The 59,035-nt window shown below is 41.7% G+C and overlaps 1 protein-coding gene across 1 annotated transcript; it reads left to right on the top strand.

Moving 5' to 3' along the window:
- The first annotated feature begins 12,122 nt into the window (after nucleotides 1–12,122).
- Nucleotides 12,123–19,264, top strand: ZNF648 (zinc finger protein 648). Its single transcript, XM_011942125.1, has 2 exons — nucleotides 12,123–12,269; nucleotides 15,766–19,264. The coding sequence occupies exon 2, from the start codon at nucleotides 15,829–15,831 to the stop codon at nucleotides 17,524–17,526; it is 1,698 nt and encodes a 565-aa protein (XP_011797515.1). The 5' UTR covers nucleotides 12,123–12,269; nucleotides 15,766–15,828; the 3' UTR covers nucleotides 17,527–19,264.
- The last annotated feature ends 39,771 nt before the right edge of the window (nucleotides 19,265–59,035 follow it).

Consider the following 59,035-nt stretch of genomic DNA (forward strand, 5'->3'; position numbering starts at 1 on the left):
ACTTAAAGTATAATAAAAAACAAAACAAAACAAAACAAAAATATTAAAGAAGAGAAGAGAGAAGAAGAAAAGAGAGAGAACAGAAGAGACAGAAGAGGAGTTGAGAGGAATGGAGCACTTAGGGCCAAATTCTGGAGAAAGCCGACATTTAAAGACAGGAAGAGGCGGAAAAGAGACATAGAGAGAGTGTAGTGTCATATGAGGAAGCCAGGAAAGGAAAGTGGGGAAGGAGGGAGAGGCCAACCATGTTTACTGAGGCTGAGTGTTTCAGTAAGACACAAAAAATGTGTATTTTGGCTTTTCCTAAATGGAGGTCAATGCCCTTGACTAGAGCAATTTCAATTAGAGGGAGGGTAGAAGCTAGAGTATAACAGGCTTGAAGAGTAAATGGAATGAGAAAAAGTGGAGAGAGCATGTGTAGATAAGGGTTTCTAAAAGCTGGTCTGTGTGGGGAAGAAGCAGTAAGAAAGAAAAGTCCTCTCTTACATAGGACAGCATTGGCCTCTGCAGCTGGGCTGAAGTGGAAATTGTAGGTGCTACACCCGGGTACAGAGGTACACACATGGAGATGTGCTGCCCAGATCTTCCTCCAGAGATGCACTTGCTGTGCAGCTGTGGGGAATGCAGTCAGCCGACGCCTTCTAGCTGTCAGCTCCTTCAGAGTTTGCCTCAACTGCAGAGAGCTGCCTTGTCCGAGATCATAGCCTTTCTAGTGCCTCCTATATCTGGTGACCTGGATATTGAAAGAGCTGGCCTCTCTAGCCCAATGCTGGGCACTCTACCCAAGGAAACTTGTTTCAAAGCTTTCTGCCAGGTTGGCTGAGGCTTTGTTGGGCCTCATCTTCCTCTACCCAATTCTGTTGATCCCCCTTCTCTTCAGATATGTTGGTCCCTAATATAACATCTTGTACCCCCAAATCAAAATTCAACTCACAAGAGAAGTCCAGCTACCCAAAAATAGCATAGAAGAGATGTGACATCACCATTGCTTATGTACAAAATGCTTCGGGATGTTTCTTAACACTGAGGGGATTAGATGGTTGGGCCCATCAGCAAGGCCAAAGCTTTGGGGATACCAAGAGAGAACGAGAAATGAGGAAGAGCCAAGTCTTCTTTGCTCCATAATGGTCAGACCAGCTGCACCCAAAACATCGCGTTCAGTTTGGAAGCCATGTTTGAAGAGGTCCATAAACATCATCAAGTACTGAGTCCTGAATAGAGAAACTCAGACAACAATAGGACTGCAGTTCTTTTCTCACTTTTTTTCCTCAGCTACCAGTCTCTCCATGTTTTCTACTGTTTGAAAACAACACAGCTGTTACGCATTGAGCTCTTGCACTGTGCAAGGTGATGATGCAATGTGTCTCTGCATAACACATATAGAAGTTCCACAAGAGAGACGCTGTTAACCCCACTGCCCCTCCTACACAGACAGGCCTGAGAGAAGCCAGAGAACTTCATCAAGGTCATACAACTAGCAAGTGGCAGAGCAGGGATATGAACCCAAGCCTTTCTGACTCCAAAGTTGTACTCCATGCTCCTGCCTTTCTCATTATATAAGTTGAGTATGCCTTATCCAAAATACTTGGAACCAGCTATGTTACAGATTTCATATTTTGGAATATGTGCATATACATAATGAGATATCTTGGGGATGGGACCCAAGTCTAAACACAAAATTCATTTATGTTTCATATGCACCTTATATACATAGTCCAAGGTTAATTTTATACAATATTTTTAATAATTTTGTGTATGAAATAAAGTTTGCATACATTGAGCCACTAGAAAGCACAGGTGTCACTTTCTCAGCCACCCATGTGGACAATACATGGTTGTTTGGCATCATCATTCCTGACTCTAAATGTAGATGCTACCAATAAGCAATCATTTTCTATACTTATTCACACATAAGTAAACAGTGAAAAAAGAAGATACTTTATTAATACAATAAAAAAATAATGTGTTCTGGGTAAGTAAGCAGCACAGTAGCATCACCAGAATACCTGTATCAGCTGTCAGACAACAGCAGCAACAAACAACAGGCTTTCAACTACAATGCTGTGTTTTGATTAAAAGGTCACTGTGTGCTGTAATTTGTTTTTTTTTCTTTTTTCAGATGAGGAGAAACATTCAAAGCAGTTGGGGGGCAGGAGGTTGGTCCCTTAGGATGAGGAGGCATTCTGAATAAACTGTGTGTTGTGCACCTGCATTTTGGCTATGACCTGTCACATGAGGTCAGGTGTAGAATTTTTCACTTGTGGCATTATGTCGGTGTTCTGAAAGTTTTGGATTTTGGAGCATTTCAGACTTTGGATTTTGAGGTTAGTGGTGCTCAACCTGTACTAAGCAGACAGATGGCTACAGTAAGGCTGTTCTGAAGCTTGGCAATGTCTTCACCTTTTAAGAGGAAGAATCCTAATGGGTGAGGAGTCGGTATGTGGCCCGGAAACACAGAGCTGAACAGGCTCAAGAAGCCCCCATGTCCACTGAAGGTGCTGAGACAGTGTCACTGGGACTGGGATGGAACTATAGCGGGGTGCTACCTAGGGAGCAACCTTTACAGTGGAAGATGTGTCAACAGGAGAATGGCCTGCCAGGGAACAGGAAAAGGGACTCGGCAAAGCGAGAACTCAGGTCTGTCCCCAGTACTGCCCATATAGGTTGTGTGAGAGCAAACCTGCAGCCGGGGCCACAGGTAACTGGGCCCTGTGCAGATATAACCGGGAACCTCTGTTTTAAAAATCACCCATTTCCTTTTCTTCCTTCCTTCCCCTCTTACCCCTTCATTCCTTCCCTCCCTAGACACTCCCCTCATCAGTGCATGCTTATCTAATTATGCTCTTACCTAAGCACTCCCAGAGGCTAATATTAAAACAATCCAGGTGCCCCACTCCTCCCACTTAGGGGGAATTGTGAACAACTGGGCCAAAATCAGGATATACCAACCAGATCTCCTGAGGAGCAATTAACCAAGATAGCCATCGGAACAAGACACACAAGCCCAGTACCCTGCACCACTCACACATGTCCCCTATACCACGTATCCCCTTAGAAACTCTATGGTAAGTTATAAAATGTAAGATGGTACTTAGAATGCTAACTTGCCATCTTCTGGGTTTGCTGGCTTTGCTTTTCCTCCCAGCAATGCTTGCCTCTGGATTTGCAGCAGCAAGCAGCTGAACTTGGGTCCGGTTACACAGCTGTGTCCTTAGGGTGCAGAAGAGGCACCAGGCTCCTGATACCAGCCCCAGCTCTGATTCAGTGCTCTTAGTGCTGTAGTTCAGCTGGTCTGCACTGTCCTATGCACAGAGCCAGGCTGGTGAGCCTTCAGGAGTGTCCTGGGATCCTCGGCAGTCCCGTTTTTCCTGGTAAAGAAGGACTGTACATCACTGTGCAAAGGGCCTCTGCCATCTCTCATCCTCCCTCCCTTCCTAAGTGAGAAAACCTGGCTGAAGGGCAGAAGCTTGTTCTCCAGAGTAGCCATGCCTGGAGCCCTCACACCTCTGGCCTTCCCTAACTAACCTGGGCACCTGGGGTGGAGGTGGTGGTGGGTGGGTGGGGGAACGGTGGCAAAATAGAGATTTTGTCTCTGCAAGGCCAAGGACTGGGGCTGGCCCAGGCACTTTCATCTGATGAGGCCCAGCTATTAGCAGATCGTTGATACTTTTTATTCCAAATGTAAGATTTCAATTCTACATATGTACAAGAATATAATTTGCTTCACTGATGTTTTCAAACATGATGACATAAAATTGCTCAAAGTATGCCTTTATATTTTTATACTTTACTTATATTTTATTTATTTTTAACTCACCCAGCCCCCACTCCCCATTAGATTTGCCAGAGGTTTTCATGGTTTTTTCGAAGAATAGACATGCTCACTGTTCAATACAGGCAACACCAGGCCACAGCTCATCCTGCCAGGAGAATCCACACCTACAGAGGGATGCCGCACTCCAGCAGCCCTAAAGGAAATTTCTTTCAAGAAACTTGCTTCACACCCGTGGCCAGAGGGCTATGAAGAGAGGTCTTCTCTGGTTACGCTCAGTGCAGCAGTTGAAAAAGGAAAAGGGAGGTATGTTTTTATGGAAACCTCAAACGCCCCTCCACATCTCCTGTGAATTACTTCTGTGTTCAGGCAGCCGAGCTAGACAGCTGCGAGGAGAGGCGTGTGGTTTTGATGGGGGCCTTGGAAAGAAAAGGCCCCTTGTGCCCTGGCCAGCGCATGTAGGTGGTGTGACCTGGGAGGACAGCGGAGCCAGGAGCTCCGCAGCTGTGTTGGAAGCCAGGCTCCCAGAGGCAATGTTCCAGTGAGCCAGAGGAGGAGCCAGAGAGCTGGGAGGCTCCAGCCGGGTCCGGAGAGAAACAGGTAGCACCTGCCCAAGGCGGTAAGCAAGGATCAGGGAATATGGCGGAGAATTCCGGATGGTGGCGAGGCCCCAGCCCTCCCCTTCCTCTCTCTTCTCCTCTCCTCCCCTCCCCTTCACTCCCCTCCCCCTCTTCCCTCTCCCCTCCCCCTTCTCCTCCGCCTCCTCTGCCCCTCCCCTGTGTTCCTTCCTTCCTTCCTTCCTTCATTCCTTCCTTCCTTCCTTCTTTCCTTCTTTCCTTCTCTCTCTTTCCTTTCTCTTTTTCCTTCCTTCCTTTTTTTCTGTATTGTCTTGCCTCTTTCCTTCTTCCTTCCTTCCTCCTTCTTTCCTTCCTTCCTTTCTTCCTTCCTTCCTTCCTCCTTCCCTCCCTTCCTCCCTTCTTTTCTTTTCTATATTGTCTTGCCTCTTTCCTTCTTTTCTTTTCTTTCTTTTCTTTCTTTCTTTCTTCTTCTTTCTTTCTTTCTTTCTTCTCTTTCTTTTTCTTTCTTTCTTCTAAGAACAGAGAGGAAAATTTTCTTTTCTTTTTCCTTTTTTTGAGACTTGGTCTCACTCTGTTGCCCAGCCTGGAGTGCAGTGGTTTGATCATGACTTACTGTACCCTCAACCTCCTGAGCTTAATTGATCCTCCTGCCTCAGCCTCCTGAGTAGCTGGGACTACAGGTGCGTACCACCACATCCAGCTAATTTTTAAAAATTCTTTGTGAAGGAGAGGTCTCCGTATGTTGCCCAGGCTGGTCTCAAACTCCTGGGCTCAAGGGATCCTCCCGCCTCAGCCTCCCAAAATGCCGGGACTACAGGTTACAGTTGTGAGCCACTGCACCTGGCCCCAGATTATTCTTATGTACAGCAGGGTTGATGCAGTGTACAATGTTTTTCAACTGTGTCTGACCAAGAATCAGAGCAAACTAGACTATGAGATACCGTTTTCATTATATACCGCCAGACTATGTATATAAACCTAAAACAAAAATTACATGAAACTGTACTTTTATGTGTGAGACACTTTGATATATTCTACTGTCTTCTGATCTATTCTAAAAAAGAATGTTGGTTGCAGCTCACTAAAATGATTCACTGTCATATTCACAGATTGTGTCCTGCAGTTTGAAAAACACTGACATAGTAAAGCTCAACAAATGTTTGGTGAGTAAATGAATGATGGAACAAATAAATGAATATTTCAATCTTAACACCAGTAAAATAGAGAGGCTGCACTAGATAATTTCTTAGATCTCTTCATTAAAAATACTGAGGTCAATACCTTTGTTTTTAAATTTCCAACAGCTTCATCATGCCCCTGGGCTCTGGTAAGCCTCAGTTGTAGGGATTCCCACTGATATAAGAGATCAGAGGGTTCTTTTTCAGTGTGTTGATTAATTAAAGATAAGCAGTATCTCCCTTCTAACCTCCCCAGACCTTCCATCCCTGAGCCCAGAAGGACCAGCAAAGTCAGAAGGTAAACCTAAGGTATAGAAGATTCCCAGAAGTCTCATTTGTGTGTTGTTCCTCAGTTTTCTACAAGGTTCCAAGGCTGAGGTGGAATGTGGAGGAGTGGAGGCCTGAAGTCTCTGTGGCCTTGAAAGGTGTGGTAGCCAGTGTGGGCCAAGACAATATGCTGCTATGCCAGTAGACAACTAGAATCTTCAGCCTCTTGTACCCTGAGGGTTCCATGAACCCATCCCACTGCTTGCAGTGAAGCCCATCCCACTGCTTGCAGTGAAGCCCATCCCACTGCTTGCAGCTTATCCTCCCTTGGCCTGGGCCAGAGGCTTCTGGGGTCATCTGGCAGGGCCACTACAGTACAATGTGGGTCTTGAGAAGCTTGTAAAGGACTGGTCTTCTGGTGAGCTACAGAAGTGGCTCCAGAAACCACTGCCCCAGTAGGACCTGGTTATAGCTCATTCACAGGGTAAGGGCTTCAGAAAGTTTGAGGAAAAGGCTCCAGTGGAGACCAGAGGTGGGTTCTCTGCTGTTTAGACAGGAGGTAGAGGCCACTTCCTACCCCTATTATATTGTTAGCTAATACTGATTGGGCACTTGTCCATCCCTTGTACTCTGCAAAGCACACCATCTCATTTAAACCCCACAACAACTCTATAAGCTAGATATTAAATATTATTATTAGTCATAATTTATAGATAAAGAAATTGGGGCACAGAAAGGTTAAGCAACTTGCTCACAGTCATGCAGGGTGTAGAAATAGGATTTACCCAAGTAGCCTGATGTCAGAGCCTGTATGCTCCATCACTACACTGTGCAGCCTTCACTGGGGCAGGTGGTGTTGAGTTAGTGAAGAGAAGGCATTCTACCTGGCACTGTTCCGCAGGGGGTGCCAGGAAGTACTGACATGTGACGTTATTGCCATATAACGTCATCCCATCCAGAGCACAAACCTTCCACTCTGTCATTGATTGCCACATGTGCCAAGTGTAGCACACGGTGACAGGCCCAGGTTTATGACATCACTGCTCTAGGAACGTTATTGGCCTCAAAAAAGGCTGCTTGGTCAGTCTCTCAGTGGGAATGTTTAGGGCTAAGAGACCAGAATCAGAGAATGACACCCTTCTGGAAGCAGAGTAATTAAGGGCTAGCATTCTAGAAGAACAGGGATGGAATAAAGATATCAGCAAGCTCCCAATAGCTCTAGGATAAAAATAATAAGGGTTATAATTTATTGAAAAACCACTATACAGCTAACACTAGACCAAATGCTCTTAAAATGTGGTTTCAGGTTATTTCACAACCCTGTCATGAAATTATTCTTATTCCCATTTTATGGGTGAGGAGCATGAGGCTCAAAGAAGTAAATGGATTAAGATCATCCAATAAACAGAAGTGGTATTTAAAGCCAGGCCTTTCTGACTCAAGATTGTGTACTGAGTGCCTGTCCAATTCTGCTTTCTGCATGTGTATTCATACTCAACAAAGTTTGATATCTGCATGAAAAACAATATTTAAAGTCTCCACCATGTCTTGGCCACTTAAGTGCCTCTATCACTCTTCCTCAAGGATGATGAAGGGATGGGGCAAGTAGAAGATTAGATAGTACCTCATCAACCATTCACACTGTTGGGAAGCAGCTCAGGCAGAGTGCTGTGATGACAGCTGGCAGCAGAGCATGGGTAAGAACATAGGCTCATCTTCCACATGTCACTCCACTCCACCCATCCAGTCGTTGACAGACACAAATGAGCTCCTGCACCATGCCCACCAAATGCCCTTCTCTCTCCCAGATGTCTTGTGTTCCTCCCTCAGTCTCTCTCTTTTCCTCTTCCCAGACAGGCAGGCAGACCCTTGTTTTCACTACTGCCAGTCAGCAGCTCAGGGGAATTGCTAGATTTTAGAGGCAGACTTGCAAATAATAACAAATACATAAAAGAACACCTCTTTTGTTTCCATGCCTAAGGAACTGGGCAGAATGATACAGATTTCAAAAGTTCTTAAAAGCAGGAAAAGGATGTGGCCTTAGGGAAAGGGCCTTCCACTCTCCATGTCTGGTGGTCCTTACAGTGAGTGTTGGGAAGATTAAATGAGACAGTAAATGTGCTAGTGCTGTCAAAAGGGAAACATACCCAGGAAACAAAAGGGATTCCTGTCCCTTGGGGTTTGAGCAATAGGTTGACTAGCGGGATAGGCAAGACCTGGGATTCAGATCTGAGGCCTGATCTGCACTTGCTGTGTGCCCACTCATTAGGATGGTGAAGTCTCACATAGATAAAAGGCCCATGGCACTTCAAAACAGCATTCTTAAGATGGCTTGGGGGATGTATCAGGGTAAGTGACTCAGGGAGATAAGGGGATTGTGTACACCTTGTCTCTTGATTTAGCCTCCAGGCCACTGCTGGTCCCATTCACCACTAGGTGGCCTATCCCATACAGTGAGATAGTAACACCAGTGTGTCTTGAAAACCAAGGAGGAGTCACGTGATCAATTTAACGTGGAAGTCCCAAGGTGTCTGGTAGTTACTCAATTGTTACGGTTTCTAGAAATAAAGCATGATGGAAAACAGGCTGTCCAGGCTGGATGAGGAATAGGTGAGGAGACTCTGCAGGCACTTAGTGGGAACCATCTCTCTGGGCAGCAAGGCTGAGGGAGAAGAATGCCTTCTGGGGGAATGACTGTAGTGACCACAGATACCCAGGTCATATAGCCTTGAGGAGGAGGGACTAAGAGTTTCCAGGAGGAAATAAGGGTAGAGTCAAGCAAAGGCCAAGTGCACAGGCTCTGAGGGACAGTGTTTGGGAATCTAATGTGGTAGTGGTTAAGAGTGCAGACTCTGATACCTTGGCTCAAATTGCAGCTCCACTATGTAGGAACTGTGTGGCTGTGGCCCTTAAGCTGCCTATGGCTCTGTATCCTCCATCTGTAAATGGGGGTAACACTGGTAGTAGCTACTTCATTAGGATGTGATGAAGATTAATTGAGGCATTGTGTGTGGCATGCTAGCATAGTGTTGGCACTAGTAACTGCTCAATAAATGTACCATTGCTGTGAGGCTGGGAATGGGAGGGACACACACACACACACACACACACACACTCTCATCCCAGCTCCAGCTTTCATCTCCACAGGCTCCTTCACAATCAGTGAAGAATTAGGTACTTTCTTGCCAAAGATATCTGAAGCTCAAAGCCTGTACCATATGGACACTTCGGATATTTTGAGCAACCATGTTGGAATGCGGTTTAGTGGCAGCACCAACTGATAACGTGGCTATGGGAGGTATTTTAAGTGTTCACCTACTCTCCCTATCCCATGCCCTCCCCAAATGCCAGTGGTTCTCAACATTTTTTGGATCATGGCCCCTTCAAGAAATGGATGACTACTAAGAATCCTCTTGTCAGAATAGCACATTCCACATATTTGCCACATTTTGCACTTTATTTCAGTGGCTCTATGGACTTCAGAATTTGAACCCTATTCCAGGTATTCAGACTCAGAGACCTAGAGGTATGTCTCTGCTGCCTGCCTCTTTCCTCTGAAACCATGCCTTAAAAACATCAAGGGGACAGTGAAACCTGTTTTTCTGGATCACATTCTGAAAACTGTTCAGAAGAGTTGCAGCTTCAACAGGGTCACGGGGATATAAAAGAAGCCCTGGAATGATGTCTTCCCTAAAAACAACAAAATCATCAATAATGAATAGGAAGAACCAATATTGTGAAAATGGCCATACTGCCCAAAGCAATTTATAGATTCAATGCTATTCCCATTAAACTACCACTGACTTTCTTCACAGAGTTAGAAAAAACTATTTTAAAATTCATATAGAACCAAACAAGAGCTTGTAGAGCCAAGGCAATCCTAAGTAAAAGTAACAAAGCTAAAGGCATCATGCTACCCAACTACACTACAAGGCTACAGTAACCAAAACATCATGGTCTGGTACAAAAACAGGCACATAGACCGATGGAACAGAAAGAGAACTTAGAAATAAAACCACACATCTACAACCATCTGATATTCCGAAAACCTGACAAAAACAAGCAATGGGGAAAGGATTCCCTATTTAATAAATGGTGCTAGGAGAACTGGCTAGCCATATGCAGAAAATTGAAACTGGACCACTTCCTTACACCTTACACAAAAATTAACGCTAGATGAATTAAAGACTTAAATGTAAAACCCAAAACTATAAAAACCCTAGAAGAAAATCTAGGCAATAACTTTCAGGACATAGGCATAGGGAAAGATTTTATGAAATTGCCAAAAGCAATTGCAACAAAAGCAAAAATTGACAAATGGGATCGAATTAAACCAAAGAGCTTCTGCACAGCAAAATAAACTATCAGAGTGAACAGACAACCTATAGAATGGGAGAAAATTTTTTCAATCTACCCGTCTGACAAAGGTCTAATATCCAGAATCTACAAGGAACTTAAGCAAATTTACAAAAACCCCCACAAACAGCCACATTAAAAAGTGGGCAAAGAACATGAACAGACGCTTCTCAAAAGAAGACATATATGCAGCCAGCAAACATATGAAAAAACGCTCACACTACTGATGATTAGAGAAATGCAAATCAAAACCACAATGAGATACCATCTTATGCCAGTCAGAATGGCGATTATCAAAAAGTCAAGAAACAACAGATGCTGGTGAGGTTGCGAAGAAATAAGAACATTTTTACACTGTTGGTGGGAATGTAAATTAGTTCAAGCATTGTGGAAGACTGTAGCACTTCCTCAAAGATTTAGAACCAGAAATACCATTTGATCCACAATCCCATTACTGGGAATATATCCAAAGGAATATAAATCATTCTGTTATAAAGATACATGCATGCATATGTTCAATGCAGCACTATTCACAATAGCAGACTTGGAATCAACCCAAATGCCCATCAGTGACAGACTGAATAAAGAAAATGTGGTATATATACACCATGGAACACCATGCAGCCATAAAAAGGAACAAGATAACAAGATCATATGCTTTGCAGGGATAGGGATGGAGCTGGAGGCCATTATCCTCAGCAAACTGACAAAGGAACAGAAAACCAAACACCACACGTTCTCACTTATAAATGGGAGTTGAACAATGAGAACATATGGACACAGGAAGGGGAACAACACATACTGGGGCCAGTCGGGGGAGTGCGGGGTGGAGAGAGCATCAGGAAAAATAGCTGATGCATGCCGGGCTTAATACCTAGGTGAAGGAAGGGTTGATAGGCTCAGCAAACCACCATGGCACATGTTTACCTATGTAACAAACCTGCACATCCTGCACATGTATCCCGGAACTTAAAATAAAATTTTTAAAAATCATCAATAATAACAATGAAAGCAGCTAACGTTTTTGGGTACTTGCTATGTTCCAAACACTGAGCTAAGCTCCTTACATGCGTTATCTCATTTAATCCTCTCCAAACTTCCATGATGGCAACAGTATCCTAGTCCTTGTTTTGCAGTAAGACACTAAGGCACACAGAAGTTAAATAACTTGCCCAAGATCACACAGCTAGTGAGTAGTAAGATTCAAACCCAGATCTAGTCCTTACTGTCAATCAGTATACTTTGTGACCACCTAGTGATGTCACAGGAACCACACTTCCATCACCTATTTTAATGCCGTGAATGTTCATCCTAATAAATGCACATTAGACTTGAGTGGATAAAAATTCTCAATGTACTGAATCTTCTACCTTGGGCCAGTCCTTCTCTTCAAAATGAGCCTGCATGGGAACCAATGCTGAAAGTGTAAAGAGACCCCAGACAGGCCTGGCATCTGTATGCATAAGACAGAAAACCATCTCCCTGCACCCCTACTCCCAGTTAAAAGGCTGGGGGCATCTTTGAGCCAATGAATGGGCTGCTGCAAAGAATTCTGGGAATCCCAACCCCTGAATTCTGCGACTCACAGTCCTGCAAAAGGTGGGTACTAGAATAGGGAGGTGAGCATATAGGCCAAATACTCTGTTCTGCCTTCCAGGAGGGAAAAAGCATGCTACCTAGGAAGCCCACAAGTGACATGTGGCCTGTGGGCATACCAGGACTAAAGTAAAGGATGGACTGCTCTGTGGAAGGAAGGAGTGAAAGTGAACAGGAGGCATAAAGCCACATGCAGGACAACTGAGAGGAGGGAAGGAAGGCTGGCTTTGGCAGGGAGGGGAGGCAGGAGCAGAGGGAGTCAGAGGATCCGTTCAGGCAGTGAGAGAGGGCAGCCCCACTCTATTTCCCAGGCTGCTCTCTGGATGCAGGCAGGAAGGTTGAGTGTATTACACTGGCCCCACCTCCAGAGGCTCTCTCTGCAGCTGCTGGACTGGACACAAAGCATAAGAGGCAGAGACACCATCTCTGCTGATTTGTACCCAACTCTGGTTCCTGTTGCTGAGAGCCCACGTGTCACAGAAGCCAGGGCAGGGGGCCCACACTGCTGTCTGCATTTCCCAGGTAAGCAACTGTCTGTGTGTGAGCCAGGAGTGGAGAGCAAGGCCTGAAGGCGGTGAGCAGATGAGAAAGTAGGAGGTGGCTGCCTGGGATGGACTTTAGTACAATCTGGAAAGAATGAAGGAAAGAAGAGGGGTATGGCCTGGGGTTGCAACAAGCCCTTAGGGTAGGCTTCTGCAGAGTGTTGATGGATGTATGAGGTTGGGGAGCCAGACGCTGCATTTGGTCCACTCCTAGGTGGCAAGTGCAGAGGAAGTTCCAGCAAAGGACTGTGCTCTGACAGCCTCTGAGGACTAGCACATCAGGGGAGCAGAGAGGCCCGCCATACCATGGCATCAGTTTTCCTCTTTCAGACCAGGTATATTTGTGTAGACTGCCAGAAAATCTCTCCCTGTGCCCCTGCCTGCCTCCAGATCTTCCTGGTGGTCGAGAGCACGCCTGTGGCAGCGACAGGAGGAAGAAAGCAGGACATATTCACTGGTGATATGGCTTCAGATGGAGGAGGGATTCCTCATCTGAAAAGAGAGTCCCCTGACAGGCTCTGGAGAAGAGATTGGTTAGCTAGTGGAGGGCTGTGTGCTACCCTAAGGAGGCTCCCCTGTGGCCCAGAGGAAAAGAATGAGACACAGGCTGTGGAAAATGGGGTATTTGTGTTGGAGGTGGAGTGGAGAGCGGGTAAAGTCAGTGATCTGTGAACAGTGCCACAGAAACAGGCAGTATGCTGTCATAAGGAGAGAAAGAGACCCAAGACATGCGTTTCATACAAATCCAGCATTCCTTTGCTGTCCCTGCTGGGGGACCCACAGCCCCAGATCAAGCCTGCTGGTCTGACTAAGTTCTATGAGGTTGGCTAGTGGTATGTCCCCTCTATGAACTACACATTCACTCCCTAAGATCCACTATGCTGAAAATATGTCAGACCTGGGCTCCTGTCAAAAGACATGCCAGCTACCCTCTGCCATGTGATGGGTGAGGGAAGCAGTGAGGGAAGAGGAGTGGTACCTGGGCTTGAGGGCACAAAGAGACATTAGATGCTGAACTCCAGTCACAACTGCAATGTGTCCTCCCTCCATCCATGGCTTCTGTATCCAGAGTAGAAAGTTAGGATTCCTCCATACTGCTCCCTCTTCATACACACAGGGTAACTGGGCTCATGATCAGGCAGACACCAGGAAAGAACAGTTTAATGAGATGGGGATAGGGTAACTGGACCAGCCAAATACAAAGATCACTCCTTTTATCCCTTCTGAGATGGCAGTGAAAGGTGGGCAGAGGTAGAGAGAAGGAGCTTTCAGAAGGTAAATACTCAGTGACTAATACTCTTGAGCACCCCAGGCAGTGGTCTCTGCAACATGGGTCCTGGCTCTGATGGGCAGCCACTGGCCTCTCTCTTTGGCGGAGGGCAATCTGGGTCAATGAGAGCAGGGAGGAGCCCAGCAGTGAGGCCCTGTAGCCAAGGTTCCTTGGCCCAGAAAACACAAGGGGCTTTGATGCCTACAGAAAGCCACGGCTCTTCACCCCAGGATGCTGCAGCTGCTCTTGGGCAGAGCCCAGCCCCAGAGCAGGCTTCAGTCTGAAGGCCACAGCTGGGAGGCAGGACCATTTGGGGCTTAAAATTAGAGAGAAACCCCACTGCTGCTGTCTATGAGCTGTGTGACCTTGGGCAGGTAAGTAACCTCAATAAAGCTCAGTTTCCTGGTCTGTAAAATTGAAAGAATAATATAGTAATAATAGCATCTAACTCTTTTTTTTTTTTTTATACGGAGTTTCACTCTGTCACCCAGGCTGGAGTGCAGTGGTGCGATCTCAGTGCGATCTCGGATCACTGCAAGCTCCGCCACCACCACCAGCTAATTCTTTTGTATTTTTAGTAGAGACAGGGTTTCACTGTGTTAGCCAGGATGGTCTCGATCTTCTGACCTCATCATCCGCCCACCTCGGCCTCCCAATAGCATCTATCTTAAAGTTTGCTGAGAAGAATAAATGAAATTATGTTTGTGAAGCACTCAACATAGTGCCTGGCTCATAACGTGTGCCCAGAAAAATGAGAGTTTTAATACTCCCTCTGGGATTCTCAGAAGTTTCTCTCCAGACTAAAGCAGATTTAGCCCTCTGGCCAACAATTTTCCCCCCAGAGAGGCCCTCAGTACCCTGCCTCTCTAGTAACTCCTTTAAAATCTGTCACTCACCCAATCCTTTTTAACCAATCCTCCAGCAGGCTTTCTCTATGTCTTCAAGCTAAGATAAAATTAGTTTGAAAATAAAACCCAAACGGCTCTCATGTGTCATGCCTTATGTTTGAAATCCTACATCTGGCTTCTTGAGTCAGGAGATGTGTACCCCAGCGGGCATCTGCGGTATGCCAGGGGATCAGTATGGCACACTTGGGGGAAGACTAAACATTTAAACCCAAGGTAACTTTAATACTATTTTCTATAAAACAAACGCGACTGGCTGGGCACAGTGGCTCACGCCTGTAATCCCAGCACTTCGGGAGGCTGAGGCAGGTGGATCACAAGGTCAGGAGTTCAAGACCAGCCTAGCCAAGATGGTGAAACCCTGTCTCTACTAAAAACACAAAAATTAGCCAGGCATGGTGGTGGGTGCCTGTAATCCCACCTACTCAAGAGGCTGAGGCAGAGAATCACCTGAAGCCGGGAGGCAGAGGTTGCAGTAAGCCAAGATCGTGCCACTACACTCCAGCCTGAGTGACAGAGCAAGACTTCTTCTCAATTAAAAACAAAAACAAAAATGCGACATAAAATGTAAAACTCTCCTGAATGTTTATGATGAAGCAAAATTTCAAAGACAGGTCAAGCTCTCAGTGGGCATCTTCTGCCCCCTGGGTGCTTATGGGTAGCCTTCCTGGCAGGAGTTCCTCAGAAGTTACAAGGTCCTGAGAAACCCCGCTTAATCAGTGAGGGGCAGCTGGTGCCTTCCTGACTCACCCTCATCCTCCCAAGGGCTGCTCCTTATCTTTGGAAGAGGTGGCCTACACAGCCCAGGGCCTGAGAGGTAACCCTGGCTGACACCATCATGGGATGGCAGACTTCCACTCCTGGCAGAAAAAGCAAGAGTCAGCCTGGTTTCCAGCTTCCTGAGTGGAGGACACTGTAAGAGTGCCTTAGGAGGACCAGAGCTTGCTTCCTACCATCTCATCAAGTTGTCCCCCATGCTCACAAAGGACACATTTGGTTAGCGGTTGGGGATGAGCACCCTAGATAGGGCAGGGCACAGCTGGCACTCAGCAAATGGCCCACCCTGGCTATTCCTGACAGGATGGTCTCCTGGGGCTTCTAGCAAGTGGGATCTCCAGAGGGAATAAGGATGACTGGAATTCTCAGCAAAGCCAGGCCTCTGTCCTCAGTAAGGTTCAACAATATGCCTGGGATGGAGACCAGCTGGAAACAGAGCTGTAGTGGGAACCTCAATCCCTCTGCTCATGAAAGTGATTAAGTACATTTTCTGTGATTTTCTCTTCATACTTTTATTTTTGCAGGTATCCTAAGCCAAGCAGACTACTCCTCCACAGAGGAGCAGGCAACAGAAGCGCCTGAACATCATGGCACAAGTGGACTCCCAGGACAGGTGGGGAGAGGCGTCTCCTCTCAGCAGCTTGACTGAGGAGGCTCATGACACCCAGATGCTGAGCATGAACTTAAAGAGTGATGATGAAGATAGGGGGCAGGCCAAAAAAGAGGGGCCTGCTGACCCGGTGGCCACTCCAAGGGGCAGCTCCCCAGTAACATATGACAATCCTGACTTGCCATGGCCCCATCCACTGGACAAAGAGGAAGAGAAATTCTCTGACTCCTCCAGTGCTGGGGGCATGGGGCAGAAACCAGTGGAAATGTCTGAGAAAGCCAGCGGGAGCAGAGATGTGGCAAAGATCAACCAGACACAGGGTTCCCCAGGAGCAAGCACAGCTCTGGGTACCCTTCCCAGTGGTCTGGCACACAAGTTAGGTCAGATGCAACCTCTTGGGGACCGACTACCTGCGGGTGATGATGGAGACTCGAGGGCCAACCAGGACACAGCCTTGGCTGTCCCATCCAGCTTCCCCAGCAATGGAAAGTATCTCTGTGCGCACAAAAGTGCAGACACGTCCGCAGAGAACTCTTTGTTGTGTTTCCCCAGGCCAGGGAGCAACTCGGACCTCCCCACGCGAGAGACACACACACCAGCCCAGGCGTCGGCCACCCCAGCCAGCCTGACTGCTGCGGTCCTGGCAAAAGCGCGAATCAGCAGGAAAGTACAGAACCAGGTGGGCGGGCACGAGGACGGAGAGGCTGAGGCGCGTCTGTACAGGCGCCTGCGGGGCGGGCGAGCCTTCCAGAAGCCCAGCAAGCCGCTGAGCCCCGCTGAGACGCGCGGTGGCGCCAAGCGCTACGCGTGCGAGCTATGCGGGAAGGCCTACTCCCACCGTGGCACGCTCCAGCAGCACAGGCGTCTGCACACGGGCGAGCGGCCCTACCAATGCTCCTTCTGCGACAAGGCCTACACCTGGTCCTCCGACCACCGGAAGCACATCCGCACCCACACAGGCGAGAAACCCTACCCGTGTCCAGACTGCGGGAAGGCCTTCGTGCGCTCTTCGGACCTGCGCAAACACCAGCGCAACATGCACAGCAACAACAAGCCCTTCCCGTGCTCCGAGTGCGGCCTGACCTTCAACAAGCCGCTGTCGCTGCTGCGCCACCAGCGCACGCACCTGGGCGCCAAGCCCTTCCGCTGCCCCGCCTGCGACCGGGAGTTCGCTGTGGCCAGCCGCATGGTGGAGCACCAGCGCGTGCACTCGGGCGAGCGGCCCTTCCCCTGCCCCACCTGCGGCAAGTGCTTCACCAAGTCCTCCAACCTGTCCGAGCACCAGACGCTGCACACCGGCCAGAGACCCTTCAAGTGCGCTGACTGCGGCGTGGCTTTCGCGCAGCCCTCGCGCCTCGTGCGCCACCAGCGCATCCACACTGGCGAGAGGCCCTTTCCTTGCACGCAGTGTGGCCAGGCCTTTGCCCGCTCTTCGACCCTGAAGCGGCACCAACAGATCCACTCCGGAGAGAAGGGATTCCTCTGTGCCAAGTGCGGCAGGGCCTTCCGCATTGCCTCTGAGTTGGCCCAGCACATACGAATGCACAACGGAGAAAGGCCCTACCAGTGTAAGGACTGCGGCCAGGCCTTCACCCGGTCCAATCACCTCCAACGACACCGAGCCAAGCACCGCACCTGCAAGAAGGAACCCATCCCTTCCTCCTCTGACGAGTGAAGACAACATTGTCGTCGACCTCACTACTTGGAACCTTCCCAGGTGGACCCACTCACATGGTATTGCCAGCCTCAATGGTCAACCTCGCCTCCCAGTAGGTCGCGGGTCATGAGTGGTCCATTTGATTATATATTTGATCCGTTGAACAGAAAGTCATCACCGAGAGAGCACCCAGGTGTGTGGTTTCACATTGGTGGTTCTGAGTGTCCGAGGTCATAAACAATTGGAAAAGGGAAAGACAAAGTAGTGAGGGCTGATCAAACGGTGAGTTCCTTGGGTTGGGGAACCTGAATCAATCAGAAACTGCTTCTAGAATTACATGCTGGGCACTGGGCAGGGCTCCAGGGATAAGGTGGGGGAAAAGACTAACCTGTCCTACCCTCAAAGCCATATGCAAATACTGAAAAGAAGTAATGAAGGACTAGTACTCTTTAGAGAAAGATGCTTTTTTTTTTTTTTTTTTACGTAGATAAAGGAATCTCCAGAAGTGGTCCCTATGATGAACTCCCCCAAAGCAATGCCTTTGTGGGAGGGACTCAAACCCAGTCCAACATCCCATCATTTCACTTGCTGCAGAAATGGCTTTACCATTAGGATATTTCTTTATGAGTCCTGGCTTTCAAGTAGCGAAGGGCTTTATCTTAGAGAAGGTGGTTTATGTCCTATTCCAGTTATTCTGGAAGTTCAGGACGGCCTTAGCATCTGAAAAAGAAGCACATTCCTCTTTATAGTGGAATTTAGTACGTAGATCTAACCCGAGTCTCACCCACAAAATTCGTATGTGCCTTCTCTCTGGCTGCCTTTTTTCCTGTTTGCACTCTGAGGGCTTAAGTCATATGTGATATTTACAAAGCAATTGGCCCATTTACAGAGAGACATATATAATTTCTCCACAAAGCCTTGACCGTGGTTCATGAAACCTTTTGGGTTCATTTACATTTGCCTGAATCATTAGCCTTGACTTGAAGTGAACAAAACACCCTTTGCCCAAGTGCCATTGGCTTGTCTGCATTTCAAAATCATTAAAACCAGGTATGAAAGCCTGCATGACTCACAGTTACCTAATGAGGTTATTTCAAAGTTTGCATTACTAACAGCCATTCTTCAAAGTGTATTGATGCATATAGTGATCTGTATAAAGTCAGTAGTTCTTAGCAGAACCTCAACTGTGAGGAATCTATGACTCCACAGATGTCCTTGGTGCACGTAGGCAAATGGCACTTCTTATCTTACCGAAGTTAAATAAGATATTCTATAAGAAGGTATAGTGCCCTTCTGGGGGGAGTACCTTCAGTATATTCCTAAAATTGCCACCAAAGAATGCCAGATCTGAATTTCTCTTGGGTTCCACCTGATTTGGACATAGGGTGTGACCTCTAAATATCATTCTCATGACACATGGGGGCGCGAAAGAGAAGTAAGAGAGAGAGAGAGAGCTAGACAGCTAGATAACTAGATAGTCTTGTGTCTTGTTTGACCAAGGTAACCTTAATAAAAGGGTCGGTCCCCACCCTTTACTGTTGATGTGACCTTGGGCTTCAGCTTCTGCATCTGCATGGGCAAAATAGAAGTGATAGTAGTAGGTAAAAGTTAGAGTGATCCTACTATATGATGGAAACTTTGGCTGAATGCAAGAGCTTTAAATTGGTAGATAAGTCACAAGATGAAATTGTGACTATGAAGAGAGCAAAAGCTAACTTTTTTTTCTAGATAATCAATACAGTATTTGAAGACTGAAGGATTACTCCTTTTCATTGTATCCTTTCTTAAAGATGGTCATTAGTATAGTTTTTACAAATTAAAACATTTGGTTTTGTTTTATAATTTTTATGGAGTTGTTCCCCTAAGCCTGGTTGCATAGGAATCACCGGGCTGTTTGTTAACCATGTAACTTGCTGCACCCTAACCTTAAATACTGATAAAGGTCTGCAGTGTGGTATCTAGGTATGGCTTCCACATGGGCATAGCTTTGGAGAAGGAGTGAGTGTACTTGTTAATAGGCAGAAAAGCCGGATTTGCTTGTGCTGGGTATCTTTGGTGCTGTATACTATGTTTCTGGAATATAAGGGGTAGAACATACTGAATAGGTCCAAGAGAAGTTCATTAGTCCTTCAGGCCTATCACAAAACAACTCAGATTTTAAGGAAAATTGTCCCAACCAGTCTTTTCTCACATCAACTGCAAGGGTCATGCTGAGTAGGTATTAGAGAAGAAAGGAATCCCATTGGAACCAGTAGTCACAGATCACTGGGCCAGACAGTGGTACACAAGTAGAAGGCAACAGTACATGGAGTGGACAAAAGAGAAGCCAACCAGCTGTGAGGTGGCTTGGGACAAATTCTGCTCAGTAGAGTCTGTCCATTCAAAGTGGGGGCAGTTGAATCACATCTTTGGAGAAGAATCAATGCTTGAAGACAGGTTATTCTGTCTTGCATTTGTGCCCCAAATTATGCTGAGCTACTTTCCAGTTTTCTATTAACCCACTGTACATCACAGCAGACAATCTTATTTCTCTATTAGGTAATTAAAAATCAGGGTAAAGCCAGGTGTGGTGGCTCATTCCTGTAATCCCAGCACTTTGGGAGGCCGAGGTGGGAGGATTACTTGATCCCAGGAGCTTGAGACCAGCCTGGGCAACATAGTGACACCCCCATCTCTATAAAAAAATTTAAAAATGAGCCAGGTTGGCCAGATGTGGTCACTCATGCCTATAATCCCAGCACTTTCAGAGGCTAAGGCGGGTGAATCACCTGAGGTCAGGAATTCAAGACCAGCCTGGCCAACATGGTAAAACCCCATCTTTACTAAAATTACAAAAATTAGCTGAGCATGGTGGCAGGCACCTGTAGCCTCAGCTACTCGGGAGACTGAGGCAGGATAATCACTTGAACCCAGGAGGCGGAAGTTGCCGTGAGCCAAGATCACACCATTGCACTCCAGCCAGGGTGACAAGAGGGTAACTCCATCTCAAAAAACAACAACAGAACAAATGAACTAGGCGTGGTGGCACACACATATAGTCCCAGCTACTGGGGAAGCTGAGGCAAGAGGATTACTTGAGCCCAAGAGGTGGCAGCTGCAGTGAGCTGTGATTATGCCACTGCAATTCAGCCTGGGTGACAGAGTGAGACGCTGTCTCAAAATAAATAAAATAGGAGCAGGGCCTTCTTGGTGACAAAAAGAATTTAAAGCTTCTCTCTGGCTTAATGCTGTTTCCACAGTATAGGTTGCCAACATTAATTTGAATATACCCAGTAAAAATGTTCATTTGTAAGTTTCCATTTAATAAAAATTCCCCTGATGGGTTCACCAGTCTACAGTGCTCATGACTCGTGTTCCTTAGATCATAATGATAATAGCCAACACTTACACTGTGTTCAGTATGTGCCAGGAACTTTTCTAAGTGTTTTATATATGTTAACTATAGATTTTAAAGCAAACTTATGGTGATTCTTATCCCCATTTTTTTAAAATTAGGAAATCAAGGGAGAAAGATACCACAGCTAGAAAGTGGCTGGCATAGTAATGATTTGACATTTAGACATGCTTGCTCCAGAGACTGTTCACAGGGTCAACTGCCTCTGTTTGGAATGGAGTTGTTGATGTGCGTTTTTAAAGTGGATGACAATAAATTCAAACGATGATAAAAATTGAAACATAGCACAGCAGAAATCATGGCATGACTCAGGAACAAAGACCTGTGGATGACTTAATGAACCTGGGAGAGTCTGGGTTGGCAGCTCTTAATCATTAATGCCTTGGAAATTGTCAATAATCTAGCCAGGGGAAATAAATTGGAGTTAAAGGAGTAATACTTCCTTGAAGGCCCACTGTTGTTTCATATCACTGACTAAAGAAACATTCTGTGCCTGTGCCTTACACAGAAAAATATACCAGCAATTAATCTTGGCACTCAACATTTACACACTCCATAATCTAAATGCATGCACATTGAAAAGCTATATTAACCCGATATGAACACAATAGATCACCCAGGAATTCCAACTAGACCTTAAAAAATCTTGCTTGGAAGAAAATTTTGTGTAAAGCATTAGTGTAATTGCCAGAACACTCAAGCAGATGTCATTGCTAGACTCAGAACTAGAATACGAACTACAAACTCAATGACCCATGAACATATTGCCAAAGATGGAGTGACTCAATGTTTCATCAAACCAGAAGAGGGCAGCTGTTTTAAGTTGACAGGAAAGCTCATTTTTAACATCAATTTCCCTCTCTCCATTCTGCATTAAACCATGCCAGTACCATTTTTCCACTGTCTGGATAATGTTTTTATCTCTGTCTCCTCCTCATTTTTCTCCTTAACCACCCCCACCCTACAACTTTCAGTCAAATTGGTTCAGAGTTTCACTGTTTAGGAGTGTCAGGAACTCAGCAGATTGCTTCAGCAAATGAATAGAACTGCTATAAAATATAAGTTATCACTAAGATTTAAAGAAAAACCTCTTAAAAACAAAGAAGATATGGAAGAAGCAAAAAACAGGGATACAGGGATTCTCTTGTGGTAGTTCAGATGAAGTCAAGGACAAGTGGGGACAGAGGTAAGATGAGAAGATGCCAGAGATTTCAGGGGTGGAGTTAATAAGGCTTGGTGAAAGGATAAAAATAGCTACCATTTAGTGAACACTTTTTAGGGATCAGGCACTACATTCATTATCTCAATTAATTCCTACAACAATCTGTTATGAAAGGTCCTTGAAAAATATTCCCACATGGGGTCTGCAATAATTTTCCTTTCCAGGAATGCAATCAAGATTAATAGGTAATGGTTATTGTCTATTATTGTTAAGCAAAGGTCAGTAAGGTCTACATGTCCTTTCTAAGAATAGGCTCCCTGTCCGCAACAAGGAGAATGTGTAGCAAATGTCTTGCCTTTTGGTTTAGAAGTTATGCCTGCTTACATTTTTATTTTCCATCATCACTGTGATGGTTTTAAAAATGTGTTCACAAATTCTTTGACATACCTCCCTTCAAGAGTGGAGCCTAGTTTCCTTCCCTTTTAGTGTGGGCTGGACTTAGTGACTCGGTTCTAATGGACAGAATAAAGCAGAAGTGATGGTGTGTGACTTTGGAGGCTAGGCATAAAAAGTACTGTGACTTCCATAGGATGCTTTGTTTCTCTTTCTCTCTCTTTTTCCCTAATTCACTTGCTCTGGCAGAAGACAGCCACCATGTCATGAGCAGCCTTGTAGAGAGGCCCTGTGGTGAGGAACTGGGGTGTTCCGCCAACAGCCACATCAGTGAACTTGTAAGTGGATCCCCTAGCCCCAGTCAAGAGTTCAGTTGACTGGAGACCTGGCTGACTACTTGGTTGAAACCTCATGAAAGACTAACAGCTAGAACTGTGCAGCTAAGTGGCTCTCAAATTACTGATCCCTGGAAACTGTAAAATAATAAATGCTTGTTTTTTTTAAGATGTTGAATTTTGGTTGGTAATTTGTAATGCCACAATAGATAACAAACAATAATATAAAGAACAATTTCCTCCTAACGAGTAAGAGACTAGTCACTCAGTGTCACTGTAAGTCCTGATTTCTGCCCTAAGTAAATTGCCAGAAGGGTTGGAAACATGTCTGCTTCCTCTTGCCACATTCTCTCCAATGGCCACCCACTAAGGCTGGTTGAGGCCCAGTTGTTGCATGGATACCCTTGTGTAATCTGTCCCATTGCCAAGTGAGCCTTAATAGCTCTAGGGCCCAGGAAGAGGGAGCCTTTGAGAAGGGGGCAGAAATATCTGGACACCAGCATCACATCTGATAAGGAATTGTAAGTATGAATCCCTTTTGGTCACTCTCTTTCTTGGTATATTTCAATTCTTAATTCAGAGATAAGTAAATCAATGTATGGTCTTCCCTAGAAAGGGGAGAAATTCCTAGTTCTCCAGAGCCTAAAACACAATCCTTTGAGGGCTATATTATAATATTATCCCCATTTTGCAGAAAAGGAAACACCATGCAAAGGATTACTGCCCGTATAATTACAAATGTGAAGGAAAGCATTTATTACAAGTATACTAAAGATGGTGCTTTTGTATTGATATACCAGTCCTGAGAAAAGTAGTAAAGAACTAAGGATAAGGATGAAATTAGAGTGAGTGAGTCTGAAAATCACTCCAGAGTTTTCAAAATGCTATAACCAATTAGATCTGCAACTGTTTCCTAAATCTTCATGATGAAAGTGCTTCTGAACCTTTTCTTGAATCACAAGCTACTTCAATACAATCACAAGAATCCAATAAAAGCTGCGGACCCTATCAAAAACCCCTCATTACTGATGTTTTGTGTTACAATTTCAAGGAGTCACAGGCCTCCTGAAGCTCATCAACTGGCCTAAAATTAAGATTCTCTTTTGAATTCCACTTCCAAATATGTCTCCAGCACCAAAACCCAGGAACTTAAGTCAGTTATAATAGCAAAAGGGCTAACACAGACTTGCAAAGTAAGCCCTATCAAAGACTATGTTTTGGATAATTTTTAAAAGAAAAAACAAACAAGATAACTAAGACAACTTATACTCCAAAGGGGTAAACAAATTTCTTCAAATACCGAAATGAATGTATTACTGATACAGGAAATCAGTCATGTTCTGTCTTATAAATGTAACAATTACTCTTGGAATATATAAAATGGTATATGTAGTTTGAAAAATCATCCAAATAAGGATTGTCGCAGCTTTTAAGAAAAATAAATACTTTCTTTTGAAAAGTACAATAATTAACGACAAAGATAAACCAGACTGCAAATAGACTTGAGGAAAGAGGCTACATTTACATTCAGAACTGCATGCAAAGCATCGCAGGGATTGCAATTACGGAAAACTTCAGTAAAGACTAGTCCTTCAGAAACCAAGCAGAATACCAGATTATGAAAATGTCTTGGCTTCTTGGTAAGGCTTATTTATTTGAGAATTTAATAACTTTTACAGTTGAGTTTATCAACTGTAAAAATTGTTGATAAACTCAACTGTAATAATATATTTAATTTTCAGCCATTAATAACAGTATTATTTATATCAGTAAATACCTATCTTATTCCTACTAGAAATAACCATGGCATTTCTGAGGGGGAAAAACTGCATTCTTAGATTGATTTCAAGCCATTCATGAGAGGCAGGGTCTGGAGGAAAAGCCTGAACTAAGTTAGTGACAGAAAACTTGTTTTATTGAGTAGATCTTAATAGACATAAAAACAAAAGGTGAAGATAAACTTGACAGCTCAGCCACTAGGGTCCCTCCACTTCATGAGTCCATCATGCCTCTTCAACGTCCTTAGCTGAGTGACAGCATGAGCAGAGGAAGCACAGGAGACTGCTTTCTCTCCAGAATGAATCTGCTGAGGGTTGCAGGGATGCCAGCTGAGTGAAAGTCCCCCACATTCATCTCAGTAGAAAGACTGCAGTCCAGAGTGAATCTATAGATATCTTTTTAACCTGACCACCTGGACAAAGGCCACACCACACTCTTGGCACTTTTATGGCTTGCTCTGCTGAGGGGCCACCTTAAGTCTTAACAGCAGGTTTGATTTGTGAAACCCCTTACAGCAGAGAGGACAGATGTGTGGTTTGCAGTCCTCCTTCCCTGTGTTTTGTTCATCTGAACTGTGCTGGCTTTGGTGTACCGTGGACTAGGGATCTCTCACAGTACACTTTCCATAGTCATTTTGGAGCACTCCATCTCATGCACAGTACACAGGTGCCTCCAAACATCCACTGTGTGGATGAAACCTTTATCACTTTCAGGTTCCGTACATGGCTGGTCTCCAGAGTGAATCAATTTGTGCATGCATAGGTTGGCAGCCCAGAATAATTCCTTGCCACAGGTGGGGTGACAGTAGGAATCCTCCCCTAAATGGTTCTGCTTACGCTCTTGAAGTCCTGTGAGGTCCTAAAACGATGTCCAACAATTGTGCTGTTGATCAGAGCAATCTTCTCTAGAGATAGGATCTGTGTCTTCATCATAAAATGTCAACAAGAATCATATTTTCATCATCCTCAATAGACTGTCCCTGAAGCTCTTCTGCGTGTTCAGAACAATATGGTTCTATGCCTTCAACCTCATACTGTAGGTTAAAGTTGGCTCTAGAAGTGACCAAGATCCCTGTAGCGGTTTCACTTTGTGGGTGGTAACAGATTTCATAAGTTTCCTCCTCTTCACACTAAAGACCTACCAGAAACTCCTGCCGACCTGAGAAACCTGCTAAGACACAGCCAGCAAGGAGGGTGGCGAGTACTCCTCCTGAATATCCATATGCAGCCTTAATTCCTAACTTATCTTTCCTGAGCTCAGGCTAGAATCATCTGAAGATGCCTTCTCTGTGTCCTGGGCATCATCTGACTGCCTTGCTACCTCTGTGTCCATTCTCAGGCCACTGGGCTGGGTATTTGTTTTTGGCTTTTTGGTGAAGGTCCTTTGACCTTACACACTTCCTAAACAGTTTTGACATAACTTTAACTTTTAAACATCCTAAAGGAAAAGAAAATAACTTTTATTCATAGAATTTGCTAAAATCTACTCTAGGAACTACAAAATTATTTCCATTTTTCTCAACAGATAAATGGTTTCTATTTATTTAATTTGAGACAGAGTCTTACTCTGTCACCCAGGCTGGAGTGCAGTGATGTGATCTCAGCTTACCGCAACCTCCATCTCCTGAGTTCAAGCAGTTCTCCCAAGTAGAATCAGGCCTCAGCCTCCAAAGTAGCTGGGATTACAGGTGTGCACCACCATGCCTGGCTAATTCTTGTATTTTTAGTAGCGATGGGGTTTTGCCATGTTGGCCAGGCTGGTCTCAAATTCCTGGCCCCAAGTGATCTGCCTGCCTTGGCCTCCCAAAGTTCTGTGATTACAGGCATGAGCCACCACGCACAGCCAATAATTTCTAATTCTAAAAGGAAGTAGAACAGTAATTGCTTGACCTTCTGCCAAGATGGTGTTGGAAGTTTACACTTTAACCACCACTCCTAAAATACATTGCAATGCAATTATAGATAAGCTATAACAAGAGAAAATACTTAAAATATTGCTGTGCTTAAAATTAAGATTAAAACCCTCATGGACTATAACTAAATAGAAACACAATGCAGTAGTTGAGACTAAAGATGTAGGCTTGTTGGGTTCCATGTCTGAGAATTGGCAGAAGTGGCTGAGAGTACAGTTCCCAAAGTATAAATAAAATAAAAATGAAACTTAGGTAGAAAAAGTTGTGCTCACAGCCTGTGAGATGCTTATATAAAGCTGGAATAACAGTTAGAAGAAGATACATCCTCTGAACCAGAATGTGGTCACAATAAGAAGAAATTAGTAATCTAGAAGCAGGAGAGAAAGGGATTACAATGAAAAGTTGGTTCTTTGTAGATACAAATGGAAAAGACAAAGCATTAGCAAGACTGTTAAAGGGAAAAGGGAGAGGGCACCAAAATATTAGAAATGAAAAGGGAGGCTAAGCATGGTGGTTCATGCCTATAATCCCAGCAGTTTCAGGCTGGTCTCAAACTCTTGGCCTAAGTGATCCTCCTGCCTCTGAGGTAGCCTGAGGCTAGGAGGATCACTTGAGCCTAAGGCTAGGAGGATTTTTGAGACTGAGAGGTCAAGGCTGCAGGAGCATCACTTGATGTCAAGAATTTGAGACCAGCCTAAGCAACACACTGAGACCCATTTCTACAAAAAATAAAATATAAATTAGCTGAGTGTGGTGATGTACACCTTTAGTCCCAGCTACTCAGGAGGATGAGACAGGAGGATCACTTGAGCTCAGGAGGTCGAGGCTGAGGTGAGCCATGATTGCACTGCGGCACTCCAGTCTGGTGACAGTGAGACCCATCTCTAAAAAAAGAACTAGAACAGAATAAATAATACTTTAATAAATTAAACCACCTAGTGCCTATAAATTAAAAAACTTCAATGAAATGGAAAAATTTCCAGAATAATAAAAATCATCAAAATAGCCCTGGGAATACAGAAGTTCAAATCAGACTGGGTGTGGTGACTTATGCCTATAATCCCAATTATAGGCATAAGTCTATATGCCTATAATTTAGGCGGTAGACGTGGGAGGATCACTTGAGCCCAGGAGTTTGAGACCAGCCTGGGCATCATAGGGAGACAATGTCTCAATAGAATATTAAAAAATTAGTCAGGTGTGTTGGCACACACCTGTGGTCCCAGCTACTTGGGAGCATGAGGTAGGAGGATCATGTAAGCCTGAGAGGTCAAGGCTGCAATGAGCTATGATCACACCAGTGCACTCTAGCCTGGGTGACAGAGCAAGACCCTGTCTCAAAAAAAAGAAAAAAGAAAGAAAACATTCAGGCCAGGCACAGTGGATGACATCAGTAATCCCAGCACATTGGGAGGCCAAAGGAGGCAGATCTCTTGAGGTGAGGAGTTTGAGACCAGCCTGGCCAACATGGTGAAACCCTGTCTCTACCAAAAAATACAAAAATTAGCCAGGCATGGTGGCATCTCCTGGTCCCAGCTACTCAGGAGGCTGAGGTGGGAGGATTGCTTTAACCTGGGAGGCCGAGGTTGCAGTGAGCAGAAATCTTACCACTGCACTCCAACCAAAAACAGAAAAACAACAAAAAAAGCCAGGTGCAGTGGCTTATGCCTGTAATCCCAGCATTTTGGGAGGCCAAGGTGGGTGGATTACCTGAGGTTAGGAGTTGAAGACCAGCCTGGCCAACATGGTAAAATCCTGTCTCTACTAAAAATACAAAAATTAGGCATGGTGGTGTCCGTCTGTAATCCCAGCTTCTCAGGAGGCTGAAGCAGGGAATTGCTTGAACCTGGGAGATGGAGATTGTGGTGAGCCAAGATCGTGCTGCTGTACTCCAGCATGGGCAACACAGCGAGACTCTGTCTCAAAAAACAAAACAAAACAACAAAACAAACAAAAAATTTCAAATCAATAACCACTAAAAATTATTAATCTGTTATTTAAAATTTTATTCCCTTTCCCTCAACCTCCAAATAACTTAGGCTTACATGGTTTTACAAGTAAATTTTATCTATCTAATCTTCAAGGAATAGATAATCCTTTTCTAATACAAACTATCTTAGAAAATAAAATGAGAGCAGGCAACTTTTACATAAGACAGGATTAGGAAGATATAAGGGAAGAAAATTATGACTGCATCTCACATGTAAATACAAATATAAAACTCCTAAATAAATGTTAGCAAATAAAATCCAGTAGGGAAAAATAAATCCTCAAAACCAAATAACAATGAAACAAAAAAATATGACTATGGAAGGTTTATCCCAGGAATAAAAAGATGTTGCAATATAAAGAAATTCTGTTGAAGTAATTAACCACATTAACTGATGAAAATAAAAGAAACAGGGTAATCATAACAGACATGATAGAAAAAATATTCAATCAAACTCACTAGAAATCCATAATAAAAACTCTTGGAAACTATGAAATTAAAAGACACCTCTTTAGATTTTCTTGACAACAGAGGTTAAGACATAGACCAAAGTACTAAGTGCTCTTTTTGGGAGTTGATTCCAGGAAGTAGGAGTGAGGCCGTAAGGAGGATGAAACAAGCAAGGAAGGCAGGCCAATATAAAGGTGTGTTATCAAGATTGCTGCTCTAAGCAAGAAGGTCTCAGTACCACTGAGACTTCTAGGAGCGTACAAAGAATTGTCCATCAGAGGAAAGAAAGACTAGAGGCTGAGGCTTCTATTCATAAGCTACCATCCACCAATGATTGACAGATGCCCACAGGCAACATTAACACCCCCAGCCCAGGACTCACAGGTTGTACCCACACTAGGACTGAGTGGGCTCCTGTGGTTTCTGAGAAGGCCTGCTATTGCAGAGAAGTCACTGGGCAAAAGAGAAAGACACATGACACATGCGTGAAGTGAGATGCTGTTAGCATGAGCCACCAGTGTCCGCTCTAGCTGCAGCTGTAATTAGAGATGGAGAGAGGGCATGTGATGCTGGGTACTAAAAATGTCTACCATAGCTAACTAACAAAAACCTACAACTGACTGGGTGTAGTGGCTCATGCCTGCAATCCCAGCACTTTGGGAAGCCGAAGTGGGCAGATGACTTGAGGTCAGGAATTTGAGACCAGCCTGGCCAACATGGTGAAACATCATCTCTACTAAAAATACAAAAATCAGCTGGGTGTGGAGGCTCCCACCTGTAATCCCAGCTACTTGGAAGGCTGAGGTGGGAGAATCGCTTGAACCTGGAAGGTGGAAGTTGCAGTGAGCTGAGATCATGCCACTGCACTCCAGCCTGGGCAACAGAGTGAGACTCTGTCTAAGAACAAAACAAAATAAACAAAAAATCTACAACCAACATCATAGTGGTGAAATGCTTTAAAGTCAGAAACAAGAGAAGGAGCCTCCTGTTATGAAATTACTGTTCAACATTGTATCTGAAGACCTACCTGATGCTGTAAGTTAAAGACAAAGAAGTATAAAAATCTAAAAGGAAGAGACATAACTGTATTTGTAGATAAAATAACTGTCTACAAAAAACAGTCTAAGAAAATTTACAGATAATTCATTAGAACTAAACACAAGATTACCCTATAAAAATTAATAGATTTCTGTGCAAGCAATAAACAATTTTTAAAATGTAATTAAAGTAATATTCACATTAACAATAAAATTTGTATGATCATTGGGAATAAAATCCAATAAAAGATTAACAGAACTTTTATGGGCAAAACTGTAGAATGATATTGAGGAACACAAAATATAACCTTATAAAATACAAGATAGATCAACTTTATGCTCATGGATGGAGGGACTCAGCACCATAAAGATTAAATTATCTGAAACTTAAAGTCAACACATTCCCAACAAAAACTCCAATGCATATGTTTTAAGGACCTTGAAGAAAATGATTCTAAGATTCATGGAAGGGTTAAAGTCCCATGAATGGCCAAAATAATTCTGGGAGGGAAAAAAATAAAAATGAAACATGGAGGGGTCGCCTGACCAGTTAGTAAGATGTATTTGCACAGCAAGTCATTTTAGAGTCATTGAGTCAGTTTTATATTGACATAAGGTTAGACAAATATTTTCATAAAAACAGACTAGAAAAGCCAGAAAAACCCAAGCATACATATAGGCTCTTGGTATATGATAGAGCAGGCATTACAAATCAGTGGAGAAAGATCAAGTTATTCGATATTGGTGTTGGAACAACAAGATATACGTCCAGAAAGAAATAAAATTAGATTTCCTCCTCGTGCCATAAAAGATTAAATATCTAAGTGTAAATAACGAAATGTTAAAACTGTAAGAGGTAAACTTACATACCTTTTATAGCATAGGAGATTATTTTCTTTAATAAGACATTAAAAGGATGTATAAAGGAAAATAGGGTGGAATTAGACCACATTAAAAATTTAAAGTTCTGTAAAACAAAGGGTGACATGACTAAATATAAACGGCAAGTGGCAGGTTGGAAGAACATTTATGGCACATCTACTTGTCAAAGGAGGACTATCCATAATCTATAAATAACTCAGACAAATCAGTAAGGAAAACATATCAAAAACATGGGCAAAGACAAGGAAAAAATCCGAAGAAACGTGAATTGCCAGTAAACATGGGAAGAGATGCTCAACCTCAGGAATAAACAAGGAAACCCAAAATAAAGTGTAACTCCATTTAACTTCCATTAGATTGGCAAACATTTCACAAATTTCACAACCTCCTTATGCAATTCACTGAAGATACAACATTTCTTGTATAATATTCCTGAGAAAAATGCACAACCCAATCAAATCACGTGTAAACCATTAGGCAAACCCAAATTTAGGAACAAGAAATAAAATAACCGTCATGTACAATTGAAATACATCAATGTCATGAAAAAAACTGTTCCAGATTAAAGGAGATTAAAGAAACATGGCAGCTAAATACATTGTATGTTCTGGTTGAGAAAAAAAAATTGCTAGAAATGACTTAATTGGGAAAACTGGTGAATTTTATAGTTCTATATCAATGTAAGTTTCTTGAATTTGATAATTTTATCATGGTTACATAAGAGAATAGCTTTGTTCTTGTGAAATACATGTGTGAATATTTAGGACTGAACAGTCATGATGTCTGCAATTCTCAAATGGATTAAAAAATTATATAACTTAAAAATAAATATGTATGAAGGGAAGAATGTGATAGAGACAGGAGACAGCCAAGGGTCCCGGACGAAAGCCCGCCTACAAGCCTAAAACAGCGTGAAGGCTGAAAAACCGGACTGCTGGTCCGGGATGGATGAAACCTGCCCTTTCCTGACTGATTCTCTCTGAATTATGCTCACCTGCGCACTGGGGGAAAGGGGTAGAGCCAGGGGAAGTTCATTCCCTGGAAATGGCTGCAGGGGGAGGAGCCTGGCCTCTTCAGTTCCTGTATGGTGGCTTGGGATTCAATCTGTAAGGTAGGGGTCTGCTGGCAGGGCTGTCTCTCACTTTGCTGAGAGTTCCTCTTTCCTTTTTTCCTTTTCACCCAATAAACCCTGCTCTACTCACCCCACAATGTGTCTAGGTGCCTGAATTTTCCTGGTTATGTTACAAGAACCCGGTTTTTTCCTACAACATTTTTGGTGCCCAGAATGTGAGATCTGAGGAAGAGTCAGTAAAATGCAGACCCAAAACCTCTCACTTTCATTTGTGAGCCTTTTGGTCTTATGGCATTTTTCTTCTGTTTTTCAAGACAGTAACAGCACCTATCTTTTCTTTTAAAATATTGCAGGTGGTCCACACCCACCTCAATGGCCACACGCATGTGCAGGATGATTGGGTGAGCTGCGACTCCCCACCCCCACTTCTCTCCAAGCGAGGTGCATGGCTGTGTCTGCAGCATGTGTGTAAGGTGAGGTCACACAGAATGGGAATGAGCCACAGCAGCTGCCCAGGCCCCAAGGCAGCCCCAAAGGACTGGCTGGCCAGACTCAGTCCAAACCCAGGGGAAAGAAACCATTTGCATAAGAATAAGAGGTTCTTTCCCCAGGCATCTTTCCAATCCTGCACTTTAAACTTCTTTCCTTTTCTCTACCCTGTCAGCCGTTAACTTTTAAGGAGTTTTTTTGTTTTGTTTTGTTTTTGGTTTTGTTTTTTGCTTTTAGAAGATGTTTTACTAGGCCAGGAATGATAAGGATCACTGTTTATATTCTCTTGCAAAGTTTTTTTTTTTTTTGAGATGGAGTCTAGTTCTGACACCCAGGCTGGAGTGCAGTGGTGCCATCAGCTCACTGCAACCTCCGCCTCCCAGGTTCAAAAGATTCTCCTGTCTCAACCTCCTAAGTAGCTGGAATTACAGCCATGCACCACCACGCCTGGCTAATTTTTGTATTTTTAGTAGAGACCAGGTTTCATCATGCTGGCCTGGCTGGTCTCGAACTCCTGACCTCAGGTGATCAACCCGCTTCAGCCTCCCAAAGTGCTGGAACTACAGGTGTGAGCCATTGTGCCTGGCCACTCTGAAAAGTCTTAATTATGTAAAAGGATTTGTGAGGTTGGTCTTAAGCTGTAGCCAATCTGGTGTGCTTTGCATGATTTTCTGTGTGGTCAGCAGCAAATTTTGCTGTAGGCCTCCATCTTTTTTCATGTGCCTGGGAGCATGACCTGTAATCATGTGGCAATATTTTGTTTAGCCTCTGCCACTTTACAAGGTAGCTAATTCAATCCTGGCTTAGGAAATCAGTACTTTCGGGTTGATAGTTGCGTGGCTTTTGCCATTTACTGATTGCCATTTACATTAAAGGTAACCTTTAAATGTTCTGAATTCTGTAAGAACTGCTTACCCCCTTTGAAAATACCTTTACACTCACAGTTAAATTATAACCTTAATTAAGACTTGTTGGTGTCACCTGTGAGGTTACAGTTAGTAAAGTTTGAAAGCCAGAAATATTGGCAGCTTGGCGAGGCTAAAGTAGGATAATAAGGAAGTTAAAAGGATTTTCTTAGAGCATGTTCAGCTTAATTAAAACTGGATATCCAAGTTATAGGTATATTTAAAAGACCTTTATTTATTTATTTATTTATTTTGTAGACCTTGTTTTGCTGGAGAAATGCTTTTTTTCTCAGCCAAATTAATTCTTTTTCTCCATTTTGTCTTGCCACTCTTAATGCACACGTGAGAAGCCAATATTCCAGTTAGGAGATTGGCAAAGGAAAACTTTTATGGCTGCCGGATTTTCTTCTGCCTGTCTGTGTAGTTACATATGTGTTGTGAGCGTGATGTCTATTAAAAAAAAAAAAAAACTCTAATTAATTGACTTGAAGGATAAGTGCTTGGATCAAAAAAATTTTTTAAGGGAAGATAAAAGCTGTGGTACCCTTCAGTTCACGATTTTAATCTTTGAAAAGTAAAAACAGCCTTAAAGATTATCAGTAAAGTGCAGATGTTGCCAAAATGTAAATAGGTGAAGTAGATTGTGCAGGTCAGATACTAGGTTTGCTAAATGTTTTGGGGTTATAAACTGCTTTCTTGGTTTTTGAGAACTGCTCAACTTCCTGCCTCACAATTGGTAAGGCCTGGGGACATACAGAACCAACCACACGCTTAATTATGCTGGAAGGATTCAAACCTTGGCTTCACTTAGTACATAATTAATACAACTTACCAGGTTTTACATTAAAGTTAAAATTTGCTAGGAATTACCATTATAGCATGTAATAGAAACTACTGGAAATAGATTTACATGCAACGTATGTAAGAGCAGTAAAATGTGTTTTTAATAAAAGATTATAAGAAGGTGTGGAAATGTAAATTCTTGCTTAGGGTTAAAGGATTGTTTTGAATTAGATAAGATAAACCTCAAAGTTCAAACAAGCTGTGGAAGGACTGTAAAAATTCATCTTGCAAAAGAAATTCTGCGTGTGAACATATAACTAAATTTAAAGGTTATTATATGGTTTTTCTGTAAATTGAGCATTGAAATAAAAGCACAAGGTACTGTTAAGGAACTAATCTGCTCTTTAGCAAAATTTGTAGATGGCTGTAAAAGATTTTTGCTTTTTTAAATTTTTGAGTCATTTTGGCAAAATAAATAACTTATGGTAATCTGGAATTCTGTTTCATAACATCAAGTGTTTTAAACCTCTCACATATTTAATCAGCTTCCCCAAATCAAACTTCAGTTTCAAAATTGTCTTTCCTGGATGCTACAGAGGGTCCCTGAAATACTCAAAAGGGAGGTTAATGGGATTAGTTAACATGTTTAGGTACATGGGATTGCCAAAATGATGTTCAATCTTCTTTAGGTTACATTTTAGTGAATAATATTAATATGTATTCCAAAATTGTATGGGATTTCTAAAATTCTAGTGTCTAAAGTATATACTCTCAATCCTCATTAAGGTTGTTATATTAAGTTATTGTAAACCCCAGAGATAACCAATCTTCTTTGTCAACTGTGTTTCTGACTGTAACTACCCTGGACGTTTTGTTATTCAGAAAAGTGTTGTCTTGCTTTGAGCCTTTTCAAAAGATGGTTTATAATAAGCTACAGGACTCTGCCAGGTACACTCAAATACAGGTTTCTGAGAACTCTGGAGATTATAACATTGAAATAAAGGAAAAACTATTTATGGCCTTTAATAATTGAGAAAGGCATTAACACAATTTGGAGCATGTTTGTTTCTTTCTGCCTCGTTCCTCTAGAATTTGGAAACTGTGAGTATTCTTAACTGATGACAATATAATTATTTCCATCAGGACTCATGAAGAGCTGAAATGCTCATGAATATAAAGCAAAACAAGACTAACTGAGTGGACTGAACTAATAGAAAACTTCAGTAATCTTTCTGACTTTTGCTTGGAGCATTGTTAATCCTTGTTTTGTTTTTCAGAGTTATGGAAACTTATTTTGAACTATTTATGGCCTTTAATAATTGAGAAAAGTGTAAACAAAATTTGGAGCATGTTTGTTTCTCTCTGCCTGGTTCCTCTGGAATTTGGAAACTATCTGTGAGTATTCTTAACTTATGGCAATATAGTTGTTTGCATCTAGTGCAATAAGAATCCATTTTCTTTTGCAACAGGACACAATTAGAGAAACTGGTTGTTTTTACCAAAGCTTTGACTAGAAGGGAATGTTTCCCTTTAAAGAGTCATGCTTGATTTGCAGAGCTGATAAAACTAGGTCTTATACCCTTGTCTACACAGTCTCCATACAGGGTTCCTGACCTGCAGTGAGTAAAGAATGTCACTTTCCAACAGGCCCAGGAACCACGTGCTCTTGGGACCTCAGGAAGAGTGGAGTTTACCCCCTCACAGGTATTTGAGGATACAAACTCATGGCTGGGCTCAGCTTTAAAAGGTCTTACCAGAGATTCCTTGTGGAACAGTTCCACCAAAGCCAACCTAAAAGGTCTATGTAGAAATAATTGTTCTTGTCGCACTTTATGCAAATAATCGGTCAAGTATAAGACTAACATCTATTTCGTAAATAATGCAGTTCTATCATGATTTGTTTTTAAAATAAATGAGGACTAAAGAAAGAAAAATTATATTTCAAAACTTATACATTTATCATTAAATTCTAGACTCATTAGTTGTTTTTAAATTTTTGCCTAGATTTTAAACTAACTCTGCTTATTCCTATAAACCAACCAGTGATCTCTGGCTGCAGCTCAGAAGGAACAAGAGGGATGGGTGATATAAAAATTTGGATCAATATTCTAGTTCTGAGCAATTATCCTGCAATTCCTGCCAGGTGATGGGAATAAATAGGGTGCCCATAACCCAGAGGTTTCCTTTTTGGGAAAATAAGACCAAGGGAGCTAACCAAAGCCAAGACCCATGCATTCCAAACCTTAGCAAGCATATCTATAGCCACCAATTATCTGGATGTCCTTTTCTCTCCCTTGTTGGAGGAGGACTCAATCCCACAGCTTCATTGTAGCATTTGGCTAATGATAAGGAATCCATGCAATACCCCAGAGACCCACTCAATTCCAAGCTCAGGTAAAAGCCCTAGGAAAGAAAACTGGATCTGAGGGACGCAGAGGCAGACAATAGCAGAAATTAAAAGGCACAGCACAGGTGAACATGACTAATTCCTGCTGATTAAGCCAAGCTTCTGGTTTCATGGATAAAAGTCATGCTAGTATCCATGACATAAGTGAGGTCTAAGGAATTCAAAGGCTACTGACAGTAGGGTAGATAGGGCATATGTAGGTAAGAGCAGATACTTCCACACCCTGCAGGTCCCCCTGATAACATGGGTGAAAGGTGCTTTGACACTCATGGGTGGTACCCTGTCATGGTCACCGGGACTTGGGGATACAAGGCCAGAAGAGACAAAGAGCAATGCCCCACTTTCTTTCCCTCATGTACCCTGAGTATTTTCCAGGGAAAGAAAGGAAGCAGGGACACCTGCTCCCTGCTTTCCAGATGAGTAGTCATTTATCTTCAGTCTGTATCCCTTTCAAATGCATCCAGAACCCCTGGGACTCCTCTGAAAAAAATGCCTTCTTTTTTCCTTTTTCCTCCTCTGTCCTCTCTTCACTGATAGGTAATTGTGTCTTCGTACTACAGGAAACTCCCCTTGGATGCATCCTCCAAACTGGAAAAAGTTAATTTCCCAAACCTTAAACTCGTTGGCATAGGATTGGGCTTGGGGAAAGGGAACCCAGAAGCCTGACATGCTGACACAAGGGTAAAAGTTTTTTTTCCAGTTGGGCTTTTGGCCTCCTTCTCCCAGTGCAAACTGGTAAAATGCCTTAGAATTTTGGACCTGTCCTTACTTCACCTTGTTTTGTTTTAATACCTATTTTCTAACAACCCGATTTGTTTCTCCTCGCCTCAGGCCATCAAACTCTAAAAGGTCATGCATCCAGAGCCTCAGGTGATGGCCCCTTTTGCCAGAAACTGTTAGATAGGCCTCTGAGGGAGATCTGACTGCCGTTTCCAAAACAGCACCCCCAGTCAGCAGGAGGCAGTTAAGATAAGTCTTACCGTCCTTATCCTTGTCCTTGTCCTTGTCCTTGTCCTTATCCTTATGCTTATCCTAACAGCAGATAGATGTACTTCTTTAGAAGGGGGAATGATAGAGACAGGACACAGCCAAGGGTCCCTGGTGAAAGCCCACCTTCAAGCCTACAACAGCCTGAAGGCTGAAAAACTGGACTGTTAGTCCCAGAAAAAGCCCGCCCTTTCCTGACTGATTCTCTCTGAATGATGGCCACCTGTACTCTGGGGGAAGGGCATGGAGCCAGGGGAAATCCCTGCATGGGGAGGAGCCTGGTCTCTTCATTTCCTGTGTGGTGGCCTGGGATTCAATCTGTAAGGTAGGGGGCCTGCTAGCAGGACTCTCTCTCACTTTGCTGAGAGTTCCTCTTGCCTTTTTTCCTTTTCACCCAATAAACCCTGCCCTATTTACCCTACAGTGTGTCTGCGTGCTTAAATTTTCCTGGTCGTGTGACAGGAGCCTGACATTTTCTACAGCGGAGGGAAGGGAGGAAAGAAGAGAGGGAGAGAGATAAACAGAAAGAAAGGCAAGTGCAGCAAACTGTTATTAATTGGTGAATCTAGGTGGAGGTTATACAAGATGTCATTGTATTATTCTAACACCTTTTCTGCTAGTTTGAAATTTTTTTCAGAATAAAATGTTAAAAGTACATATTTATATCAAGTGTTGGTAAGGTTGTGGAGAAATGGAAATTTTCATACTCTGATAAAAGGAATGCAAATTACTGGTACAGTTCTTGGAGAGTAATATAATGATGTTTAATATTATGTTGATATAATACTATTAAAATAGTATGATGATGATATGATAGTAATACCAATAATGATCAATATATCTGTACCTTATACCTTAGCAATTCAAATGGGATATGGGAAGAAAATAGTAGAACTTTGTATTTATCTTTTAAGAAAAAATTTACATTTTATAATGGATATTACATGTTAATACAATAGGACATTTATATAATTTATAAATAGAGACATATTGAGGATAAGCAGTTAAGCTTTTTCATTGGTGAGGCAACACAATCAGCAAAGCAGGAGACCACTCCCCTTAAGAAATTTAAGTGTACATGAAGACATAAATATATGTAAGAATATTAATTGCAGCATAATTTGTAATGGCAAAACATTGGAAACATTTTAAATATTCATCAGTAAAAGAATACATAAATCAATTGTGTTTTATTAATATAATGGGATGTTAAATAGCAGTTATGATGAATGAAGCAAAGCTGTAAGTACAGGTTTAGAAAATGTTGAGTGAAGAAACCAAGTCACAGAACCATAAGTCTATTCATGAAAATTGTCTTATTCAGTTGGCTGTTCCAACAAAAAAGTACCATAAACTGGGTGCCTTATAAACAACAGAAATTTATTTCTCACAATGCTGAAGGCTTGGAAGTCTAAGATTAGGGCACCAGCAGAGTCAGGGTCTGGTGAAGGTCCTCTTCCCGGTTGCAGACTATTGCTGACTTCTAATTGGATCATGACATGGCAGAAGGAGAGCTAGCAGTTCTTGGACCTCTTCTTATAAAAGACACTAATTTCAATCACCTTCCACAGGCCCCACCTTCAAGTATTATCCAATCAGGATTAGGATTTCAACATATGCATTTTAGGGTGGACACATTCAGTCCATTGCATAAATCTGGGCACAGAGAAAGACATGAATAGAAGGACTACAATGTGGAGAGACATAGGGAGAAGATGGCCATTAACAAAGCCAAGGGGAGAGGGCTGGAACAGACTCCCCCTCACAGTCCTTAAAAGGAACCAACTTTTAAGACACCTTGATCTCAGACTTCTAGCCTCCAGAACTGAGAGTTGAAATTTTTATTAAGTCATCCGGCTTATAGTACTTTCTTATTATAGCCCTAGCAAACTAATACAGCATTTATAACTTGGCAATTTTGTTATTTTTTTTTAAAGTATGTTTTCAACCAGAGGGAAAAAAACCCTTCTTCCCTCAAAAATGTAAAATGAGGAACTAGAAGGGGTGAAGCTGATCTGCTATTTAATAGAATATCCTTATATATTTTAATAGTAAAGTTAAAATTTTTATCTGTTATCAAAGAGGTTTTTGTTTAATAAACCTGGTGGGTCAGTCTCATGGAGCAAGGGAAAACAATTCCCATGTGCTCAGAAGAGCGTTTTGTAATTTCCTAATTAGGGATAAGAAAGACAATTCCCAAGTTTCCTTCAGAGAAGACTGGGGCAATAAACATAATTAACTCTAAGAGGTTTAATAATAAATCACCAAATCTCATGACTATAATAAATACAACTAGGGAATTATTTTAATATAGTCTCAATGTAATAATCACAAATTCAACTTCAGAACAGTGTGAATTACAAATATAATGTGGATATTTTCTTGGCATAGATCTCAGGCCATGCTATTTTTAAGGTCATTTGTTATTGGAAGGAGAAGGGGCATGATAATATATAACCTTTGTCCTGCTGACAGAATTTCAGCAAGACTAACAATGTCCTCCTGCAAACTCTTGATGATACCTTTCTAGAGAAAAAATATGAAGCTGAATAAATAACAGAATATGAATATGGCCCATGAGAAAACTCATTTAAGACCACCTGTAGAATTCTGCAATCACATACACAGGTTTTCTTGTTAGCAATATGCTGGTCTCTCTAATTCCCAATAGCATCTTGCTCTGATATTGTGAGCCTTTAGCATTTTGAAGCTCTTGTCCTCACATGTTCAGAACAGTGCCCGGGATATGCCTTTGACAACTATCAACTGATGAATAAGGTGAGACAAACAGTTTGATATGAATCCATATTTATTGGATCTCATAAACCCAAAGCAAGCTTATTGACAATAAGTACAGCAGATGGGGTCAGGGTGGGGGCAGCAGGGTTGCTTTGTTGCCCAGGTTGGAGTGCAGTGGTGTGATCGTAGCTCACTGCAGCCTCAAACTGCTGGGCTCAAGCAATCCTCCCTAGTAACTCTATCGAGTTGCTGGGATTATAGGCATCAGCCCCCATGCCCAACCAATCAGGTGATTCCTCTCCTCTGCTTCTGTGTTGAGCCTATAAAAGTCCATTGCTCACACTGTGCAACACTCTGAACTTTTGGTTCTCAGTGATGCATGATTCCTGAGTCATTCTTTGCTCAAATAAACTGGTAAATTTAATTCATCTAAAGTTTCTCTTTTAACACGTGTAAAATATTATTATAGAAAAAAGTGTAACTATTAAAATAGTGTTTCAAAGGCCCAAAAGCACAGAAGTCAATTAGTGTAGGCAACAACAATAAAATACTATAGACAATTTTTTTTTTTTCTTTTTTTTTTTGAGACGGAGTCTTGCTCTGTCACCCAGACTGGAGTACAGTGGTGCAATCTTGGCTCATTGCAACCTCCGCCTCCTGGGTTCAAGCAATTCTCCTGCCTCAGCCTCTTGAGTAGCTGGGACTACAGGTGGACACCACCATGCCCGGCTAATTTTTGTATTTTTAGTAGAGACGGGGTTTCACCATGTTGGCCAGGATGGTCTCGATCCCCTGACCTTGTGATCCACCTGCCTCGGCCTCCCAAAGTGCTGGGATTACAAGCGTGAGCCATCACACCCCACCGACAACTTTTAAGAATAATCACACTGACGAGAATGTCGAGATGTTTCCTATAATAATTAACTTTTAAATAATATTTACACTAGAGATTAAGAAAGAAATGGAGACTAAATAGGAGAGGGAAATGTTAGTCTTTTACACTTTAAATACTAAGAATATCAAACTAATATCTTTTCCTCACAAAGTAGCATTTATTAACTTTAGTACATGTTTTCTCAATATTTTTCCAAAAGAAATAATGGTTTCAACGACCCATCCTTAACTATCCCCCACCCCTTTCCATCAACCTCCTTGAGCTCATCATATCAAGATCTTCTTGTTTCCCAACAAGTCTTCATCAAGATTTACTCTCCAAGCTTTAGTTCCATCCACTCACCTACCCAACCTTAAAACATCTATCTATACATTTGTCAATCCCTTTTCTCCCACATATATGTCCATCCTTGTAGTGATTCTCTCGCCCACCTGTCTGTCCATCATCAATCCATCCATGCTACATTTACAGAATATTGAGATAAAGGCATTACCCTAACAACTTGATATAGGAAGAAGTAAACAGAGAATTACATCACAGTATTAAACGTGCCACCAAGGAGAAGCATCCCAGAACTTGATGGTAGTATAGTAGAAAGACCTGTACTTCGAGGAAAGATACTGGAACTTTCTAGGAGAGTTGATACACTGACTGAATTTTGAAGGTAAAATAAGCATTAGGAAGGTAAAGGGGTATTATGTACGAAGACAAAGAGAAATAAGAAAGCAATATGAGTCTGGAGAAACTAATTTGACGTGACTAGAAGGTAAGTTGAATAATGAGAGATGACTGAAGAGGCGGACAAAGTGGAGATGGCAGATAGCCTTTCCTTCAGTTATGGTTTCAAACCCTATGAAGAAAGCTGTTGGGTTTCTATCCACCTGCATATTTTTTATTATTATTTTAGTTAGGTGTGCTTTTTTCAAAGATAAACTATTCCTTTTGCTTCTTCCAGTTTTCAACTGAAGATGTGGAGACCTCTCCTCACAGATGTGTTTTGAAAATTGAAAAGCATTTTAAACAGCAACCTAAGTAAATTAATAGTTCAAGACAAGACATAGACCTATTTAATTGCTTCAAAGAAAGTAAAATACTGGGTAACTTGTCAGGTATGTATCCAAATCTTTTCCCACAACTTCTGCTCCAAAGACGATGCATTTAGTAATAATAGAAAAATCTATTAATATTTAGGCTAATACTACAATTTAGTAATAATTTAGAAATCTCTAGTTTGAAGTATTCATGAGGAAATTACAAACTACTACACATCGCTAACTGGTAGCATTCACATGCCAGCTGTGATCTATTATTTGGTGACATGCGGGGACTGCTTCTAAGTTGAGGGGCTTCTATTATCTGAATATATCAAGGACAAGATGATGTGACTTGCAGCCCAGTTGGGGGTCAAGGGGAAAGGTGGTAGAGGTGAGGAATAAGAGAAGTAAAATGTAAGTGCAAAGGTTTTATTCTCTCTGCTTATGGATCTTGCCTCATATCCCCGCACTGACTTCACCAATTCTGCTTCCCAGTGAACAGCCTATGGGGTACCTGCCTGTAAATACCTGGAGCGTCACCAGGTTGGGGGGCGGGGAATTAACAAACAGCCTAAAGACTTTGAGGTAGAAGCAGCACAGGCCTCCTTATAACGTGGGCCAACTGCCCGGTCCCAGACTCTGCGGATCCCCCCCAAAGTGGTCTCCTGGATCCTCCCTCCTCGGGCAGGCGTCCAGTTCCCGCGTGCTCCAAAGGGCTGCCCGCCGGCTGAAACCACAAGGGGGCGGCACCCGACCCACCCAGCGGGCAGAGGGCTCTGCCTGCTCCGCTCTCCAGGGGTCGCCCCGGCTCTCGGGGGTGGGGTGCCCTCCGTCCGCCCCGCCCCCCTCACCCGCAGGCCACCCAACTTCCCACCAGATGGCGGCGGCTGGGTCCTGGAGGCCCGCAAGGCGGGCCCTGCTCAGCGCTCTTCACTGACCAGCTGCTGAGGTAAATCCTGCCCCGCCCATTCGCGGTAATCCAAGGTAGAGTCCCACAGGCACCGCCCCATGCCCTGACAGATAAGCCTCCTGGCCAACCAGGCTTCGTATCTTCCTCTAAGTTTTGCTCCGTATCCCCGCCCCAGCTTTGAGCCCCACCCCCAGCGGACAAACTCCGCCTCCAGTCCTCCTCAGAGGAAAGTGAGCTCCAGGAGAGGAACCTGTGGGTCTGCGCAGCCTGAGTGCACGTAGTACCTGTAGTTCGTGTGGTACTGGGCGGGAGGGTCGGGCCCAGGGGAAGACAGACTAGCCCCTGCCCTGCCCAACTTCAGTCCAGCCAAAGAGAAGTAAACTAGGGTGTTCTGGGTCTCACTGTCTTCTTATGAGGGCACCAGTCACATTGCATTTGGAACCCACCCTATTCTAGTATGAACTCAAATTACTGTACCTACAATGTCCCTATTTCCAAATAAGGCCACATTCTCAGGTACTGAGGGTTAGGACTTTCACATATCACTTTTCGGGGGACAAAATTCAATCCATAACACTCACTATCTTCATCACATAGGTGAGAATAAAGGTACCTTCCTTGCAGAGCCATTATGAGAACCGTGTATGAACTTATTTTTAAAAATTCCTAGCACAGTATCTGACACATGATAAATAAGAAAAGTGAAATGTAATAAAAACCAGTCCATTGGAATGATACATTCCTTTTTTTTTTTTTTTTTGAGATGGAATCTCACTCTGTTGCCCAGGCTGGAGTGCAGTGGCACGATCTCGGCTCACTACAAGCTCCACCTCCCAAGTTCACGCCATTCTCCTGCCTCAGCGTCCTGAGTAGCTGAGACTAAAGGTGCCTGCCACCATGCCCGGCTAATTTTTTGTATTTTTATTAGAGACAGGGTTTCACTGTGTTAGCCAAGACAGTCTCGATCGCCTGACCTCGTGATCCGCCCACCTCGGCCTCCCAAAGTGCTGGATACATTACTTTTAGTGGGGAAAAGCAGAATTACTTTTGCATCAGTCTTATAGTTATCACTACTATTCTTTAAACAGCGTTTCTAATATTTTCTGCTATTATCCTTTACAGTCACAAGCAATGAGTTCTGCTTTTCACCCTCTTCTTGCCTCACCCTATTTGTGTTTCTATTTTCACTTTTTTAAAGTAAACTATCTTTATCTATATGTGGGATATACCTTTTAAAAACTCCAGCACACACCTTAATGAAGAGCTCCCAAATATAATCAACAAATGTCTCAGGTGATATGTCCTGGAAGTGAGGGAAGGAAAGGTGAGAAAAAGTAGTGTTTTGCACTGTTTATAATATATTATCTCTAATTCTCATTCCAACCCCATGAGACAAGCATTATTAACCTTGCTTTTGGAAGAAGAAACTCAGGCTGAGAGAAGGTTAAGTAACTTGCTTAAGGTCAGAGCTAGCATGTGGTAGGCACAACATTCCCCCCAGGTTTGTCTGGCTCCAAAGAGCACATGTATTATTCTCCCCTCCTTCCAGCACCTTGTGGTATTATTGCCAAACTCACATTATCTTTTCCTATTTCCTTTCCAAGTTGTCACTTGGAGCTGTCATTTTCCATATTAATATATTTCACTAAATCCTTGCTTCTCTTTCCCAAAATTGGCCAGAAGTAAAATTGTGAAGTATATAGAAATCTTCTTTTGATCATTTGGTAAACTTTAACAAGGACTTGTGGAATACTTTGGAGATTGACAATCATACCCAGCCTTTTCTCTTTTTCTGCATTCTAAGAGACCAAGATGTTCTTCCTTCTGTGTAAGGCCTACCCCTCCTTTGTGCTCTTAATCTCATCCCTTTTAGCCTCTTTGGGGATCTTTATCTCAGAACTGTATCTTTCATCATTCCCACGTCCTCTGCGCTTACTAATATTCCCTATTTTTTTTAATTCCCTTTATAGCATCCACCCCCGGAGTCACCACCCAATGGCTTATTTCCCATCTTTTTCTTTCGAGCCCTGGAGAGAAAAGTATAGTCTACAGTTGTCAACTCCATTTCTTCTTCAACTAATCCACTGTAGTCAGATTTTGATCCCACCTTCCACTGAAACTGCTCTAAGATTACGTGAAAGCCTTTTAAATACCAAAGCTAATGAATGCTTTGAAATCATCATCTTACTCCATTTCTCTGCTGTAAAGGACAGTTTTTGTTACCTCATTCTGTTTAAAACTCTACTTTTTCTTGGCTTCTGGAAGATTGCATCTGTCTGTGCTCCTCTTAGTTTTCTTGGGATTTTTCTTCCTCTGCATTCTAGTATGGCCCACTGCCTGTCTCTCATTGCATGCCATCCCGGGAATTATTCCACTCTGATAGCTTCAACCAGTGCCTTTATACATAGGTATGCAACAGAGTTGTATAGCTGATTCTGTCCTCACCTGACCTCCTCTTTAATATTTCCAAAGGACTTTCTCTTAAGATGAATATTGAAGAAAAAGTGAAAATTCACTATCAGCCTCTCAAAGTAGGGAGAGAGGGCATTCTAAGCAGGAAGTTTTGATATCATGTACAGAGGTACAGAAGTATGAAAGACCAGTAGAAATTGAGAGGGCTCTGGTAAGTTCAGTATTGCTGCAGGCTGAAGTGGAATAGGTGTGGTCAGGATGTGTGGAGAGATGAGAAGTGAGGCTAAGCAGATAGGCAGCAGTCAAGTGATATGAAGGGTCTTACTAGCCATGCTAGATGGTTTCAAATTTTGCCCTGTGTATGGTGAGCCATTGTGGGATTCTGAGAAGAGTAGGGTAATTGGCTCTTAAGTTTTACAAAGCTTACTGTTAGGAAAGTAAAAGAAGTCTGAGACTAGAAGCAGGAGACCAAGGAAGAAGCTGTGGTAATAATCCAAGTGAGAGATGGTGATGAGGTGAACTGGACAATGGACATGGTTTGGAGAGTAGGGACAATGGTGTTTCTAAAGTGGAATCAGGAGAATTTGTTGACAAATCAAATAAAAGGGAGGATAAAAAGGTGGACTCTAGGATGATGAGGTTTCTGGTTTGTGTAACAGGGTAGATGAAAAACAGTTCAGCACAATGGATTATAGGAAGTGAAGTGTATTTATTGGAAAAAAATTCATGTATTGATCCATTTATCAGACAGACATTTAAGCATTTTCTACATGCTAGACACTATGCTAAGCCCCAGAATAATTTCTAATTTGGACATAACTTTGAGAATGCCTTCAAACATCGAGATGGAGATGTTTAGCAAACAGGTAGAGATAGGCATCTAAAACTCAGCACACATGTCTCCATTTTGTTGTTATTATTAACAACATTGTCACATATGTTCTTGTGGCTAAATTTTTGCCCAGATGCTTAATTATCTACGCTGTGCAGAAGATATTAGAGAAATGAGAATGGCTGAAATTTATAATCCCATGCCTTGTCATTGATAGTACTTTGTTTAATAATGTCCTTGTCAACTTTTGTTCTTCTATGATTGACGTAACTTTCCGAAAGGAACAAATGTGCAACTAATGACTGAGTGGTGTGATATAACTGATTTCTGAAAAATCTGATATAGAATCACAGGGTTAAATGTCCTCTTCATAAGCATTTTTATTACTCTCAGAGACATTTACTACCTTCTTCAGTTTAACATTTCAGTGTTCTTAGACTTAATGTTTTAGATATGATTACTACTTATATATTGTGATAGCATTATGAATAAGCATTATCCTTTTTGGAAAAGGGGAAAAATTTGGAAAGTCATAAATATATATACCTTTTAACTCAGTAATTCAACTTTTTGAAAATTCAACTACTCTAAGATCATCTAAGCAATAGAAAAAGCTGTATGCATGATGATGTTTATCACAGCTTTATTTATAGCTTTTAAAGGAAAGGAAGCTGCCTTGGTGTCCATGGGAGTAAATTACAGTTATTTTATGTGTAACCATTAAAATTATGGTTGGAAAATTATAGAGAGACATGAAAAGTGTATATGATAGAATGTTAGACAATTCAGGAGAAAATTTTAAGTAGACTATAATTATAATCATGTAAAAAATACATATGAAAAATAATGTAAGTATATTGCCAAAATGCTAACAATAGTTATATTTGGGTGGGGAAATTATAGTTTGTTTGTTTGTTCCCAAATTATCTGAGCATCAGAGATTGATCCTAGGGATCTTAGGGATCACTTGCCCTTTCTTTAGTAAAAGCACCCTGACTCAACAGAGGGAATTGCAGGTTCCTTCTCTGAGTTCATGTGATTTCAGTGGGGTTGACTCCACGCCTGCCAGAGACATAGCCCAAGCCAAGATCATCAAAAGCAATTAGACCCAATTCTAGGACTTTTATTGGAACTTTAGGAAAAGATGCAAGTTATTTCCACTGTGGATTGGTAAGAGGATAGAGTGGAAGCCTGGAGCTGTAGGCAGCCATATAGTCAGAATGGGGGTACAATCTATCTGTGAAAGGAGCCGAGACAGAGGAACACAAAGACAAGATACGGCGACAAGGAGACTGGATTCTGAGAACATTGAGCCCCAGCACCTAACGGTGTCTGCGGTGAAATTATCCCTGGAATTTTCAGTTATGTGAGCCCATAGCTTTATTTTGGCTTCAGCGAGTTTGTATTTTTTCTCTTTTAATTGACAACAAAAAGAGGCCTAATTAATTTGATAATCAGATTTTGTCACCTTTTTGTTATTTTTTTTGTTTAAAGCATATGCATCATAAGCATTCCAAACCATCCTAAACATTCTAAAGTTTATACTCATTTCTTGACCTGCACTAGAAGCACAGGTGAAATATTGATTTTAACTTCAGGATTCCAGAAATTCCAGAAATCTTGACTCAGCCCGGTCACATTGCCTTCATAAAGTTACTGCCAGTTTTAACCAGAGGGAACAAAGTAATACAGAAGGACTTTGTTGTTAGTTGGGCTAGTATGTGATAATTACAGTAATGTGTACTTTTTGTTTTGTCTCTCTAGAACCCCTCCCTTCTCCTGCTGACAGTATTCCCTGCTTCTTTTTGGGAACTACTGCCTTACCCAGCTCTGCCAGGGATGGGCAGATTATGTAAATGTGGTCATTCAGGATCCTTTTGGGATTTTCCAAATAGAAATTAAGGAAAAGACTGTTTTTCCTGAAGTTGAAGCGGAAAGATGCTAGTGCCCTTGACTCCAGTCTTCTAGAGGATGCTGGTCTGAGAGAAGGAGGAAAGCAGAGGCAAGATATAAAGTCCAAATGGTAAATAATTCGGTTCTAGTAAGTCTTCAAGAATAGCTACATTCCTGTCCTTTGCATTATTTGATTATATGAGCCAATAAAATTTCCCACACCCCCTAAGGTACTTCCTATTAGATTTGTTCACTTGCATCTGACAGTCCTAGCTAAATGTATGTCTAGTGCCCCGGTAAACCTAGGTAGGGACATGTAGCCTAACCTAAAGCTCATGTCAGATCTATCTGTTCTTTCCTAAACCTGCAGATCTTGGGACCCTTGCCACTTTCTAATCAGTGGCATGTTGGAGATCAAGCCAAGGATTTTTTACTTTGTGTATGAATGAGGAAGATAGAAGATAGTGCAAGATGGCAAGGCATGTTTTGAAGAAGGAAGTTATTTTATTTTATTTTTTGAAACGGAGTTTCGCTCTTGTCACCCATGCTGGAGTGCAGTGGCATGGCTCACTGCAACCTCCGCCTCCTGGGTTCAAGCAATTCTCTGGCCTCAGCATCCCGAATAGCTGGTATTACAGGACCCGCCACCATGCCTGGCCAATTTTTTTGTATTTTTAGTAGAGACAGGGTTTCGCCATGTTGGGCAGGCTGGTCTCAAATCCCTGACCTCGTGATCTGCCTACCTCAGCCTCCCAAAGTGCAGGGATTACAGGCGTGAGCTACCACGCCTGGCCTGAAGCAGGAAGTTCTAAATCAGCTTACCCACTTAAGTGAAAAGGAGTGACAGAGAGAAAACAGGATGGCTAGTCACCTGTGAGGAGGCAGTTCATTAGCTATAAAGAAAAAGGAAATGGAAGAGAGAGTATCTACATGGCACTGAAAAATGAAGGAAGCACCCACTAGGAAATGTGATCCAATCAGTGTCTTGAAACCCAACTGGATTAGCAATTCCTCTCCCTTGGGAAGGGGAGAAGAGCAAAAATGTGGTGGAAGGAAAAACAGGAGAGTTGAGAATGGAACAGAAGTTGCATGTTGGTTTAGTGCTAGGAGAGTTTTACAGAGATATACTATACTATTCCAGTTTTTTTTTAAACAGAAGGAATGCTTGCTAGATATTCAATCATCAAAGACAAAACGTGGCAGTATATTATTTATGATTTCTCATTGATATTATACTTCTTATATGAACAGCTAGGTTTGAAGCTCTAAGGAAAAGTAAAGCTCACATAAGACCTGGCTAGACAGGTATGTATATTGAAATTCAACCTTTTCATAATAAAAATCAATAATAAAGATTCTTACATTTTCTCTAATATGAATCAAAATGCACATGATTTTAGTTGTCAGCAGTGTTATATAAATTAGCAAACACAAGAAAAATATGAAAATGTTGTTAATATTTATAAATTTAGAGATGCTATTTATATCCTATCCCTTTGAATTTGATGCTAATGTATAGAGTTAGTGAGTTAACTTGGAAAAACAGCTTTGAACATGAAATACATTTACTTCAAAGTCAAAGCAATTTTTCTAAAAGGATGAACTAGTTTTGCAAATGTACATGCAAATTTTAAAGGGAGCTGATGTCTTGGTACATGATTCAGTTATTGGAAAACTTCTAAGTATGTTTGAAACAACTTGGGTATATAAATCTATTTTTTCAACTGTAAATTTTATGAAATCTGACTACAAGTATTTCTGATGAAAATTTAGCATCTGCACTGAGATGTGCTGTAAGTGTAAAATATACACCAGATTTCAAAGACTTAGTATGACAAAAAGAATAGAAAATATTGCAATAATTTCTTATATTGATTACATGATGATATTTGGAATATGCTGGAATATACTGTTCTATCTCAGCATGAAATTTAAGGATGGTGTGGAAGAGGTGGGAGTAACCTTTCTGAGCTTAAATTTCAGTTTATTCTGTTTTACCCCTCCACTGCATTTCTCAGAGGTTCCTGTGGAAATTATTTAGCCAATGAGCCTCCACTGGAAAACAAATGACAAGCATGGGGGAAATGTTTATGTAGTAACATATAGAAAACCATTCTCACTAATAATCAAAAAGATGCACAGTGAAACAGTGATGAACACTCTTTCTTGGATCTTCAACTCAGCTGTGTACATACCCTAAATATGCTTGTTTCCATTTATAAGGGTGAGCCACTGATTCCAGCTTGAGTTCAAGGGAATTGCCTGAGAGTTCACAGCTCTTGTTTTTCCTGCCTGGAAGTCTTTACCAGAGCAATTAGGCAAAAGAAAGAAACAAGACATTCAGATAGAAAAGGAAAAGGTGAAATTGTCACTGTTTGGTGATGACATGGTCTTATATATAGAAAAATCTGAAAACTCAAAAAAACTATTGAAACTAATAAATAGATTCAGTAAAGTTGCAGGATGCAAAATCAACACACAAAAATCAGCATTTCTATACACTAACAACATTCTATCTGGAAAAGAAATCAAGAACAATCCCATTTACAGTAGCCACCAAAAAAAAAAAAAAAAAAAGCTTAGGAATAAATTTAACCCAGGAGAAGGGCCTATACACTGAAAACTATAAAATGTTAATGAAAAAATCAAAGACACAAATGGAAAGATACCCCTTCTGATCAATTCATCAATTGGAAGAATTAATATTGTTAAAATGTCCATACTACCCAAAGCAATCTACAGATTTGAAGCAATCCCTATCAAAATTACAATGTCTTTTTTTTTATAGAATAGAAAAGATAGTCTAAAACTGATATGGAACCAGAAAAATTTTGAATAGTAAAGGCAATCACCAACAAAAAGAGCAAAGCTGGAGGCAACACAATACCTGATTTTGAACTATACTGCAAAGCTATGGTAATTTAAACAGCTTGGTACTGCCAAAAAAATACATACATTGACCAATAGAACAGAATAGAGACCCAAGAAATGGGTGCACGTATGTAAGGTCAATTTTCAGAAAAAAAAGCCAAGAATACACAATGGGAAAAGGATAGTCTCTTCAATAAAAGAGTCTTATAAAAACTGGGTATCCATATACAGAAGAATTAAACTGGACCCTTACATCATATGCAAAAATCAACTCAAAATGGATTAAAGCCTTAAATGTAAGACTCGAAATTGTAAAAGTGCTACAGGTTGAGTATCTGTCACTTAAAATACTTGGGACTGGAAGTGTTTTGGATTTCGTTTTTTAATTCTGGAATATTTGCATTACCCTTAATGGTTGAGCATCCCTAACCCAAGCATCCAAAATACAAAATACTCCAATGAGAATTTCCTTGAGTGTCACACCAAAACTAAGAACGTTTCAGATTTTGGAGCATTTCAAATTTCAGATTTTCAGATTAGGGATACTAATTTTTTTTTTTTTTTTTTTTTTTTTTTTGAGATGGAGGCTTTGCTCTGTCACCAGGCACCAGGCTGGAGTACAGTGGCATGATCTCAGCTCACTGCAAACTCTGCCTCCTGAGTTCAAGTGATTCTCCTGCCTCAGCCTCCCAAGTAGCTGGGACTGCACACCACCATGCCCAGCTAATCTTTTGTATTTTAGTAGAGATGGGGTTTCACCATGTTAGCCAGAATAGTGTTGATCTCCTGACCTCGTGATCTGCCCACCTTGGCCTCCCAAAGTGCTGGGATTACAGGCATGAGCCACTGCACCGGGCCTAGGGATACTAAATTTATAGAATAAAATATAAGGAAAAACTACATTACATTGATCTGGGCAATACTTTTTGGACTTTTTTAAACCCCCAATGATCAGGCAACAAAAGTAAAAATAGACAAATGGGACTGTATCAAACTAAAAAGCTTCTTCATAGCAAAGAAAACATTTAGCAGTATAAAGAGACAACCTATGGATTGGGAGAAAATATTTGCAAGCCATACATCCAATAAGGAGTTAATATCCAAAATATATAAGGAACTCAATAGCAAGAAAACAAAGAAACCCAACTAAAGTTGGGCAAGGGACCTGGGAATAAACATTTTCTCAAAAGAAGATTATATAAATGGTCAACAGATATATTTTTAAAATGCTCAACATTGCTCATCATTAGGAAAATTCAAATTAAAATTGTTTGGACAAACGGAGGCAAGATGGCGCAGTTCCAGGTTCTTCACCGTCAACTTTCCCATGCCTGGGAAAGACACGGGTTGACTGCGCAGGCGCAACCCGACCTCCGATGGAGAAAAACGGGAACCCGCCTGGCCACGCCTATTGCCCCGCCCCCGACCCGCCTATGTCCCGCCCACTGCCCTCCCACTTCCGGGCCCAGGACATAAAAGCCGCTCCCTGCGGACGCGCCGAGCGAACTTCCTCGGCCCCTCCTTGTGCGCTCGACCCGGGAACCTCCTCCGAGAAGGCGGAGGGAACTTCCTCGGCCTCTCCTCTCCTCGTGTGCAGAACCCAGGAACCTCCTCCGAGAATGCCGGAGCGACTTCGTCGGCCTCCACCGTGGGAGACCGGTGAACCTCGCCCCTCCCTCACATTGGCTTGTAAATAAAGTTGTTTTTGCCTTGCCTACTTGCCTTTTCTCTGGCATTTGCTCTGGGGGTCGCATTAAAGCAAATCAAAAATCTCCATATCATCTCACACCTGTCAGAATGGCTATTATCAAAAAGCTGAAAGAGAACAAGTGTTAGGAAGATTTGTGGAAAAAAGGGTCCCTCTTGTATATAGTTGGTAGAAATGTAAATGAGTACAGTCTTTATGGAAAACTGTATGAAGTTTCCTCAAAAATCTAAAAATATAATTACCATATGACTTAGCAATTCCACCTCTGTATATTGACTCAAAATATTTGAAATCAGTTTGTCAAAAAGATGTCTGCACTCCCATGTTCCTTGCACTGCTATTCAAAATAGCCAAGTTATAGAATTAATCTAGATGTTAATCAACAGATGAATGGATTAACAAAAAAGTGGTGTGTATATATACAAAATGGAATACTTTTCAGCCTTAAAGATTCTGTCATTTGTGACAATATAGATGGAATTGGGAAACATTATGCTAAATGAAATAAGCAGGCACAGAAAGACAAATACTACATGTCCCCACTTACATGTAGAAACCAAAACAATTGAACTCAGAAGTAGATAATAGAATGGTGGTTACAGAGGCTGGAGGGTGAGGAGAATGTGGAGATGATAGTCAAAGGGTACAAAATCTCAGGAGAAAAAAGCATTATTTTTTCTTGAGAGCTATTGTTCAGTATGATAAATATAGTTAATAATAGTATATTCTACATTTCAAAATTGCAAAGAGAGTAAATCAAATGTTCTCATCACAAAAAAATTTTAGGTTATATATTAATTAGCTTGATTTAGTTATTACACATTATATTCATAAATCATAATATCACTTTGTACCCCATAAATATATACATTTATAAATTGTCAATTTATTAAAAAAAAAAAAAGGAAAGATACATTTGATTTGAGATGAACGTATAGTGGGCTCCCCTCCCCACTTCCACAGAAAGAAACTAGATATTTTTCTACTAATCAGTGAGGAAAACTGCATGTTTATAGGGAAGTGAGGTTGGCATGTTATGTTATGAAATCTGCTGGGTGGCTTGGATAGTATCTTGTTGGAGAAAGGACTCCTAGTCAGGTTTTAGACCTAATTCTGCTCCTAAGATACTTGCCCTGGAAAACTCACTGATGTCCCTAAGTCTCTTTTCTTTAATTTGAAAATTGGGCATTAAAACAGCTGAGCTTCAGAGTCCCTTTAAGGTCTATTATCCTAAAATTATGTAATTTGTGAATCACAATAATTTCAGAAAACATAAGTACATTTTTCCTCCATATAGGGCCAACATCCATAATTCTCAAACTCTATTATTAGAGAAGATAAAATAGAAAAAAAAAAACTTCCATGGCTATTTTAAGGGTCTATTAGCATAACTCCATGAAGCATTTTGGTAAGTGACCTTGTTGTAGTTCTGCAGCTTTAAACTTTAAGAAAATTTTCAGACCAAGCTGTATCAGCCTTGGAGAGGGGGTGGCTGAAGGAGAAAAATGGGTAGTATGTCTAAGCCTCTGTACACTGCACTGAACTCAGAAGTGGTGCTGTACATTGTCTGGGCCAGAGATTGATTGATGAGATGCACCTGACTCAGATGAAAACCTATCCTGATTAGTCTATAGACAGAACTACTGGAGGGGATTAATCAAGCTTCACATGACCCTCACTTACTTGGACTTAGCAACATCTGTGCTTCCTTCCCCTCCCCTCCATCAGAGTCAGGGAGGGGGTTCTAGAAGCTTGCCCCTGCATGTTTGCTCTAAAAAATAATGCTGAGTTCTGTATCCTTCCTTTTGTACCCTTTAGAGAATTAAACTTTGTTTGAAAAACCCAAGAAAGGTTATGTCAGATATTTCCTGTGGTCTGAAACTGTAATTGAACTTAACAGTACAGTGGTTGTTTTAGTAAAAATGAAGGAATCCAGCCAGGCATGGTGGCTCACACCTGTAATTTCAGCACTTTGGAAGTCCGAGGTGGGTGGATCATGAGGTCAGGAGTTTGAGACCAGCCTGGCCAATATGGTGAAACTGCATCTTTACTAAAAGCAAAAATTAGCAGGGCATGGTGGTGTGCGCCTGTAGTCCCAGCTACTCGGGAGGCTGAGGCAGAAGAATCACTTGAACCAGGGAGGTGGAGGTTGCAGTGAGCCGAGATGGCACCAATGCACTCCAGCTTGGGTGACAGAGTGAGATTCTGTCTCAATAAATAAATAAAAAGAATCCAATAATTTATTCTTGGTCTAGTATAGACACAAAGCATATGTTGAGGCAACCAAGAATTGAGTAGCAAATGAAACATTAGAATTTCCTGTAAGAACAAATACTACACGAAATGCAACTGGACCTCCAAATCTTTATCTTAAGGATAGCAAGAAATAACCAACAGTAAATCCCGTACATTCAGAAGAGCCAGCAGAAGGCAGCAGATCTCATTGACTAGGGGAAGCACTTGCCGTACAGTAGATCTAAGGTCATATTTCTTTACTAAGTCATTTTTTTTTCATTTCAATTATATGAATTGAATCAATCTACTTCATGGGTTTCTCTACTTTGCATTCACTTTTGAAGGATATTCTCCCTGCATGTGAAATTTTAGGAAGAAAGTTTAGTGGGAGTTTTTTCAGCACTTTACACATGTTGTTCCTTTGTCTTGGGTCCTCCGTAGTTTTTTGTTTGCGTTGTGTTTTTGTTTTCGTTTTTGACACGGGGTCTCACTCTTGCCTAGGCTGGAGTGCAGAGGCACGATCTTCATTCACTACAACCTTGGCCTCCTGGGCTGAAGCAATTCTCCCATCCGAGCCTCCCAAGTCGCTGGGACTACAGGTATGTACCACGATGTCCAGCTAATTTTTGTATTTTTTGTAGATGAGGTTTTACAGTGTTGCCCAGGCTGATTTTGAACTCCTGGACTCAAGCAATCCACGTGCCTCGGCCTCTCAAAGTGCTGGGATTACAGGTGTGAGCCACCATGCCTGGTCAGGTCCTCCAGTGTTTCTGATGAAAAGCCAACTGCCATTCTTCTCATTGTTCCTTTTTATGTATTGTGACTGTATTTTTCAGGTTATTTTAAAGACTTGTTTGTTTTAAAAAAAGGCTTTGGTCTTCAGTAGTTTGATTATAATGTGCCTATGTATGGTTTTGTGTTTTTCTTGCTCTGAATTGTTGAAATTTTTGGATTGTAGATTGATTTGTTTTTAACAATTTAGAAAAATATTTGCTATTATTTTTTCAAATATGCTTTTTGCTCCAGTCTATCTCTTCTCTCTCTCTTTTCTCTTCAATTATATGTATATATTGCTTTATGTTATTCCACATGTCTCTGGGATTCTTTTTATTTTATTGATGTTTTTCTCTTTGTAATTCAGTTTGAATAGTTTCTCTTTACTTGTTTCAGTAAATAATCTTTACTTTTACAGTATCCAATCTGTTTTAATCCCTTCAAGTACATATTTCCTTTCAGCTGTTGTACTCTCAATTATATAATTTCCATTTGATTTTGTTATAGTTTCCACTTTTTTCTGCTGATATTTCCATATCTGCTCACTTATGATGTGTATAGTTTTCTTGAAACCCTTGAGTGTATTTATAATAGTTGTTTAAAAATATTTTTCTGCTAATTTAAACATCTGTGTCATCTTGAATCTATTTTTGTTTAGGTGTGTGTATGTGTAATTAACACTATTTTTGCTATTCTTGTATCTAGTGCTTTTTTTTTAAATCATACATTAGATGTATCAATTGCTATATTAAAGAAAGTCTGGATTATGCCATCTTCTTCAAAAGGTACTGAGTTTTGTTCTAGCAAGTAGTTAATTTACTAGTGAGTCATTTTGATCCTGGGGTGACTTGGCTTTAGGCTTTGTTAGAGCAAGTCTAGAGTAGCCCTCACTCTGTGCTATGGTCTTCAGTCCTAAAGAGTGGCCTTTCTAGCATTCAGTTGTCCCCAGTAGCGATTCCATGCCATGTTCTTGTGGAATCTTACTACAAGGTCTGTGTTTTCTCCATCCAGCATGACCACTGCCTTTTGTGTTGCCCTCAAGCAGAACCTAGGGTGAATATGGAGCTCACCTCCTGTGTTTTCCTCTTCTCAAGGATCACTGCCTTGTGCTACCTCTTATCCAACATCTAAAAATTGTTGTTTTATGTATTTATACATTTTTAGAGTTATTCATTTGGAAAGTAAATCCAACACTCATTATTCATCGTATCCAGAGCCATAATATTATGTGTCTCTCTAGATATATCTCATTTATGGCTTGTGTCTTCTATCAAAAGCATTTGGCTGTGATACTAGACCTCGCCCTGATCTAAGACTGTGCTCATCAGGTAGAAACCTGGAAAATAAATAACTTTTTTCCTTTCAGCTCTGATTCTTTTGATTTTTTATTTACATATAGATATTCCAAGTGATCATATTTTTTGGCCCTTACATACTTGAGTGGGATTGGTATTTAATTGTGGAGTTTATTATAATGATTCTCAATGACTTCAGCAGAGGTTTTTGTTTTGTTTTGATTTATTTTGTTTGTCCTAGAATATTATGTAGGCACTTGCTAGAAATAAGTATACCATGGCCCAGGCCTTGAAAAACGTTTTGCTAGTGTTTCATGAAATAAAAATTAACCTGGTGTATCTTTTTATTTTTTATCATTTTTTTTATTTCAATAGGTTTTTGGGGAAGAGGTGGTATTTGATGAAATGGACAAGTTCTTTAGCGGTGATCTCTGAGATTTTTGTGTACCCATCACCTGAGCAGTGCACACTGTACCCAATGTGTAGTCTTTTATCTCTCACCCTACTCTCACCTTTCCCCTCCAGTCCCCAAGTCCATTGTGTCATTCTTATGTCTTTGCATCCTCATAGCTTAGCTCCCCCTTATAAGTGAAAACATACAATGTTTGTGAGTTACTTCACTTAGAATAATGACCTCCACTTCCATCCAGGTTGCTGCAAATGCTGTTATTTCATTCCTTTTTATGGCTCAGTAGTATTCCATGGTGTGTGTGTGTGTATATATCACATTTTATTTATCTACTTGTTGATTGATGTGCATTTGGGCTGGTTCCATATTTTCGCAATTGCAAATTGTGCTGCTATCAACATGCTTGTGTAAGTGTCTTTTTCGTATAATGACTTCTTTTCCTCTGGGTAGATATCTAGTAGTGGGATTGCTGGATTAAATGACAGATCAACTTTTAGTTCTTTAAGGAATCTCCACACTGTTTTTCATAGTGGTTGTACTAGTTTACATTCCCACAAGCAGTGTAAAAGTGTTCCATTTTCACCACATCCATGCCAACATCTATTATTATTACTTTTTAAATTATGGCCATTCTTTTAGAAGTAAGCTTGTATTATATTGAGGTTTTGATTTGTATTTCCCTAATAATTAGAGATGTTGCGCATTTTTTCATATGGCCACTTATGTAACTTTTTTTGAGAATTGTGTAGTCATCTTTTTAGGCCACTTTTTGATGAGATTGTTTTTTTCTTGCTGATTTGTTTGAATTCCTTGTAGATTCTGGATATTAGTCCTTTGTTGGATGCATGGTTTGTGAAGATTTTTTCCACTCTGTGAGTTGTCTGTTTACTCTGCTGATTATTTCTTTTGCTCTTCAGAAGTCTTTTAGTTTAATTAAGTCCCTTCTATTTATCTTTGTTTTAGTTGCATTTTCTTTTGCGTTCTTGGTCATGAAGTCTTTGCCTAAGTCAATGTCTAGAAGAGTTTTTCTGATGTTATATCCTAGAATTTTTATGGTTTCTGGTCTTAAGATTTAAGGTCTGTGTTGAGTCGATTTTTGTTTGATTTTGTTTAATGTGAGAGATGAGGATCCAGTTTCATTCTTCTATATGTGGCTTGCCAGTTATCCCAGCACCATCTGTTGAATAGGGTGTCCTTTCCCCACTTAATGTTTTTGTTTAGTTTGTCAAAGATCAGTTGGTTGTAAATATTTGGCTTCATTTCTGGGCTCCCTATTTTGCTTCATTGGTCTATATGTCTATTTTTTTGCCAGTACCATGCTGTTTTGGTGACTATAGTCTTGTAGTATAGTTTGAAGTCAGGTAATGTGATGCCTCCAGATTTGTTCTTTTTACTTAGTCTTCTTTGTCAGGTTTGTCAAAGACCACATGGCTGTAGATGTGTGGTATTACTATTTCTGAGGGCTCTGTTCTGTTCCATTGGTCTATATCTCTGTTTTGGTACCAGTACCATGCTGTTTTGGTTACTGTAGCCTTGTAGTATA

The sequence above is a fragment of the Colobus angolensis genome, unplaced genomic scaffold (assembly GCF_000951035.1).
Source record: "Colobus angolensis palliatus isolate OR3802 unplaced genomic scaffold, Cang.pa_1.0 Scaffold206, whole genome shotgun sequence".
In the NCBI taxonomy this organism is placed as follows: Eukaryota; Metazoa; Chordata; class Mammalia; order Primates; family Cercopithecidae; genus Colobus; species Colobus angolensis.

Excerpts from the sequence above, each read along its gene's own strand:
- ZNF648 (XM_011942125.1), top strand. The coding sequence starts at position 15,829 with ATGGCACAAGTGGACTCCCAGGACAGGTGGGGAGAGGCGTCTCCTCTC.